Source organism: Lithobates pipiens, unplaced genomic scaffold, assembly GCF_037356315.1.
Source record: "Lithobates pipiens isolate NorthernLeopardFrog02 unplaced genomic scaffold, aLitPip1_a1.2 Scaffold_8, whole genome shotgun sequence".
Classification (NCBI taxonomy): Eukaryota; Metazoa; Chordata; class Amphibia; order Anura; family Ranidae; genus Lithobates; species Lithobates pipiens.
Window position 1 is genome coordinate 43,388,150 of NW_027507903.1, and position 72,089 is coordinate 43,460,238.

A 72,089-nucleotide genomic window follows, 5' to 3' on the forward strand; every position below is an offset into this window, starting at 1 on the left:
TTTAAAAGTCTATGGGAGAAATCAAAAGTGCTAATTTTAAAGGCTTCTATGCATGGTATTGTCATAAAAAGTGTTTGGGGACCTGGTTTCTTGCCCCAGGGGACAGGTATCAATGCAAAAAAAGTTTTTCGGGAGCAGTGATTTTAATAATGCTTAAAGTGAAATTTATTTGTACCCTATTACCAATTCACACAGGGGGGGCTGGGATCTGGGGGTTCCCTTGTTAAAGGGGGCTTCCAGATTCCAATAAGCCCCCCCACCCGCAGACCCCCACAACTACTGGGCAAGGGTTGTGAGGCCCTTTTCCCCATCAACATGGGGACAAGGTGCTTTCAGGGGCTACCCGTTGAGGGCATATGGCCTGGTACGGTTAAGGGGAGGCGCTCTCTCGTCCCCCCTCTTTTCCTGTGGCCTGCCAGGTTGCTTGCTCAGATAAGGGTCTAGAATGGATTTTTGGGGGACCCCACACCATTTTTTTTTACATTTTGGTGCAGGTTTCCCCTTAAAATCCATACCAGACCTGAAGGGTCTGGTATAGATTTTGAGGGGGACCCTCATGCCATTTTTTTTTTATTTTAGCGTGAGGTTCCCCTGTGGGGAAATCCCCATGCCGTTTTTATCAATGAACTTTTATGTGTATTGCGGACCGACAATTCATTGTAGCCACGAGTAGTTTTAAATTTACCTTTTTTTTTCGTTTAGAAATGTAATTTTGCTGTCAGACTGTTCTAAACACGGGGAAAAATGTGCCCCTTTACAGGCATACTATAGACACCCCCCAGGTACAAAGTGTAAAGGAATATTACAATTTTATTTCACTTTAAGCATTATTAAAATCGCTGCTCCTGAAAAAACGTTTTGTTTTGCATTGATACATGTCCCCTGGGGCAGGACCCAGGTCCCCAAACACTTATATTTATGACAATACCATGCATATAAGCCTTTAAAATTAGCACTTTTGATTATTCATGTTCGTGTCCCATAGACTTTAACAGTGTTTTTTGCCTGTTCACATGTTCTGGTGCAAACCGAATGGGAGGGTGGGGGGGGGGGGGGTGTTCGGCTCGTCCCGAGACGTCCCGCGTCTTCTCTCCCCTATAAGAATGTAAAAAAGGAATACTTAGCACACTGATATTTGAGAGCAGAAATAGGAATATGAAACATTGCTTGGAAGTGTCCTACAAGTGTGTGTGTGTGTGTGTGTGTGTGTGTGTGTGTGTGTGTGTGTGTGTGTGTGTGTGTGTGTGTGTGTGTGTGTGTGTGTGTGTGTGGTGTTTTTTTTTTTTTTTTCAAAGCTGAAAACATTATTTTTGACTCAAGACTTTCTAAAGCTGGAATACTTACCTGTTTTGTGCAAGTTTCACAGATGGAGACACCCCTATAGTATCCACTGGAGCACGTGTGGGGACACCCTACTAAGGGTGCTCTGGTGTCCCACACTAGTGCTCCTGAGTACAGATGTGTAAACAGCTATGAGTGTCCTCTCCTTTACACTGAATCAAGTTTGCATTTCATTCTAGTTACAAACACATCTACACAGCAAACTTCCTTTGACTAGAAATAGGCATAAACAAATGTAGCTAACTGCAACTTTCCAATGATGTTTACTACGAACAATTGAAGTTTTTCTTTCAGTAAAGAAAAGCACATGGAGCAGTATTGCAAGCAATAATAATATGAACACACGAAAAATACTTACTTTTTTGAAGAACTCGCTTGATCTTTCTGTACTAATTGTGCTCCCTCAGTTTCAGGTCTGACCATTATTTTCTCAGTTGATCCTTGGCTCGTCGTACCCCAAAATTCTTCTGCAGACTCTTCACAACTTTAGCCATGATCTTGGCCTTTCTGATATTTGGGTTTGGGGAAGGCCCATACTTCTCATCATAGTTGTTCCTCTTCAATATGTCCACCATCTCCGACTTGTCTACAAAAGACATATTTGAGGCCTTAAATCTTCTCCTCCGGGATCGTGAAGTTTCTGGCTCCGGGCGTTCCTATTCCTCCTCGTTGCTGTAATTAGCATGCACCTGCTGCGTCTCCGCCATGTGCTCTCCCTACTGCGCCGAAAGAGAAGGGAGTTTAGCCTGATATTAGGTTTTTTCTTGTGTTGTGTCTTGCAGAGAATATGGATCCCTTCAAAGACCATGAATTTGTCCCCATCTTCATTGATCTGTTCAGGGAGCTGCCCTGCTTTTGGCAGGTGAACCACCCCTTTTATAAGAACCTAAGAAAGAGGAAGGCAGAGCTGAAGAAACTGCTTGCTTTTGTGAAGCCGGTGGTCCTTACGGCAGACATCACCTATTTGAAGGCCAAAATTGGGATCATGAGGAGTACATATCTGAGGGAGCATGGGAAGGTCCAGATTTGCCTGAGCTCAGGAGCTGCAGATGACATTTATGTCCCCAGGCTGTGGTACTATGACAGGCTGCATTTTCTGGCAGACCAGAGGGAACCCAGGCCAGCACTTTACAGTTTATTGTTCCTTAACTACGTTATAGATGCATTTTCCTCTTCACACACCCCTGAAGGAAAAAGATTACACCCCGAAACGCATTGGTTGCAAAGAGGCAACCAATGCGGCATGAACTTCCCCCATATAACCCCTCCCATTACTGGGAGTCCTCAGTTTTGTAGCCAAGCAATCAGTGTGTATAAGAAGGGAGGAACCTCTGTGTCCCCTGATGTACATCAAAGAAAAGGATTTTACAGGTAAGCTGTTTTAAAAATCCTATTTTCTTTTCTTACATCAGGGGACACAGCGCCATAGTAATAACTATGTGGGATGTCCCATAGCAATGGCAACTGAAGGGGGAGACAGAATCAAGGAAAGAGGAGGCCAGAGGACTCATACTGCAGCCTGCAGTGTATGCTGTGCCCAAAGGCAATCTCCTCATGACTTTTAATATTGATAAAAATAAAAAAAAATCTGATAAACGTCTGAACCAAAGACCAATGTTGCGGTCTTACAGATCCCTAGAGCCATATAGGCCTGATGATGCACCACCCAAGAGGCACTAATTGCTCTGGATGAGTGTGCCCCTAATATGAGAAGGAAGAATCTTCTTCTTTAAGTTGAAGCTTGATCAACCACCTGACAAATCCATTTGGAAAATGGTGGATCTTGACGCTGCCTGTCCATATCTTGGACCCTCTGGCAGTACAAACAAAGCCTGTGTTTTGCGGACCTGAGCGGTCGCCCTTAAGTAGATTCTGATTGCTCTTACTATATCAAGAGACTGTAGTGCTTTCTCTTCCCCCGGAGAAAGGAGGAAGAATAATATCTTGGTTTAAATGAAAACCGCTTACCCCTTTTGGTAAGAATTCAGCATGAGGACGTCAAATCACTTTGTCCTTATACACAATGAAATATGGCTCTTACAAGACTCTTCTAGCAGAAGAAATGGCAAGCAAAAGATCTTTCTTGTCAAAGAACCAAGAGAATTTCTCGTAAGGTTCAAACGGCTGATTTAACAAAGTCAACAAGACCAATCTTAAATCCTAAGGATTTAGAGGTGCCTTGATGGGGAGAATAAACCTCGTTACCCCCTGAATAAGCTATGCACCAAGAGTGGGAAGCAAGAGGCTGTAGGAAAAGACATCGACATCGCCCTGGATCTGGCTCTTGATAAAAATCAAGGCCAGCTTCATTTCAGATGCCAACCCCTGGATCCATACCAAGAAGCCTATGCCTTCCAGATTCTATAGTAAGTGATTCTGGAAGCCGGCTTCCTGGCATTAGTCAAAGTAGACACTACTGGAGATCACCCACGACCTTTTATAGAGTGGGATTCAACAGTCAAACCTTCTAAACGCCTTTTCCGTAAAGTAGGATGAAATACCAGACCCTATGCAAGAAGATGTGGCTATAATGGCAGAGTCCAAAGGACTTTAACTGCCCTCCTTATGATCTCTATAAATTCAGATCTTCTGGGGCCACCAGAATCGCCTCCTTCTGTTCCTGCTTAATCCTGCGGAGAAGGCGCGGAAGTAGAGCTGGAGGAAATGCATAAATCAGTGAGAACTGATCCCCTGGGAAGACTAATGCGTCTGTTCCGCCTGCTAGCGGACCCCTTGTTTGACATAAAAAAAAATTTTTTTAACATTTAAAAGTTCATTTCAAAAGTAAGCATGGATACAATCCATAAAGCATTTGTATAAACCTTACAGAATATATTTATCATTAGTATAAACAATTTGTACTATGAAGGTTTCAATAGTGGATGTCTCACCTTATGGGATGTTTCCCAATATAACTACTAGTGATCAATCATATATTTAGAATATCATCTATAAATGCTTTAAGTGAGCCTAAGTAGCCCTATAGAACCAGTAAGAGGTGAAAGATAGAGATAGTGTCAACCCTTTAAAGGATGACACATTGAGAAAGAGAAAAAATAAAGGGGGGGGGGGGGGGGTAGGGTCAGGAGAGTGGAAGAGACGTAATAGGTTGGGTACCTATGTTTGGTCCTTCTTTAGGTCTGTATTAGAGAGTCAAATGTTAAATATCTGAAAATGATCCAAGGTTGCCAGGTATCTTTGAACTTATCTATGTTTTCAGGCGCTATTGCCCTAATCTCTTCCATCTGGTAAAGATGGTGTACCTCTGTTAGCCTTTCTTTGGTTGAAGGGGCAGTGGCACTTCATCGAACAGATGGTGACATGTAATAAACAACATGCTGCGGTTAATTGAATCCGGATGTCTGTAATTTGTTTTGTATGTTTAATTACTTGATTCCAGAAAGGTTGGATTAGATTGCAGTCCCACCAAATGTATTGTAATGTGCCCTTGTCTTGGTTACAACGCCAGCAAAGATCCGGAACAGTGGGGTACCATTTATGTAATTTGGTTGGTGTATTGTACCAATTTGTTAATAGCTTGAACGATGTTTCTTGTAAGCGTGTACTAATTGCACACTTATGAGCAAATATACATGCCTGCAGCCACTGATCCTTCGTAAAGGAAATGTTTACAGCTGTTTCCCAGAATATCTTATTTTTATTTGGTTCTTGGAGGTTTGAGGCCTGCAACCAAGTATATGTTAGGGAAGTATTTTTCATATTTGTGTTAGCCAAGAAGCAGTCTCAAATGATGTTAAAGGTCTCACAAAATGTTTGTCTCCGTGGGCTCATGATGTAGTCATGTATTTGTCGGTATGACCAGTGTGAAATGCTGAGCTAGTGCATTTATGCCGGGTGGAAAATCGGGGTTAGCCGTTATTGGCGTTAACGTGCTAGGAGAGGTTGTCGGGCCCGTTGTTTGGATCACTGTCTGTAGGATTTTAAGAGTCGTCCCTATAAGAGGATGTTGTGTTATCCGTTTAGGGCATTAATCCCATGGGATCCATGGTGAGTGACACTGGTATATTGTCAACGCTGTTTTCTAATGCTACCCAGTCTTTATTGTTTGCATGACAGGTCCAGTCTATAATTCTGGTAAGGTGCGTGGCCATGTAGTAATTTTTAAAGTTGGGAAATCCCATTCCCCAATTGTGTTTGTCTCTGGTGAGTAGAGTTAAACTTAAACTTGTACGTGTTTTTTTTGGATGCCCATAAAGTTTCTAAGTAAGGCATGTAGCGAGCAATGGAAATTTGTGGGTATTAGAATGGGTAGTGTTTGGAAATGATACAAGATTCTAGGCAAGATCGTCATCTTAACCACTTAAGCCCCGGACCAATTGTCAGCCTAAGGACCAGAGGTCTTATTACAATTTTGCACGGCACTGCTTTAACTGGTAATTGCACGGTCATGTAATGTTGTACCCAAACAAAATTTTCGTCCTTTTCTTCCCACAAATAGAGCTTTCTTTTGATGGTATTTGATTGCCTCTGCGACTTATCTTTTTTTTATTTATTTTTTTGAAATTTTCGGTCTTTCCATTTATATCGCAAAAAATATTTTCTACTTTTTGTTATAAGAAAAATCAAACTCAATTTTAAACATTGAGGCCAAAATGTATTCAGCCACATGTCTTTAGTAAAAAAAAAGTCAATAAGCGTATATTTATTGGTTTGCGCTAAAGTTATAGCGTCTACAAACTAGAGTACATTTTCTGGAATTTACACAGCTTTTAATTTATGACTGCCTATCTCATTTCTTGAGGTGCTGAAATGGCTGGGCAGTACAAAACCCCCCAAATGACCCCAAGTAGACACCCCAAGGAAGTTGCTGAGGGGCATGTTGAGCCCATTGAATATATATATATATATATATTTTTTTTTTGTCCCAAGGGATTGAATAATGACAAAAAATAAAAATAATTTTTTTACAAAAAGTTGAGACTTTTTTTATATCATTTAGTTGTCACTAAATGATTGCTCACACATGCTATAGGCATATGTGAAATTACACCACAAAATACATTCTGCTCCTTCTCCTGAGTAGGGGATACCACATGTGTGGGACTTTTTGGGAGCCTAGTCGCGTACGGGACCCCGAAATCCAAGCACCGCCTTCAGGATTTCTAAGGGCATTAATGTTTTTTACTCCTCACTACCTATCAGTTTTAAAGGCCATAAAATGCCAAGATGGCACAACCCCCCCCCCCCCCAAATGACCCCATTTTGGAAAGTAGACACCCCAAGCTATTTGCTGAGAGTCATGCTGAGTATTTTACAGCTTTTATTTATTTATTTTTTAAATGAAGAAAGTAAAGAACATTTTTTTTTTTTTTTTTTCTAATTTCAAAACTTTGTGACAATAAGCGAGATCTGCAAAATACTCACCATACCTCTCAGCAAATAGCTTGGGGTGTCTACTTTCCAAAATGGGGTCATTTGGGAGGGGGTTTTTGCCATATGGGCATTCCATGGCCTCCAAAACTGGCAGTGAGGAGTGAAATAAAAAATTTCCACCCTTAGAAAGCATGAAGGTGGTGCTTGGTTTTTGGGGTCCCATACGCAGTTGGCTCCCAAAAAGTCCCACACATGTAGTATCCCCATACTCAGGAGAAGCAACAGAATATATTTAGGGGTGTAATACCACATATGCCCATGGCATGTTTGAGCAATATATCATTTAGTGACAACTTTGTGCAAAAAATAAAATACAATTTTTCCCACAACGTGTGTCAAAAAGAGATTGATCGGTGGGTATGCCCACCATTAGAATACCTCCCTTCATCCACCCCCTTCTGATGGGTATACATGCACCATTTCTATATGCCGAAGCATGGGGGCATCCTCCCACAAAAAAGTTATGCCACGTACACACGGTCAAACTTTTCCACGAGCAAGCCCTCCGTCAGAATTTCGACTGTATGTACACGGCATTGGGAGCAAAATCGCTCCTCCGCCCCTGCTGCCCCCATGCTTCGGCATATATGCTCTTTTTTTTTAACTGTGTGGTGGTGAAATCACCTCCTACAGCACTGGAGTCACGGCTTAATGTATCGTGGGAGCAAACGCTATTGCTGTCAAGATAAATAAATCTGCGCTGCAGCTGAATGGAGCACCTGAAAACAAAAATGGTTAACAATAAAATACAGTAAAGTATAAAAAAAATTACATATCTGGGAAAACAAGCATGATAAAACATAATAAAATATTGCAGAATAGAATACAGTAAAAGAGCAACAATAGAGAGAGAACAATAAAACGACTACTATTTTTGGTTTTTATATTTTATATTTTTTTGTTTTGGTTTTTATTTTACTTATTTTTTTTATACTACTTCCTTTTTTTTTTTATTTTTTTATTTTTTTCTGTAACATCTAACGGTTCGGTCCCTCAAAATGCGATGGCATCTTGGGAGACCCTGTGTTAGTGTGTCCTAGCCTGTGAAATGCTGTACCCTACGCTAAAACTTCACTAGTGTGTGGTAGCGTTTAAAAAATTCACCAAGGCAAAGATCAGGATTGCTAGGACAGCGTGGACAATAACAACGGGTGTCACGCCTATATCCGCACTTGGTACAGACACGACATCTTCTTTGGGGGGTTGTATAGCTCTGTATAGCACATGAGCGTTCAGCAAAGCCAATTTAAATAAGTAAACAGACACTTTTTTGTACCAGCGTCTGGCCTTATGGGCAACTAGATACGGCGCCAACAACTGGTCATTGAGGTCCACCCCTCCCATATTTTTATTATATTCGTGGACACAGGGGTTTCTCAATACCAGTCGCCGTATGAATTTGGACCGTCGTGTCTGCATGAAGGGAGGTAAGAACGAAAACATTCTTATTATCCCTCCACTTCATAGTGAGCAAATGATTACACCACAAGCAGGCTCTCTCCCCCAGCCTAAGACGGGAATCTACAAGCCGCTGGGGAAAGCCCCGGCGATTAGGTCGCACGGTGCCACATGCTCCAATCTGATGATCAAACAAGTGACTAAACAGTGGCACGCTCGTGTAATAATTGTCCACGTACAAGTGGTACCCCTTTCCGAATAAGGGTGACACCAAGTTCCACGCTATCTTGCCAGCGCTTCCTATGTAGTCAGGGCAGTTCTCCGGCTCTACGTAACTATCTTTTCCCTCATAAACCATAAAGCTTCATGTATAGCCTGTGGCCCTGTCACAGAACTTACAGAGCTTGACCCCGTATCTGGTACGCTTGTTGGGAATGTACTGTTTGAATGACAAGCGACCAGAAAATTTAATCAGGGACTCATCAACACAGACAACTTGATGGGGAATAAACAAGGCTGCAAAACGTTGGTTGAAGTAATTTATGAGGGGCCGAATTTTGTAGAGCCGATCGTATTCAGGGTCTCCACGAGGATGACGAAGTTCATTGTCATTGAAGTGCAAGAACCGCAAGATCTGCTCGTATCGTTTCCTGGACATGGAGTTAGAGAACACGGACATGTGGTCAGTCGGATGCGTGGACCAATATGTCCGCAACGTCATGAATTTGTGTGCCCATGTTGAGGGAAAGGCCCAGAAAGCTCTTAAATTCAGAAACCGTAACTGGTTTCCAATCTCTGGCAAGGGAAGGCAACTGGGGATTAGCGGCGATGTTGACCAGCATATAAATTAGATTGGTCCACAATAGATCTATAGAGATACAGCGGCGTAAAATCAGCTGTATCCACCTGAATACCGGGTTGGCCAGTGAAGGGGGGAAGTACTGGTGCTGCACAAGTGGTGGGCACCCAATCAGGATTGGCAAATTCTGCAGGAAGGGCACTATGGGAACGACGGGCCTGCCTTTGTCTTCTTCTTGGTGGCAGCGGAACACTACTTGTGCTTGCCACCTCGCCAGCTTGAACTGCACTTATGGGACTCGCCATGTGATACTGCAGTGCTGGATGTACGTCCAGGGTGTACTAGGCCGCTGGTGCTTGCCAGTTCACCAGAAGGATGAGCGGCTCTGGTACTTCTTCTCTGCTCCATACGAGGGACCTGTGGTTCTTGCACCTCAACAACATCAGAAGATCGGGGTCCGGTACAGCTGACGTTAGCAGGGACCTCATCTTTGTCAGAGCTATCTGTCATGGAGCCGCTGTCCTCTACAGGATCGTATTCTGAGCCTGAATCCTGACAGATCAGTGACTTCCTCTTCACTATCTGTCATGCTCAGAAACGTGTAGGCCTCTTCACTAGTGTACCTTCGCTTTTCCATTTTGGGCTCTAAATTTAGGGGCACACTAGTGAGACTCACGGGTAAAAAAGCACCTAGGCTGTCAGTGACTGTATAAAACGCTACCAAAAAAAACTTGGCGATTGCAGGGATTAAGCCTGACTCTGCGAACGCTACAGTTATGTGTGTTTGTGTTTTGTGTTAGAAAAGTTTTAAATGTTTATTGTGTGACTATTAGAAAAACAATAATCCTGAGACTGATTTGTTAAAAAGCTTACTTCTGAGCACATTATTGTATTAACTCATTGTATTGTTTTGTCCTAATTAACTCCATAGTAAGTAGGATGATTAGATTTAACTAAATATGATAGCCTAAGAATGTACAGGAAAACATAGCTAAAAGAATAAAGGTACTAGTTCGTACCATGACAACTTAATTTATGTTTCCTCAGCCAATAGAAGCATAGAGATGTTATTCTTATGGGTTATGTGAAGGCGGGACACAGTCTTTTGGCAGACATTTTTCTTCAGCTTTCGTGTTGTAAGCATGTCTCTCTGTTGTGGGCCACATCAGAAATACATTTTCCTGCTTCTCAAGAACACCTGAAGTTTTTACTGATCACAAGGGAAGTTCCTAACATTTTTGGTCTTTCGAGCCGGGAGCAACACGCTGGTTTTCAGATCAGATGGCCCGACAACACTTCGGTGAGTATTGGACTTTGAAGCTCACCGACCGATTATAAGTCCCCCCAATCAATGTTATTTGGTGAAAAAGGGGCGGGGCCATAGATCTGAATTCCACTGTCTGTTTCCGAACCTTGTGTGATCCAGTCCAGGTGTTTGAGAGGTAAGATAATTTAAATTATTCTTAATTCTTTCTGAGTCTTTTCTTCTCTTTCTCTTGCTTCTGGTTTAATGTGTTGTAATTGCCGACATTGGTATTGATCGTATAATATCTAGATGATCCAGTGCTCGTAGACAGAGACACTTGGGGACGTTGTCTAAGGTAAAAAATTACGTCGCCCGCTGTCCGGACAGATAACAAAAAGATTTGAGGTATACCGAATGTCAGAGGTTGATTGCCTGACTATTTTAAGCGCTGTTTAGTTAAGTGATCTACAAAGATCGCAAGGCTAATTTTCTTCTGTGTGTGTTTCATGTTTATGTGTATGGTTCATGTTTAACCCTTTCTGATTCTCTCGATAGTGTGGGAATGGGTTGTTGTTTTTTTTTTTTCTCTTGTATTGACATGGTTTTTGTGCTGCATATTTCTAAGCAGATAAGAAAACATTCTTCGCCTAAGCACTGCACTCCCCCTCCCCCTCCCCTCATGGAAGGATGTTTTCTTTAAGAAGTTGTAAAGTTAACCCTTGATTAGCTATGACAATACAGAAGGGTTATATTGTATATATTGAAACTTAGCATAAAAGAAAAAGAAGGTAGATGGCATTTTGGAGTAAATAGAATGTTGTAGAATTATCAGGTGGCTTGATGAATGTGAAAAGAAATGAAAAAAAAAAGGCTGTGGATGTTTTCATTGCTATGAAGGTCAAGAAGCTGTTTCTCAGAAACAAGAAAATGCAGATTGCCTGACAGAGGTTAATTTGTGCATCTGTGAAAATATTAGGACTTTTGGTGGGAAAAAGAGTTTGAAAAATAGTCTTAAAGTAAATATTTATATTGGATTGGAGTTATTTTTAGAATTCATAGACTTTCAACTGTGGAGTGTTAATGATGCAATGCTGTTTATATTTGGGTACATTTATAAAGTCAAAAGGCAAAGTTCAAAAAAAGTATAGGTTAAAAATGGCGGCGTATTGGCTTCAGCATGCTAAAATTAGGGTAGAAGGACAAAGGACAAAGGAAAAATGCCAAGCCCAATTGCCCCTAGTGGACAAAGAGGATGATCTCATCTGCTGTACCCAGAGACCACCTCCCTATGGTGGTCCTTCCCCTCAGGTGCAAGTAACTGCCCAGAGTAACACCTTCCCTGTGACATCCACCCCTGTCAAAGGAACCACCTCTGAACAAAACCCCAACTCCACTTCCTCAATCTCTCCAGACAGTAGTTTAGTCCTGGAGATGAACAGATCGATCCTTGAAACATTAACTGACGCCATAACTCATGCACTGGGTGCCCCAGCAGGAGCCAAGAGACTAAGTAAACCTCCTATTAGGTATGGCGTAGAGGATGGTGAGGAATGCCCCTTGATAGAGGTCCCAAACCCAAGGGGAGGACAGAATGATGCACTGGGCCAGCCATATCCCTTGACTATCACTGTTTTTCGACCATGGACTGACAGTGATATACAAAAGGCTACAGAACACATAAAACATCCAAAATTAGGTCCAGCTGAATTCATTGAAAACATAGAGGGATTACGGAACAGTTATAAATTGAATGGGGTGGAAGTAGAGAGAGCCCTGAGGAGAGTATTAGGGTCAGATTGGGCTTCGGTAAAGGGGGATTGGGACCCCTGCGCCCCAGCAAATGCACATGGATGGGGGGATCCATTGCCTCCAGAAAGCCCAGACTTAGGAAACAGGTTGACTGCCCTACTGAACAGATGCCAGCTTAGATGGGTATAACGGACTGATTGGCAAAAAAATAAATAAATATGACAGTACAAGAAGACAAAGAAAGTGTCAGTGACTACCTAAATAAATTACGAGAGATTTTTAGAGTGTTCTCCGGGCTCCCCGAAGCTGAAGATGTGTATAGTGCATATTAGCAACAGCTAAAGATTGCTTTTTTAAATGGATTGAAACAGGATCATAAGGATTACATTGTTTAAAACATGGTTACTTACCGAACTGCATCAGTTTTAGATGTTTTACAATATGCTAAGCATTCTGAGAAGTATTTGAAAGCGAAAGCAAAAAAGAATGTGAAATTAAAGGTTCTTATGCAAGGTGATGAAAGGGAGGAGGATGCAGAAGAGTACACTGCTGAGGCAGAACTAGAGGGGTCTCATAGAGGAAGGATTACTCTACAGAAATAGACAGTGCAACGAGAGTACTTCCACCCTGTGTACAAGCACTGGTAGCATCAGCGGTGTAGTGGTTAGCACTCTCGCCTAGCAGTGAAGGGGGTCACTGGTTCGAATCCTAATCATGACGCTGCCTGCCTGGAGTTTGCATGTACTCCCTGTGCCTGTGTGGATTTCCTCCGGGTGCTCTGGTTTCCTCCCGCACTCCGGGGACATGCAGGTGGGTTGATTGGCTTCTGTTCCGGTTTGGCCCTGGTATATGAATGGGGACGTTGGATCCTTGGGGGTGGAGAACGATGTGGGTGTACAGGGGTAGAGGCTAGACATTCACTCAGGCTGAACCGGATGGACTGGTGTCTTTATTCAACTTTACTAACTGAAAAGGTACCACATGCAGTGTTTGTTATCCTGTTACAGCAAAAGATATCACATTTGAGCCCAGCACGACACCTTTCCTGTATGACAATACTCTTGACACAACCTCACTTAACAATACAGAGGTGTACTACATTAAAACCATCCACGCTACTACTACTTCCTACTGACGGGTATAAACATGACTGCACTGTTGCCATCGCTGAAAAGGTACTGCCACGAAGTGATCTGAAAGATGTACCATTATCTAACCCTGACATGATACTTTTTGTTGATGGTTCTAGTAAGAAAAATCCAGATGGCACAAATGCAACAGGATATGCAGTAGTGACACAGGATGAGATTTTGGAAGCGGGGCCACTACCAAAACATTATTCAGCACAAGTTGCAGAACTTGTAGCACTGACAAGAGCATGTATACTGTCAGAAGGAAATCTGTAACCACATACACTGACAGTCAATATGCCTTTTCAACAGTGCATGTTTTTGCACAACAATGGAAAAACAGGGGGATGGTCACCTCCAGTGGTAAACCAATTTCACATACGGACTTCATTTTAGAACTCCTAGATGCAATACAGTTACCAAAAAAAAGCTTGCAATCTGTAAATGTCAAGCACACACAAAATATACGGACCCCATCTCAAAGGGAAATAAAAGGGCAGATGAAGCTGCACATAAAATAATGACGAGAAATCATAGTGATAGATCATACAGTCCTTACTGATATGCAGCAAAATGCCCCCCCTGGGGAAACCAATATTGGAAAACAAAGGGTTGCACAATAATTGATGATATTTACACATCACCTGAAGGGAAACCGGTATTACCAAAATCTTTATTTAGGTATGCAGCAGTATTGACACATGGAGTAACGTATGTGTCAAACAGGGGGATGACTGAGATGTTAAATAAAGTATGTACAGCCTATGGATTCACAAATTATTAAAAAAAAAACCTTTTGCTCTCAATGTCTTATATGTGCAAGACACAATGCTCAGGGAGGTATAAGACCACAGAAAGGGAAGTTCCCTACACCACAATATCCATTCCAACACATTTGCATGGATTTTATTGAATTAGACAAATGTGAAAGGAAGAAATATTGTTTGGTACCTAGGCACCCTGACCAAATGGGTGGATATATTCCCGACAGGAAGTGCAGATGCACAGACTGTAGCAAAAGCATTACTAAGAGATATTATTCCTAGATTTGGAATCCCTGAAAGGATTTACAGTGATAATGGACCCCATTTTGTAATTAAAAAATATACAACATTTGATAGAAGTGATGAGAATTAAAGGGAAATACCATTGTGCCTATCATTCCCAATCAGCTGGATTGGTAGAAAGACATAATGGCATTCTAAAAAGCAAACTGAGAAAAGTTATGGAAGAAATAGGTAAAAATAATTGGATGTATTGCCTACTAGTAGCTGTGACCAGTATGTATATCACACCCCCAAAAGAAGATGAAAAGGTGCATGTGGGAGATTGGGGTCTCAATAAAAAGTAATAAGAAAAAAGCAGTGGTACTCCCCAAGGTGGGATGGTCCTTTCAAAGTCCTTTTAACTACCCCTACTGTGATAAGGATTGTAGAGAGGTCTACCTGGATTCACCAGTCCCAAAAAACGTTTTACAGGCAGAGTAGGGCCAGTTGGCTACAAGAGGTCCAGAAAGTCCGGCTACAAAGGGAGGTCTCACACAAGGTGGGACTTGTCTCAAACCGGTGAAGTCTCCCTCCCCTTCCAACTCCCCTATCCTATCCGCTGGAACTCGGTAGCTAGTTAGGATGAAAGGGACAGTAATTATCCTTGGGTTACTGGTGACTCTAGGAGAGGCATCCATAAGAGGGGGTAGGCGCTATGGAAGAGTAGAGGAACTTTTGGATTGGGAAAGAACAGGAAAAGCATTAAATCCAAAACTTTATAGAGGGAATAACTAGCACTATACTGGTAGACTTCTGTCAGATTGCAGATTGTGGGGATACAACTGGGGCTAGAGGACTTCTATGGGCAGATAAATATATCTGCTGGCTCTGGAATAAGGCAGGATGTCAAGCATGGGATCAGGCCCTGTGGACTACAGCGCATCAAGATTGGGGGTATAATCAACCAGGGGCTAAAAAGAGTGGTATAAAGGAGAGACTCATAATCACAAAAGCGGCCAACTCCCCCTGCACAAATAGTAAGAACTGTAACCAACTATTAATAACATTAACGGAGCCGAGGAAGGAAGATCAGCGGTTGTATTCCATGGGAGCATGGGTGTCAGGAACTGACCCCTCAGGAACATTTTTCCCTGAGGTATTACTACCTAATAAAATTAAACAACAGGAAAAAGTAGACTCAGAAGGGAAAGAAGTAGGCCATACTAAAATAGAAGTTCTGAGTATAACTATAAGATTCACTAACCTAACAATAGAAGATGCCATAGCTTTGGAGACGGGCTACCAAGAAAAAATGAGTGGTTAGAATGGTTGAGGTACACGGTTAGAACTCTGAAAAAGGAAAACTGTTTAGTTTGTGCCAGAGCCAGACCACATTTAGCAACAGTTCCTTTTCCTCTAGATCACAATACAGATCCAGAAGGTTTAAAATGTATGTTGCAATTGTATAATAAGAGCTATAAACCTGAAACAAATTCTACTTGTCACACATTGAGGTTGTTGTTTCCCCCCAGTACAGAGACCTCAGATACCTCCAGCGGTTACCGCTTATCCGGGCAACTTTACTTGTTTTGCACTCCCAGGGAACCGTAGCGAGGTGGATCTTGGGTCACTGCCTGATGACTACTGTGTGGAGAGGATTAACACGGACAACGGTGACTGGGTTGGACATGACATTCAGAGAGCTGATGTCTGGTGGATGTGTGGGGATAAGAAACTGCGAGCTAGACTACCGGCCAATGCCCAAGGGGATTGTGCTATGGTCCAGCTGGCTATGCCCCTGAGAATCCTGTCAGAATACCCGTGGACTAAGAGTCACCGACAGTATCATAGGGACACCTCTCCCTTGGGGTCATTTGACTCTCAGATCTACATAGATGAGGTTGGGGTTCCTCGCGGGGTGCCGGACGAGTTTAAAGCCAGGAATCAGGTGACAGCTGGGTTTGAGTCTCTTCTCTGGTGGGTGACTATAAATAAAAATGCTGACTGGATTAATTATATATATAATATAACCAACAACGATTTGTAAACTATACTAGGGATGCTGTGAAGGGCCTAGCAGAACAGTTGGCCCCCACATCTCTAATGGCCTGGCAGAACCGAATGGCTTTAGATATGGTCTTAGCTGAAAGAGGAGGGGTATGCAAAATGTTTGGTAGCATGTGTTGTACCTTTATCCCCAACAATACAGCTCCTGGAGGGACCGTGACCAGAGCCTTGGAAGGACTGACTGCGCTATCGAATGAATTGGCGGAAAACTCAGGTATTAATGATCCATTCACAACTTGGCTTGAAGGATGGTTCGGTAAATGGACTGGATTTATCACATCATGTTTGATCTCAATCTCTGTGGCTTTGGCCGTTTTGGTCACTTGCGGATGCTGCTGCATTCCCTGTATTCGAGGACTTTCACAAAAACTCATTGCAGTCTCAAGAACAATGTATCAAACCCTCTCTACCTCTGAGGAGACCTATGTGGACATTGAAGCTCAACTTAATGACATACAGTCCAAAAGTGTATAACACAGGGACTATCATCGAAATGTGTGGAGATAAAATAGTCACACAAAGAGGAGGGAATGTTAGAAAAGTTTTAAATGTTTATTGTGTGACTATTAGAAAAACAATAATCCTGAGACTGATTTGTTAAAAAGCTTACTTCTGAGCACATTATTGTATTAACTCATTGTATTGTTTTGTCCTAATTAACTCCATAGTAAGTAGGATGATTAGATTTAACTAAATATGATAGCCTAAGAATGTACAGGAAAACATAGCTAAAAGAATAAAGGTACTAGTTCGTACCATGACAACTTAATTTATGTTTCCTCAGCCAATAGAAGCATAGAGATGTTATTCTTATGGGTTATGTGAAGGCGGGACACAGTCTTTTGGCAGAAATTTTTCTTCAGCTTTCTTGTTGTAAGCATGTCTCTCTGTTGTGGGCCACATCAGAAATAAATTTTCCTGCTTCTCAAGAACACCTGAAGTTTTTACTGATCACAAGGGAAGTTCCTAACATTTGTGACAGTGATCGATCGATACTTCACTTGGGTGGGCTGGGCGGAGGGGCAAAACACAGGTGCTAGCAGGTATCCGGACTGATCCCGCTAACAATGCGTTTTTTTTGGAACCCTAAACTGCTGGGGACGCTAGTATAGATCTTATCTGATCAGATATTGATCTGTTCAGATTCTATACCACTAAGGGAGGTGTATGCTTTGCGCGTGAGTGTTAGCGGTACTGGCACTAACCTAGCGCTGCCTGGGGCGACGCAGACCCTATCTGACCCTAAAACCTAATTGATACCACCCACTGGGCGATCAGGGGGTTAAACCTTTATTGGGTAATAAATGGCGGGTGACCTGATGCTATAAAAGGCAAACTAACCAGCGTCACCCATAACACTTATACGGTGATCACTGGTGAAAGGGTTAACTAGGGGCAATCAGGGGGTTAAAACCTTTATTAGGTAGTATAAGGGGGTACCTGACGTTATATAAAAACCTGACAGGGAACCTAAATAACAACTATCTGGCTAACCATCGTCACCAGTGACACTTATACAGTGATCAATGGTGAAAGGGTTAACTCTAGGGGCAATCAGGGGGTTAAAACCTTTATTAGGTTATATATGGGGGTAGCTAACACTATAAAAACCTGGCAGTGAACCTAAAAATAACTGGCTACCTAGCGGCACCAGTGACACTAATGCAGCGATCAGAAAAACAATCGCTTAGTGACACTGGCAAAAGGGGGTGAAAGGGTTAACTGGGGGGGCAAGCAAGAGGTTAAACCTTTATTAGGGGGGTAGGGGGCTAACCTGGACCTAAAGGGGCCTAACACTAACTGCCCTGACACTTTTTTTACAGTCACAACTGACACTAAATTCAGTGATCAGTAAATAAATGATCACTGTGACGGGGGGGGGGGGGGGGGGTGATCGGGGGGTGATTTGTGTGCCTATGTGTACCTACGTGTCAGTGGTCTGTTGGTGCACTTACTTGGATGTCTTCTCTCCTCGCCGCCCGGTCAAAAAGACCACCACAAGGAGAGTGACATCACTTCCTCCTGCCTGTGTTTACACTTACACAGGCAGGGGAAGCTTCTCATTCGCCAGGAGCGATCGAGAGGGGATGGCCAGAAACCAACGGCCATCCCCTCATCCCGGATCGCTCCTGAAGCGAAACGGACCGCCGCAGCCAACGGGAAGGCAGGCACGTACGGGTACGTGCTTGTGCCATTCTGCCAACATATTTTTACATGTGGCGGTCCTTAACTGGTTAATGATGATGGCTGCTCTACCAAACCAGGAGAAATGTTTAAGCAACCATCTCTCAAGATTCTTCTTTATGTTTTGTATGAGCGGTAGGAAGTTTTGAGTGTATATCGAGTCTAAGCTAGGGGTCAAATGGACTCCTAAGCATGTAAGTGGAGTTCCCATCTAAACTTGAAGTTTTGTTGCATGTCTTTTTGTGTGTTCTCTCGTAGTGTTAAGTTCAGGGCTTATGATTTTTTTGTAGTTGATCTTGAAATTTTGATACATAACTGTAGTGTGTGAATATGTTGCATAAGTTGGGCATAGTCGTATGTGGCTGGGATAGGAAAAATAGATTATCGGCATAGGCCGCGCATTTATATGTTTTGTCTCCTACTTGGAAGCCGTGTATAGAAGGCGATGCATTTACCATGCGTATCAGTGGTTCTAATGTGAGTATAAACAGCAGGGGTGAAAGTGGGCACCCCTGTCTTGTCCCGTTATGTATCATCACTTTATCTGATAATGTCCCATTTACTTTGATTTGCGCTGTCGGGTTGTGATATGTAGTCTTGTTTGACATAAAGTTGTCGACCTTACTATTGAATGTGGACACGAATACGTCCATGTCCGGAGTACCCCATCTGACATATTGCTAGGAAGATGTTGGGGTGAAGAGATCATTCCCCCGGAAATTGTTGGCGTCTCTAGTAGTTCGCCTGAAATATTAAAATTGCCGATAGGCAAGGAGTGCCAAAGCTAGAACATTATTCACCTTTTTTTTTTTCTTTTTTTTTTTCATTTGTGGTGTAAGCCACCCCCGCTGTGGCTCTTTTAGAATGAATCCTGTCAGGACAGTCCTGTAATCTGACTGCCAAGATTCTATGGCCAGATACAGTATACTGCCTGAAACTTCCAACAAAGTTGATAGGCAAGGTCCTCTAACTTGGACCATCTCCCCTGGACAGAATCTTCTCCCAGGGCTGTTCCCCAGCCTAGAAGGCTGGCATCTGTTAACACCTTGCAGGATAAATATTTTCCCTCCTGCTGGACAACAACCACCAATTTAGGTTCTGACCTATGTCGGGAGCCAAGCGTATTGGAAACAAACAAGGCCTGAATCCTCTTTATTCCAGACCAACAGGATGGTGTCTTGAAACAGTCTGAATAAAACTGCGCGTAAAAGACGGCCTTGAAGGAGGCCACCATTTCCCCTAAAAATCTCCTGCAGCCAAAATGAAGGAATTTTCCTTTATCCTGATAAGTTGATTTAGTCCTACAATGGAACTGATTCACGTCTGGGGTAAGAATACCTTCTTCTGTATGGTATCTATAACCAGCCCCCAAGTAACCTCCTTGATGGTTTTAAGGAAAATCTTCCTAGGCTGAGAATCCAACCTAGGGACTTCAGCTATCTACAGCTGAGATCAGACTCTGGCTTTAGACCTGAGACTGAATGATCTACTCAAAGTAGATCTTCTAATAGGCTAGGACCGCTATGCTTTGAGCCTTTAACCTGGCTAAAGGAGGTGGCAGAATCTTTCAGAACACTCGTAGTGCTGTGGCTAAGCTGAATGGCAGTGCCACGATTGATAAATTATTATATATTAATATTTAAAACTGCAGATTTCTGGTGAATGGGAAACGTTGGCACATGGAGATATGCAACTCCCCTCCTTGCAGGATGAGCACAGCCGATCAAATTATGAAAGGATCGGATGTTTAAGTGCTGATTCAGATCTCCGAGATCTAGAGTGGGTCTTACCTCTCTGCTTGGCTCTGGGACCTTAAAAGGTTTGAGCCAAAAAACCCTTTTCCACTAAGGGAATCTCTGATATCACTGACTGGGATAACAGCTGATCCAGAGACCAGAAAGACACTACTTTTCTTTCTTACTCCCTTTTTTTTTTTTTTTTTCTTTTTTCTTTGGAACCTTAGGAGCATTCCTTGAGGAGACAGGCACTCTTGCATAACACTGCTGCATCAGCAGCCCCAAGGACCCCACAGGCAGGACCCGAACCCCAGACCCTTGGATCGAAAGCCGACTGGGCCATCCGGGCTCTTGAAACTCTAGATGTAAACTAGAGAAAAAAATAAAATCGTAGAAATCACTCTGTTCTTAACATTGTTCCTGCCAGACTTTGAGAATCGCAGGACCTTTCCCCTCACTCAAACAAGTGGGGGTGCTCCTTCATGGGAAGGCCTTAGCATTCTGCTTCATGGGCTTTCTGCCCCTAAGATCCTGGTGCTGCCCCTGGGAACTTTCTCCTGAACCTGACGATTGAGACCGTCAAGACTGCCTAAAGGCAAATACCCCAGGCATAGGACAGGCTGCGTGATTAAAGGAGAACTGTTTGAACCTCCTTTTACTGATAAAGGGAGCTTTACCCATTTTGGATGTACTTATCCACTCTAAATAGTCGTACCCCCGGAAGGGACACAAAATGGCTAAGGGTTTTCAGCTGGTGCTTTGGCTGACCAATATCTCAGCCACGGATCTCTGCAAAAATGCACTAGTCTAAGTATAAGCCATTAGAGCTTAACCACTTTCAGACCGGACCATTTTGCTGGTAAATGACCAGAGGTCTTTTTACACTTTGGCACTGCGCTGCTTTAACTGGTAATTGCGCGGTCATGCAATGTTGTACCCAAACAAAATTTGCGTCCTTTTCTTCCCACAAATAGAGCTTTCTTTTGATGGTATTTGATTGCCTCTGCGATTTTTATTTTTTGCGATATAAACGTAAAAAGACCGCAAATTTTGAAAAAAAATGATATTTTCTACTTTTTGTTATTAGAAAAATCCAATAAACTCAATTTTAGTCATACATTTAGGCCAAAATGTATTCAGCCACATGTCTTTGGTAAAAAAAAAGTCAATAATTGTATATTTATTGGTTTGCGCAAAAGTTGTCACATCTACAAACTAAGGTACGTTTTCTGGAATTTACGCAGCTTTTAGTTTACGACTGCCTATCTCATTTCTTGAGGTGCTAAAATGGCAGGGCAGTACAAAACCCCCCCAAATGACCCCATTTTGGAAAGTAGACCCCCTAAGGAAATTGATAAGAGGCATGTTGAGCCCATTGAATATTTTATTTTTTTGCCTCAAGCGATTGAATAATGACAAAAAAAAATTTTTTTTTTTTTTTTTAACAAAGTTGTCACTAAATGATATATTGCTCATGCATGCCATGGGCATATGTGAAATGACACCCCAAAATAAATTCTGCTGCTTCTCCTGAGTACGGGGATACCACATATGTGGGACTTTTTGGGAGCCTAGCCGCGTACGGGGCCCCGAAAACCAAGCACCGCCTTCAGGCTTTCTAAGGGCGTAATTTTTTGATTTCACTCCTCACTACCTATTACAGTTTTGAAGGCCATAAAATGCCAAGATGGCACAAAACCCCCACAAATGACCCCATTTTAGAAAGTAGACACCCCAAGCTATTTGCTGAGAGGCATGTTGAGTCCATGGAATATTTTATATTTTGCCACAAGTTGCGGGAAAATTACAAACTTTTTTTTTTTTTTTTTTTTTTTCACAAAGTTGTCACTAAATGATATATTGCTCACGCATGCCATGGGCATATGTGAAATGACACCCCAAAATAAATTCTGCTGCTTCTCCTGAGTATGGGGATACCACATATGTGGGACTTTTTGGGAGCCTAGCCGCGTACGGGGCCCCGAAAACCAAGCACCGCCTTCAGGCTTTCTAAGGGCGTTACAGTTTTGAAGGCCATAAAATGCCAAGATGGCACAAACCCCCCCCCCAAATGACCCCATTTTGGAAAGTAGACACCCCTAAATTTAGGGGTACACTAGTGAGACTAGGTAATAAATGGCGGGTGCCCTGAAACTATAAAAAAATAACTAACCAACCAGCGTCACCTGTAACAGTTATATGGTGATCACTGGTGAAAGGGTTAACTAGGGGGCAATTAGGGGGCTTTATGCGGTAGTATATGGGGGTCCCTGGCGCTATAAAAAGCTGCAGCGAACCTAAATACCTACCTGCCTAACTAGCGTCACCTGTGACACTAATACAGCGATCAGAAAAACGATCGCTTATTAGGCTGGGTTCACACTGGAGCGATGCGGGAACGCCACGAATGCGCGGCGGGTTCCCGCATCGCATGCCTCCCGGCGGCAGTTCACACTGCCCTATGCGAACTGCTGGGAGTGTCAGTGAAATGTTACTGACACCCCCAGATCAGTTCGCATATCGCAGTGCGATCTGCAAACTCGGATCGCATGGTGTGAACACCCATGCGATCCGATTCTGCTGCGGGCCAAAAAAAGGGTCCCGTGCGAATTTGCGGCGGGTGCGGCGAATGGCTGAACTTGAATCGCACAGAGATCGGATGTGATTTGCACTGCAGTGCGGTGCGAATCACATCCGTTCTCATAAACCGCTGCAATGTGAACCCAGCCTTAGTGACACTGGCGACGGGGGGTGATCACGGGGTTAAACCTTTATTGGGGGGGTTAGGGGGGTACCTTAGAACTAAAGGGGGCTAACCCTAACTGCCCTAACAGTTATTAGTCACAAATGACACCCGCCGGGTGATCAGGGGGTTAAACCTTTATTAGGTAATAAATGGCGGGTGCCCTGAAACTATAAAAAAATAACTAACCAACCAGCGTCACCTGTAACAGTTATATGGTGATCACTGGTGAAAGGGTTAACTAGGGGGCAATCAGGGGGCTTTATGCGGTAGTATATGGGGGTCCCTGGCGCTATAAAAAGCTGCGGCGAACCTAAATACCTACCTGCCTAACTAGCGTCACCTGTGACACTAATACGGCGATCAGAAAAATGATCGCTTATTAGGCTGGGTTCACACTGGAGCGATGCGGAAACGCCGCGAATCCGCGGCGGGTTCCCGCATCGCATGCCTCCCGGCGGCAGTTCACACTGCCCTATGCGAACTGCTGGGAGTGTCAGTGAAATGTTACTGACACCCCCAGATCAGTTCGCATATCGCAGTGCGATCTGCAAACTCGGATCGCATGGTGTGAACACCCATGCGATCCGATTCTGCTGCGGGCCAAAAAAAGGGTCCCGTGCGAATTTGCGGCGGGTGCGGCGGGTGTGGCGGGTGCGGCGGGTGCGGCGAATGGCTGAACTCGAATCGCACAGAGATCGGATGTGATTTGCACTGCAGTGCGGTGCGAATCACATTCGTTCTCATAAACCGCTGCAATGTGAACCCAGCCTTAGTGACACTGGCGACGGGGGGTGATCACGGGGTTAAACCTTTATTGGGGGGGTTAGGGGGGTACATTAGAACTAAAGGGGGCTAACTCTAACTGCCCTAACAGTTATTACAGTCACAAATGACACCAATGCAAAAAAAAAAAAAAAAAAAAAAAAAATGACATTGGTGTCACTGTGACTGGGGGGCAGGGGTAATTGGGGGGGTGATCGGGGGGTAAAGGGGGGGTGTGAGTGTGCCTGGCATGTTCTACTGTGTGTGTGAGTGTTGGTGCAACTTACTGATCCGCTCTCCTCCGTGTCGGAACGAAAAATACCGACACGGAGGAGAGAATACATCACTTCCTCTCCTGTGTTTACATTACAGGAGAGGAAGTGATGTCACCGAGGATTTCTATTCGTCGGGAGCGATCGCGAGGGGGTGGCCATGAATGAATGGCCGTCCCCTCGTCCGGGATCGCTCCCGTACGAATACCGACCGCCGCAGGCACCGGGCGGGGGCCCGATCGGGCCCCCGACCCGCGGGAGGCAAGGGACGTACATGTATGTCCTTATGCCTGCCCGTGCCATTGTACCGACGTACATCGGCGTGCGGCGGTCGGCAACTGGTTAAATGATCGAGTCCTTCATAGCAAATGTGAGACACAGTGCATCAAATACACCAGCCCCTTGCCCGGCCTGCTGATCAGGCAGAAGTTTCAGGTATCTCACACCTGTTTCTTAACCCCTTGGAGTCCACATTCCAATGCATTGGCGTGACTCAAAATGGGCTCCACCACAATAGTGGAGCAGATGTTAAGGGGTTAATGGACTGAGCTACTCCAATTGCAGCCAGAACGGCAAACGGCATCTTGTCTTTAAAAGGAAAATCCAACCTTAACTTGCTGGATCCTTTAACATCAGTGCATTATCCACTGGACATGTGAGACTCTGCTCACTGAGGTAATTGCAGCATTAATAGCTGCCCCCCCCCCCCCCATTTCTTTCATAAAAATGTTCCCATTCAGAATACATAGCTATGCATTTTTAGTGCTTTTTGCATCTTGCAGATTTGCACTACAGAACTTGTTCAATAGGACACCATGATAAATGGACTCCCAGGTGAGGGAGGTTCAAATGAACCCTATTAGAGGTAGATACCTCAAGAACCTGTGGCAGGCAACAAAAGGGTTAAGTAAGGGAGTAGACAAACACCTGACTTGTGCGGCTACTCCCTCCCTGTTAGGATCCTCTGAAGAGGAAAAATAAGTATCTTCCAATATTTGGAAAGATCTACTGATCCCCAGCCTCCTGCACCTCAACAAAAGGGCACAGAGGACTAGATGGGAATCTGCTATGTTTAGTCCTACTATGGAGAGACATCATAGCAATAATCTTTTAAATGGTAGAAGAAAGGCCTGTTTGTATGAAATGCAGGGACAGAAGTGTTCTACCCTTGACAGCTTCATCTGACTGGCCGTATTTTTATTTTTACCTCTCAGGAGAGGAAGACATTCTTTTGGAAGGGTTTTACGTTTTTTGCATACCATTATCCCATTAGAACCCTTAGAGGGGTTCCTGGTCCCTTTGTCACTCATAGCTTACAGTACAAAGCAGAGGCAGTACCAGCAAAAGAATGTTACATTTGCTAGGATATACTGTAGTACAGTACAATTACTGCTATTAGTCCTAGCTATACAGTACAAGGTTGTCAACAAAAGGGAGATGCCTGTGTCACCAAACCTGACCAGCAACCACTCTGCTCTGTCCCTCCACTGCCAGACTGCAGCTTTTCCTGTATAGCTTAAAATACTTCCTCCACATGTGGCCGGCGTCTGATGCCGTTTAGCCACGCCCCCGTGCGAAAACTCCCCCCTTCCACTTTCAACTAGGGAAGTGTATGAGTGCTGGCAACATGGTGGCTGGCGGCGGGGGGGGGGTAAAACGGCCACGAATTGCCCCAAAACAAAACTTTTTTTTTTTTCTTTACCCATTTTTTTTTTCTTCTTTTAAGAGACAGTGGGCTGGCATCCAAAGGAACAGAAACCACCACTCTGGGGGCCCAGGAGGTGATCGGAACCCCCCTACATACCTGAGGGTCTGAGCTGGCTTGAACGGAGAGGAGAGTGAAAGCTTCTGCTGTTTCCAGCGTCAGAATGGTGAGTGCTCAATACAGCCTCCAGTGGTGACACATAGACATGACATGACAACATAAATAGATGGAAGGAGAGAGCCTTTGCAGAAAATCTCCCCTACCTTTCCGCCGCAGGGCTTTATCAGAGATAGATAAAAAGCCCAATCTTCGCCCTTCACGGTAGGCTCCGAGAAAGGAAGCCTTCAGGAACAGGGGTACACTCGGGTAATCCCGCAATCCTGGACCTGCGAGAAGACCCTGACAGTAAACTTTTATTACCCGATACTACCAAAAAGTACTGGATTCCATCGCCCAGCTTAAAAGCATTCGGAAGAAAAACCTTGTGTCTTTGGATGACGAGGCCCAGGTACCGTACATTTAAATAAAAGACCACCGCTCCAGGTCAGTTCACCAAAAGACTGCTCACTCTCCAAGCAGGTAAGGGTCCCAGGTGCAGGCTGATTGCACAAACCAAACAGATGAAGGATGAACAAACTCTGGACAGCCGCACTCCGGATCAGATGAAAAGTAAAAAGTGCCTTTTATTTCTTCAAACTAAGATAACCTCATCACACAAATAACAGCAACAAAGGGAGAAAAACAAAATTGTTGACGCTGTTATTTGTGTGATGTGAGGTTATTTTAGTTTGAAGAAATAAAAGGCACTTTTTACTTTTCATCTGATCCGGAGTGCGGCTGTCCAGAGTTTGTTCATCCTTCATCTACCGTACATTTAGTCCATTACGGAGACATCAGACCGGATCCGGTCAGGATGGCTGTCTAGCATCAAAGGATTACTGCCGGTGGAGCTCAGTACACACATCCTTACATGTGCCCAACACCTTAGACGCTACTGAGAAAAAACTGAGGACTCCCAGTAATGGGAGGGGTTATATGGGGGAAGTACACGCCTTAAGGGGTGTGCCAATGTCCAGCACCTGATGGTCCGATATAACCCACATAGTTATTACTGACGCGGTGTCCCCTGATGTAAGAAAAGAAATAGAATCTTACAGATCTTACTAATTCCCTTTACAGTACAGACCCCCCTCAGGACAAACATCCCCCCCCCCCCCCCCCAGGACAAACCAAAAAAAAAACCTCCATTAGTACAGACCCCCCCCAGGACAAACCACACCCCCTCCATTAGTACAGACCTCCCCGGAAAAGGCACACCCCCGCCATTAGTACTGACCCATGCAGAGAAGCCACACCCCCTCCATTAGTACAAACCCACCATGTAAAGCCACACACCCCATTAGTACAAACCCGTAGGATAAGCCACACCCCCTCCATTAGTACAACTCCCCCTAGGAAAAGACGCCACACCCCCCATTAGGGTACATAAAAGCACCCGGTGGCAGCTGGAGAGGAGAGTGTTCCGCCAAAGCACCCAGGTGGAGAAAAGAGCGCAGCAGGAATTATTGGACATGGAGGAGGATATATGTCAGCCCCCCCCTCCCAGCACCCCTATCTATATATCTCTATATCTTGTCACAGTCCCTACCGTGTCTTTTAGACGGCCAGGCATGGTTGTGCCCCAAGTGGCTCTGGGTGGTGTTGAACTCATGACTGTCAGTTGTTGCTCCTGTTTCTTTACCTCTGAGCCACACCTCAGTTCTATTCAGCCTGCTTTCCAGCCATGACTAATTTAGTATAAAGTACTGTGGGCAATTCTGTTTGTACCTCTCTCACTCCTGGATCAGCTGAGGCAGGTTATCTAATTAGCTGGGTATAAAACTGTCTCACGCTGAGGGCTTTGGCAGTTCATTTTGTCATGTTTGCCAAGTGGTCTTGGGTGCCTGTCTTCTGTTGCAGAGTTCCAGCGTTCCAAAACGGACCCCAGCTTCAGACCCTGGCTTTGTTTATCGTTATCCTGACTTCTGGAATCCCTGACTACAGGCTCTACCTAGACAATCCTTTGGCAAATTCCTGTCAAGCCCCCGTGCAGATTCACAGCCCAGGTAGCTTATCTTATTTGTTTCCGTGAGCTGTGTTTGTTTGCAAGGGTGAGCGTACATCTCTGCGCCATGGACTCCAGAAAGGGGGGGGTAAGTGCTTCAAATGGTCTGGAAATGGCCTGACCCACAGCCCAGTTGGTATGTTTGAGAGGGGTGCCTCAGCAAGACTTTAGAGGGAAAGGACAAATACTTAGTAAACAATGTGTGTATTAAAACAGAGGTTTTATTTTACTTAGTCAGCGTCTAGCTGACCACATGCCTAACGCGCATCTAGCTGACCACATGCTGTCGTAGAAATTTTGCTGTATGCTATGCACACAGCCTCATCTACTGCTGTGCTTCCAATAAGCACCCATTTCTATCTTAATGATATAATACTTTAAGCTTACCTTTTCCAACCCATTCATCCCAATGACCAGACATCCCCCAATGCAACCTACATCCTTATTTCAGCCTGGCTGCTCCTCAGCCAGGCCCCTCTGGTTCCCCAGTAAAGGGCCATCACCAGCAGTCTTTAATTCTCCAAATGGTCAGCAAGTCTGTGCTCACCTTTAGGGGTGGCCGAACGGTTCGTCCGGCTGTTCGACGTCCGCCCGATCGGCAGACTATTGCTGCCATTTGCCCGGCGGACTTCCGGGTTTACTGTGTAAAAGAACTTTGACCTATGATGACACATCCATCATGGGGTACAGGACAGCACATGGACACTTGGACATTCCCCTTAACTTATAAATAGACCCGATCCGGCGGCCATTTTACATTCTTTCGTATGTCACTATAGGGAGAGGTTGCTGTGTGGAGCAGGGAGAGACTTCAGTGACCCAAATCGCTAGCTATTAGGTCCACAAAAGTTCTTTTGACTGGTATCATGGTATAGGTGTTAGGTGTAGGTCAGGATATAGGTTTGAGGCACTGCTATGCTAGTGATTGTTGCAGCAGCCTGTCTTTTGTCAGTGTAGAGAAAGGGACAGGACGCTGTGTGCAGCAGGGACAGTCAGTTTAATCATTAGCTGTTACTATTAGGTCCACAAAAGTCCTTTTCAGGACTGGTATGGTAAAGTAGTACAGGATATAGTTTTGAGTGCTATTCAAGTTATTATTCCAGCAGCCTGTGTTTTGTCAGGTAAATAGGGACAGGCAGGAAGCTGTGCGGCAGTGAGGGACAGTCAGTTTAATCAGTAGCTGTTACTATTAGGTCCACAAAGGTTCTTTTCAGGAGTGGTATGGTAATAGGCTTGTACACGTATAATATTCTTTCTTCCAAATATACAAAGAATATTCTACTTGACTGCTGCCCTTCTGCTGCAGTAGTCCTTTATCAGTATAGGGACTGAGGTACAGTCTGCTAATCATTCACAACTAGGGATGTGCTTCGTGTTCAAGTCGAACATCGGCTGTTCGCCCGTTCGGCAAATTCCGAACGTTATGGGCCGTTCGCGCCAAATTCGTGTGGCGCTCAAGGCCCACAATGCACTGCGATGGCGCAGTGCATTCCTGGCTCATGATTTGCCAAGCATGCACTGTGAGCGAGGAGAGCCATGATTGGCCACAGGCAGGATGCCTGTGGCCAATCATAGCTCAGGCTGTGTAGTACACGCCCCACACTATATAAGGCCGCCAGCGCGGCGGCCTTGTGTAGTGTGTTGGCATCTGTAGCAGTGAGTGTTCTGTGTACCTTCAACACAGTATACACCGATTGTTATCGGCCGATTTTTCGTTCTTGCTCTTCTGTAGTGGTTGTCTGCGTGCTCTGAACTCAGTAAACACCGCTATATCCACCTATATAGCTAACTATCTTGCTCGTTTTTAAATAGAGCTTTCAGTCAGCGTTAGGAGATTGTGCGTGCTCTGAAAAAGACGGACGGCAAAACAAATTATACAGGGGTGATAACCCTTCCTATGTTTTCCAAAAAGCTTAAATCGTTTTTTTGACTGGAGCTACACTTTAAAAATGTACCAGTTGAAAATTACAAACAGATTCAACTTAACACAACAAACCTACCCTGTCTTGTTTGCACCATCTGTATACTGCTGTTCTGAGTATATAGGGCCTGGGGGCCACACGTATTTCCTTTTTTTTAATATGGGTACAGGGTTCCACTTAATATGCGTACAAGACCCAAAGGGGCTGGTTATGGGCAGGGAGGGCTACCCATGCCATTTTTCTCAATGATTTTCAACCATATTGCCAGGGCTGGATTAACATAGGGGCTATTGGAGCTGCAGCTCCAGGACCCTTTCTCAAGATAGGCCCATTTGCCCCAAAAAAAAAATCCAAAAACAAAAAAAAAAATCGACTTCGAGGATTGTAGCTCGGCGATCAGGAGTCAGAGACCCCATATTTGGGGGGTAGGTAGCTAAAGACCCACTCCAGCACTTGTTAAAATATGGGGCTGCTATCATCTATGGTTCCGGAGATACAGGGCTCCTTGCGCAGCCTGTCAGAAGCTACATACAGAGCGGCAGTATAAATACAAGCTGGCACACTCAGCAGCAGCAGACTGAGAGGATGACCTCACAGTGCTTATAATAATTATTTGTATATTACTTATGATAATTAACCCCTTGGCAACCAGGCCCATTCTGAGACTTCTCTCCTACATGTAAAAATCATCATTCTTTTTATGCTAGAAAATTACTCGGAACCCTCAAGCATTATATATTGTTTTAGCCGACACCCTATGGAATAAAATGGTGGTATTCAACTTTTTATGTTGGAAAGAAACTGTTTCATTCATAAAAAAAAAAACACTAAAATTATCACGATTTTTTGTTGTGTATTAAGCCATGCTTTAAATTTTTTTACAGGTTACATGTTTAGAGTTAGAGGAGGTCTAGTGCTAGAATTATTGCTCTCGCTCTAATGATCTTGGCGTATGTAACCTGTGTGTATCTGGCTCTGATACTAACCAGCGCCTACCCAGGGACTGACTAGTATCTCTCCCCAACTTGTCCCCACACTCTCACCTGCTGACCTGTGAATGGGGCAATCACTCCCGCAGTGTTGTGTTCTGCCAGTGAATACAATGATTAGTGTTGCTAACTATAGCTGGCAGCACTGATTGTTTTGGGGAAAACCTGACAGGCTGGTTGTACTCAAGTCGGTTAATAGGTTGACTTGTGTAAAACCAGCTAGCCCATACATAGATCGACTATGGCTGGTCTCTGCTTAATTGGTGTAATTTCAATCCATGTCTGGCCCGCTTAACCACTACGCAGTCCCTAATCATCCTTCCACAAACCTTTACATTTTTCCTTCCCAGATTACTTCATCCTCCTCTCCTATACATAGTGCCCACTGTCATACTCTCCACACTTCTCTCCTATACATAGTGCCCACTGTCATACTCTCCACACTTCTCTCCTATACATAGTGCCCACTGTCATACTCTCCACACTTCTCTCCTGTACATAACGCCCGCTGTCATATCCTACACACTCCTCACTTGTACATAGTGCCCGCTGTCATACCCTTCTCTCCTGTACATAGTGTCCACTGTCGTACCCTTCACACTCCTCACCTATACAGTGCCCACTGTCGTACCCTTCACACTCCTCACCTATACAGTGCCCACCGCCATACCTTCCATACTCCTCTCCTATACATAGTGCCCACCGCTATACCCTCCATACTCCTCTCCTGTACATACTACTGTCATACCCTCCACACTCCTCTCCTATACATAGTGCCCACTGCCATACGTCCAACACTTCTCTCCTATACATAGTGCCCACTGTCATACCCTCCACTCCTGTACATACTAACTGTCATACCCTCCATACTCCTCTCCTATACATAGTGCCCACTGTCATACCCTCCCTCCACACTCCTCTCCTGTGATTACTGCTTACTGTCCTACTCTCCTGTACATAGTGCCCACTGTCATACCCTCCACACTCTTCTCTTATATATAGTGCCCAATGTCATACCCTCTACACTCCTCTGCTGTGCATACTGCCCACTGTCTTACCCTTCACACTCCTCTCCTGTACAAAGTGCCTTCTGCCATACCCTCTGCACTCCTCTCATGTACATAGGGCCCACTGTTAGACCCTCCACATTTCCCTCCCTCACCTGCATACATCCCACTTTTATACCATCCATACTCCTCCCCTATGCCTCTTACCTACAAAAATTGTTCTTTAAAATTATATGTTAAAATTATATGTTCCTCAATGTTACCAGCTCTAGAATGGGCACTTTTGTCAGTTCAACTAAAGGAAATCTCAGTCCTCATATTTGTTATGCCCCATTATTAGTACTTATTTTATTTTGTAATTACTATTGTGATGTATAGAGGAACATAGGGGATGTCAGCTACTTTAAATATAGCACTTGTAAAAAAATATTTTTGAAATGTTGACATCCATGTACTTAGGCACTGCCCAAGGGCCACAGGGTCAGTAGGGGCCCCATGAGAGGCTCCGGTGATAGTAAAGCGGTAGTAAACTTTTCTAACAGTACTACTTTTTAGAGGCCCTTGGGTAGGTTATGCCATAATGTACAAGTATGCCCAGCATATTAGCACATTAGGGCACACTTAAATTGTCAGACTGAGCCCTCCAGTGCTGTGATCAATCCGGCGGGGCCCGGGCACTTCCACCGTCACCTGGTCTTCCTTCTGGGTTCTGTGCCTTCCGTCATTTGCCTTGGCCAGGCTGCATTGATGTCATTCCCACACATGCTCATGTGCATCCTCTTTCAGAAAGGGGGGGATGAGAGTTATAACAAAAAATAGTTAGCATTTTTATTTATTTATTGTTTATAAAAGGCCCCACCAAAATCCTCAGCACCAGGCCCACGATGTTCTTAATCTGGCCCTGCATATTGCAGGAACCAGATATAACATTAAAACCGCAAGCAGCTTTAAATGACGTTATTTCCGTTAAATGTCATTTTGTGCAGGGACTGTTCTAAACACGGGAAACACGTGGCACTTCACATGCATACTACAGACACCCCCCAGGCACGATATTTAAAGGAATATTTCACTTTTTTTTTTTTTTTTTTTTTTTTTTTTTTTTTTTTTTAATCTTCATTAAAATCAGTGCTCCCGCCAAAACGGACGTTTTTAAAAGTTTTTTTTTTTTTGCATTAACCCATGTCCCCTGGGGCAGGAGCCAGGTCCCCAAACCATTTTTAGGACAGTATCTTGCATATTAGCCGTTAAAATTAACACTTAATTTCGAATGTTCGAGTCCCATAGACTTCAATGGGGTTCTAACGTTCGTACGAATTTGGGGTCTGTTCGAAAGTTCTGGTGCGAACCGGGAGGTGTTCGGCTCATCCCTATTCACAACCTACTAGTTCCACAAAGGTCCTTATAAGGACTGGTAAGGTATAGGGTACTACAGTACATAGGGTTGAGTGAGGTACAGTCTGCTATTCCTTAAGGACTGGTATAGGTCCACAATATATAGGGTTAAGGTGCACTACTGCTGACTGCTGCCCTATTCTGCAGTAGTTCTTTATCAGTATAGGGACTGAGTTTTGTCACATGGTCATTTAAAAAATGACAGGCAGAGGAAGAGGCAGGCCCTTCCGCAGGGGTGGTAGGGGTAGGGCAGGAGCAACAGGCTTGAGCCAAAGTGGGTTGAAACTTGGTTGAGTGGCTCACTCAGCCTTACTCTTCTGCACCCTCCTCATCCTCTCGATCTGCACCCTCTTCTTCACTCTCTATGTGCACCCCCAAAGACACTACCAACACCACCACATACCTTCCGCTTAAGTCACAGGAATTATTTTCCGATCCATATCAAGACATTTCTGATGCACAGCCACTCTTGGCAATGGATCAGGAAGAGGAGGTAGCAACAACCGCCACTCAGCAGTCTGACGACAGTACCCAGATCAGCCCAAGGAGGAGGTTGGTCCCCGGTATTGCTGCCTACTCCGAGATCTCTACTTATAGCGGTGGGGAAGGAGCGGGAAGATGAGGAAGTCGCAATTCTGGATGAATTCCCAGGGGGGGCTAGTCTATCTGAGACAAGTGAACAGGAGTCTGAAGAGGAGTCAGGGGAGGATGGTGCCGGGACAGATGAGGAGCAAGAACAGCATGCTTTAAACCTTTCTGGGATCCCTGTTGTTGTGCGTGGATGGGGAGAGGAGAATGAAGAGGATGACATTATCCTGGATGATGAGCAGGAGCCAGGCCACCACACCGCTTCCAGTTTAGTGCAAATAGGGGCCTTAATGCTCCAGTGTTTTAATAGGGACCCGTATAAAAAGCATAAGGGTCAAGGACTAGTACTGGGTGGCAACGTACTTAGACCCCCGGTACAAACACAAAATGGCGGAAATGTTACCGCCGTCACAGAGGGCTGTCAGAATGGAGCACTTCCAGGCCTTGCTTCGAGAAATGCTGCATTCTGCTTTTGCGTGCACTGGCAGAGGAGCAATTCCCACTCCCAGAGAAGGAGTTGCGGGTACCAATCCAACAGCACCTGCAAGAAGAGGCCGGTTTGAAGATGTGTTGGTGACTTCGGATATGAGGTCATTCTTTCAGCCGACCCATCGACAGGTGCCCGACTACATCGGGTTAACGGCCGATGTGGACACTCTGAGTAGTGATGAACCCCTGGACTACTGGGTGGGCAGGCTTGACCTCTGGCCAGAGCTTGCCCAATTTGCAATCGAACTGTTGGCTTGCCCCTCGTCCAGTGTCCTGTCCGAAAGGACGTTCAGCGCAGCAGGGGGGGATCGTGACCGATAAGCGTACTCGCCTAGCTCGCGACAGTGTTAACTACCTCCACATTTCTAAAAATGAATGAGGCATGGATCTCGGAGGAATTCAACACATGTGACCAGTAGACCATGTATATGTCGATAAACTATTTTTTTTAAATCCAGCACACAGACCTTCTTTCTTCATTTGGCTCACTTCCTTGTCCAAAAAAAGCACACCGTACTATATGCCCATACCCTCCTGTTTGAAGAGGTTGAGCGGTGTCATATTTATACTGGGGCTGCTGATTATGAGGGGCTCCCACCATCCCTGTGCTATGCTCATTATGAGGGGCTGACTTCCTCCTGGGGCTGCTTACGGTGTAGGTGTCAGTGCTGTATATCACGGTGCAGGTATCATTGCTGTATGTCACGCTGCTGATGTCAGTGCTGTATATCACGGTGCTGTCAGTGCTCTCACGGTACAGGTGTCATTGCTGTATGTCACGCTGCTGGTGATCATCTCCTGCACCCTCTTTGCCTACCCTGACCTTCCCTCTCCTCCATTGCCTTCATGCGCTCCACAGTCCTGAATTGTCACAACAATTTCACATATAAAAAAAGAATGCTTGTAGTTGTCGACCCCAGATTCACCTCATACATGTGTTATGTCATTGGCCAAGTGGTGGGACTATGTTTGCACAGCTAGTAATTATTTTGTGGCTGCAAATTTGACCTGTAGGTTTGCAAAGTTCGCCTCCCATTGAAGTCAATGGGGCCCGCCGCGAACGTTACGGTTCGCGAACTATCAGCCACGTTCGTGAAACGTCCCGTCGGAAGTTAGTCCATCACTTCTCTCCTTGACCAAAGCTTTATTTACCTTTCCCACTGGAAGCCATGCCCTGGAGGGTATGCCTCCAACAGCTGAACACCTCCCACAAAGGGTGTGACCTCGCAGCAGTAACACAGGATGTGAATGCCCATATAAGGACAATACAATACAGAAGAAGGTACCAATCAGACATGTATACATTCAAATAGTCAGTGACGCAAACTGACTAAATGCTTTCAATGATGGAAACCATACAAAACCAATGAACGATGACTATAATTCTGTTGATATAAATCCTTAATATACATTGTTCTCTGGAACAATGTATAGTTGGATTATTCTACAGCTTCTTGCGAATGGAAGGCTATCTACAGATGTGCACTGCCTATCTCCATGTGCTGATCAGACACAGCAGAGACAATGAGCACACATCCGCACACAACCAATCCCCGCAGAGTAAGCATATGCCCCCAGATCATCGTCTGTACAATGTACAGGGGCCCTTTTTCTGGCGGACATACCCCCACTCCGCAAACACCTTTTTCCAATCCCAAGATATTATCCACTACCTAACGGATCTCAACCAGCGTCGACTTTTAGAGCGGGCTGGGGGAGAATAAACACAGGAGGACTCTTATGACAATACATATAATAAATACATCTAAACTTTTCCACAACAGTGCCTAACGCACGGCCCTCTCGCTGACCGCATTGCCTAACGCGCTGTTGTGAATTCATGAAGAAATAAATTTAATATTCGCTGGCAGAGATGAGAGATTTCAGTAGGCCTAAAAAAGGTGGATGAACTATAGTTTTGATATTATTGAACTGTGACCTCTTGGAGAACTTGAAAAAGCAAAGACAAGATCTCACAGGTTTTTCCAAATGTTAAAGGGATTAGCTATCTTTTAAAGTTCTACAAGTCTGTATTGAGAAATGTGTGGCCTGAACAAAAGGGATGTTTGGTCACAAACACCAGAAAAAAAATCTTCTCTCGCTCCTTGAATGGTCAAAGAAGGCCATGCAAATATATATGGCAAGGTTTGGGCTATACTTAGGAGTACCTGTGACCAACAGCCATTAAACCTGAATGACCAGAACAAATATCCCATTGTCTCAGAAAGTGAGAGATCAATAAGCCAAGTAGTCAGTATTGTCCTAGCTTCTCATGAGACAATGGCAGGAGAGATTTACACGCTAGGATGACAACAGTTCTAAAAACCGAGAGTCAAATGACGGGTGCATATATCTGAGGTGTTGTGTCACAATGTTGGAGTAAGATTCATATACCAGTATCATCCATATTTTTCTAAGCCATTCAAATTCTATATAGGTCACAACAAGGAGATATTGTGGTTTGGTATCTAGTGATCTGGGGAACTTTGTCATGGAGAGATTATATATGAAAGTGTGATCATAAGTAGAAGTGTTTTAGCAACGAATTAGTATTATGAAAAACATATAATCATAACTGTATAAGAATTTAACTTATGTTTAGATAAACAAATATTGATTGGATACCCGAATTATACATGTATTCATATAGATAATTGTATGTAATCTTGTTTGATATAATATAACCTGTGTCCTTTATAAATGGACTAAAGATTAACAGATATACATATATACCACCATTTTATGCAAGTGATTATTCAAAATTATGTTAAGCGTATTTTATATTATACTACCATTCCTGAACACTCAAGATATATTTGTTAGAATATATATAAACAACGAACGCATTTTATAGAAATATTAAGTTAAAGAAATAAAACACCAAACACATGAGACACCTGGTGGTGGAAGGTGCTATTACCTTAAAATCACGAGACTACTGGGAAAGGTGATCATTAAGTCTGCCTGCCAATAGGAAAGGGACACATACCCTCTGGGCAGAACTTAGTATAATTTTATGATCTTTTTGTTTAAGAGGATATTTAAGAAACTAGAAAGATGGTCATAGGAGAGAGGAAAAGAAAAAAAGAAAGCTCGGAGGAGAGCTGGGGGGAGAGAGTCAGGGGGAAGCTTAAGGACCCCCCCTGAGAAGGGACACGAAGACATGGCAGAGGCGGCTCTAGGCTTTGTGAGGCCTTAGGCAAATCTTAGACATGAGGCCCTACTAACTCCCATATTGGAAAAAATAATTCAAGCAATAGACTTGTCTAAAAAAAAAAAAAAAAAAAAAAAAAAAAATTTTAATAATGTGCAAATAAAAGTCTGGTTCACTCTCACTGATTGGTTGTTAGAGGTTAGTGCACATCATTACTGCTCGCTGATTGGTTGCTAGAGGTTACTGCATAATATTACCACTTAATGATTGGTGCTAGAGGTACTGTACATCATTACTGCCCACTCATTGATTGCTAGAGGTTACTGCACATTGATTGGTTGATAGAGGTTACTGCACATTATTACTGCTCACTGATTGGTTGCTATAGGTTACTGCTTATCATTATCATTCACTGATTGGTTGCTATAGATTACTGCTCATCATTGATTGTTTTCCAGAAGTTACAGCACATCATTACCTCTCGCTGGGTAGCAGGGGAGTATTGTGATGTGTGATGCAACTGTTGGAGTACAGTTGGTTGGATGACAGGATGCAGTTTGGGATGATGGTGGTAGCATTGGGGTGAGAAGATGAGATCATATCTTCCCTATATGATAAGGTATAGGGTGATAGGATGCCAAAGGTGGGGTACAGGAGGGATGAGGATGATAATGACAGGAGGCAAGGTGCTAGGATATCGGAGGTGGGGTACAGGGGGATGATGGGGATGATAATGACAGGGGGTGGGGTGGTAGAATGCCAGAGGTGGGGTAGAGAGGGATGATGGGGATGTTGATGAAAATGGGTGGGGTGGTAGGCGGTCAGCAAAGGGGCACGATGACAGTGGGTGGGTAGGAGGCTGGTAGGGGGCTACAGGAGGGGTGATGATGATGGGGGTAGGATGGTTGGATGCTAGAGGTGGGGCACAGGGGGATGATGGTGATGTTGATGACAGGGAGCAGGGTTTTATGATGTCAGAAGTGGGGTATGGGGAAGATGATGATGATGATGATGATAGTGGGTGGGGTGGTAGGAAACTGGCAGTAGGGTAAAGGAGATGAAGATTACAGGGTGTGGGGTGGTAGGAAACTGGCAATGGGATACAGGTGGGATGATGATGACAGGGGTGGATTGATAGGAAGCTGGCAGTGGGGTATAGGGGGGTGAAGGTTACAAATTGGTGGGGTGGTAGGAAACTGGCAATGGGGTACAAGGGGGATGAAGATGACGTGGGTGGAGTGGTAGGAAGCTGGCAGTGGGGTGCAGGGGTAATGACGGGGTGGGGGTTGTAGGAAGTTGGCAGTGGGGTACGGGGGGGGTGAAGATGGTGGTGGTAGGAAGCTGGCAGTGAGGTGCAGGGGAAGGAAGATGACGGGGATGGGGTGGTAAAAAGCTGGCAGTGAGGTGCAGGGAGGATGACATGGTGGGGTGGTAGGAAGCTGGCAGTGGGGTACAGGGGGATGAAGATGATGGGGGTGGGGTGGTAGGAAGCTGGCAGTGGAGTGCAGGGGGAATGACAGGAGTGGGGTGATAGAAAGATGGCAGCGAGGATGAAGATGGTGGGGTGGTAGGAAGCTGGCAGTGGGGTGCAGGAGGGATGAAGGTGACGGGAGTGGGGTGGTAGAAAGCTGGCAGTGGGGTGCAGGGAGATGAAGATGATGGGGGTGGGGTGGTAGAAAGCTGGCAGTAAGGTGCAGGGAGGAGGACATGGTGGGGTGGTAGGAAGCTGGCAGTGGGGTACAGGGGGATGAAGATGATGGGGGTGGGGTGGTAGGAAGCTGGCAGTGGAGTGCAGGGGGGATGATGGGAGTGGGGTGGTAGGATCCTGGCAGTGAGGATGAAGATGATGGGGGTGGGATGGTAGGAAGCTGGCAGTGGGGTGCAGGGGGGATGAAGATGATAGGGGTGGGGTTGTAGGAAGCTAGCAGTGGGGTGCAGGGTTGGATGAAGATGATGGGGGTGGGGTGGTAGGAAGCTGGCAGTGGGGTGCAGGGTTGGATGAAGATGATGGGGGTGGGGTGGTAGGAAGCTGGCAGTGGGGTGCAGGGTTGGATGAAGATGATGCGGGTGGGGTGGTAGGAAGCTGGCAGTGGGGTGCAGAGGGGATGAAGATGATGGGGGTGGAGTGGTAGGAAGCTCGCAGTGGGGATGAAGATGATGGGGGTGGGATGGTAGGAAGCTGGCAGTGGGGTGCAGGGGGATGAAGATGACAGGGTTGGGGTGATAGGAAGCTGACCGGCATGAAGATGACGGGAGTGGGGTGGTAGAAAGCTGGCAGTGGGGTGCAGGGTTGGATGAAGATGATAGGGGTGGGGTTGTAGGAAGCTAGCAGTGGGGTGCAGGGTTGGATGAAGATGATGGGGGTGGGGTGGTAGGAAGCTGGCAGTGGGGTGCAGGGTTGGATGAAGATGATGCGGGTGGGGTGGTAGGAAGCTGGCAGTGGGGTGCAGAGGGGATGAAGATGATGGGGGTGGAGTGGTAGGAAGCTGGCAGTGGGGTGCAGGGGGGGGTGACGGGTGGTGGGGTGGTATGAAGCTGGCAGTGGGTTGCAGGGGGGGTGAAGATGACCCGGGGTGGGGTAGTAGGATGCCAGGCACAGGGGGATTATGGTGAGGATAGAAATGACAGGAGGTAAGTTGGTAGGAAGTATGGTGACAGGAGGTAGTGGGATGCCAGGAACAGGGGGATGATGAGGAGGATTATGATTATGGCAGGGGGTCAGTAGGTGGCATCATATGCCAGATGGCATAAATCACAACACTCAGGGCTGTGAAGTCACGGGCGACTGGCAGCCTTGATTTTCAGGTGCCCTCGGTCAGGAGGTGACATCAGGAGATGCTGTCAGTCCATAAGTGTCGGGTAGTACCTTAAAGCTGTGGCAGACTGGTTCCTTGATGATGCGGCAGCTCTGGCAAGTCCTCCATTACAGGCTGATCCATTCTGGAGAGTAGAGCAGGGAGCTGCTGCATGCAGAAGACTCACAGAGCGCGACAAAAGGGGGGAGGAGCCGGGGAGGGAAATACATACAGCCACCCACTGACCCAGGGACCTTGAGCAGTTATCAACTTGTCAGTCCACCCACCCGCCCGAGCTGGGAAAAGTAGTTGCGGACACCGTATTCCCCCACGGTAATGACAGATCGGGGACACCGTCCGGGGGCCCTCCCGCAAACTAGGTGGCGGCCGCGAGGCCCCTGGGAGCGCGAGGCCTTAGGCGACCGCCTAATTTGCCTAATTGGAGAGCCGCCTCTGCATGCATGAATACACATTTTTTACATTCATGAAGATCCCTGCTCCTTGGAACTCTGAGGTCACACAAAGTAATTCCTCTGTAAGAATCCATGTTGAAAGCCACGGCAGCAATCTTAAAATTCCTGGTAACCAACAATCCACACTAGTAGCCAATCGGAATGGGTAAATATACCACATTGATAAGTATATGTTTATCATCTATTCTATGTTCTCTTAAATATTGATTTTTTTTTTTTTAATATTCTATTATTGAAAATATTTCTCCCGAATCAATAACTGCCTTTTAGATTTTTCTCTAAATTAAAAATTTCTTTTTGCATAGATGCCAATTTTATTGACAAACAAATGTCTAATTTATTTCACATTGTTAACCGCTTACTTACCTGCAGTATAGTAACAGTTGGACATGTGAAATACAGACATTCTGTTTAATTGTCAATTATCAAAAGGTTATTGATTCTACCGAGAAGTGATAATGGTGATAATTGTGTCCAAGGTACTACTACGCCCAGTTTGAGGGTGTTTCCAGTAATTGTCAAAATGATCAAGTAATGCAATCTGTGTTTTAATATTTCATGTAAATATTTTGTCTTTTGTCAACCAATAAATGTAACTATTTTGTATGATCACTCATCTCCGTGAATACGTTTCACATATAGACTGTGTCATATAGACTGATTCTCTATCTTAAAAATATCTTCGTTAAAAATGACTTAATAAATATTGTGCGGGAAAAGGTCCTTAAAGCACAACATATATAAATGGAGGCACTGCGTGAGATAACGTCGCTATTTTGTACAGGATCAGTCATAGTTACGGTGGTGAAAGGAATAATATTTTGCATGAAATTATTTAACTTTTTTTAAAAAAAATATTTTTGCCAAGAAAAATGTCTGGTCAAAGTGAATATGTTGATGGGGATTATCAAGAGTCAGCCCTTAGTGGTAATATGAGTACTCAGACAAAATGGATACAAGTACAGGAAATGTTGGATATAATGTCAAAAATTAACATGATAAATCATGCCGAAAAAAGTTTGTCTAATGAGACTGGTCTAGAAGCATGCATTGAAGACCTTATAAACCACGCCCGTCAATTAATAAAAGACGTGTGGAAGGTCAAAGCGTTGAACTCTCAGACAGCTCATCTGAGACAAAGGAAATAGAAAGGCCTGATCACATGCATTTTGAATTAAAGGGGAGGGCCACCCTGAAAAACAAAAAAATGTTAAAAATTACAAAAAATCTAAAAAAAAAATGAGAAATTTTTTTTTTTTTTACTTACCAGAAATGCCTGTTGCTAGGCACTTTATCCTAATCTTCCTCTTCCTCCTCCGCGGAGATCTTCTGTCTTCTCTCTTCGTCGCAGCGTCTTCTGGGTAATGAGTCGCGCTGTGTTCTGGGAACTGTGTGTTCCAGAACACAGCGCGTCCCATTCAGAAAGCGCTGCGGGACTCGCGCATGCGCAGTAGGAAACGGGCAGTGAAGCCGTAAGGCTCCGCTGCCTGTTTCCCTTACAAGGGATGGCGGCGCCGGGACCCGAGAGCCGAGGGACGGGTATGCCTCGGGCGGCCGACATCGTGGGCGCCCTGGACAGGTGAGTGTGTTTATTAAGTCAGCAGCTGCAGTGTTTTTTTTTTTTTGTTTTTTTTAACCACTTTCAGACCGGACCATTTTGCTGGTAAATGACCAGAGGTCTTTTTACACTTTGGCACTGCGCTGCTTTAACTGGTAATTGCGTGGTCATGCAATGTTGTACCCAAACAAAATTTGCGTCCTTTTCTTCCCACAAATAGAGCTTTCTTTTGATGGTATTTGATTGCCTCTGCGATTTTTATTTTTTGCGATATAAACGTAAAAAGACCGCAAATTTTGAAAAAAAATGATATTTTCTACTTTTTGTTATTAGAAAAATCCAATAAACTCAATTTTAGTCATACATTTAGGACAAAATGTATTCAGCCACATGTCTTTGGTAAAAAAAAAGTCAATAATTGTATATTTATTGGTTTGCGCAAAAGTTGTCACATCTACAAACTAAGGTACGTTTTCTGGAATTTACGCAGCTTTTAGTTTACGACTGCCTATCTCATTTCTTGAGGTGCTAAAATGACAGGGCAGTACAAAACCCCCCCAAATGACCCCATTTTGGAAAGTAGACCCCCTAAGGAAATTGATAAGAGGCATGTTGAGCCCATTGAATATTTTATTTTTTTGCCTCAAGCGATTGAATAATGACAAAAAAAAAATTTTTTTTTTTTTTTTTACACAAAGTTGTCACTAAATGATATATTGCTCACACATGCTATGGGCGTATGTGAAATGACACCCCAAAATAAATTCTGCTGCTTCTCCTGAGTACGGGGATACCACATATGTGGGACTTTTTGGGAGCCTAGCCGCGTACAGGGCCCCGAAAACCAAGCACCGCCTTCAGGCTTTCTAAGGGCGTAAATTTTTGATTTCACGCCTCACTACCTATTACAGTTTTGAAGGCCATAAAATGCCAAGATGGCACAAAACCCCCACAAATGACCCCATTTTAGAAAGTAGACACCCCAAGCTATTTGCTGAGAGGCATGTTGAGTCCATGGAATATTTTATATTTTGCCACAAGTTGCGGGAAAATTACAAACTTTTTTTTTTTTTTTTTTTTTTTTCACAAAGTTGTCACTAAATGATATATTGCTCATGCATGCCATGGGCATATGTGAAATGACACCCCAAAATAAATTCTGCTGCTTCTCCTGAGTACGGGGATACCACATATGTGGGACTTTTTGGGAGCCTAGCCGCGTACGGGGCCCCGAAAACCAAGCACCGCCTTCAGGCTTTCTAAGGGCGTAATTTTTTGAGTTCACTTCTCACTACCTATTACAGTTTTGAAGGCCATAAAATGCCAAGATGGCACAAAACCCCCACAAATGACCCCATTTTAGAAAGTAGACACCCCAAGCTATTTGCTGAGAGGCATGTTGAGTCCATGGAATATTTTATATTTTGCCACAAGTTGCGGGAAAATTACAAACTTTTTTTTTTTTTTCACAAAGTTGTCACTAAATGATATATTGCTCACGCATGCCATGGGCATATGTGAAATGACACCCCAAAATAAATTCTGCTGCTTCTCCTGAGTACGGGGATACCACATATGTGGGACTTTTTGGGAGCCTAGCCGCGTACGGGGCCCCAAAAACCAAGCACCGCCTTCAGGCTTTCTAAGGGCGTTACAGTTTTGAAGGCCATAAAATGCCAAGATGGCACAAACCCCCCCCCCCCAAATGACCCCATTTTAGAAAGTAGACACCCCTAAATTTAGGGGTACACTAGTGAGACTAGGTAATAAATGGCGGGTGCCCTGAAACTATAAAAAAATAACTAACCAACCAGCGTCACCTGTAACAGTTATATGGTGATCACTGGTGAAAGGGTTAACTAGGGGGCAATCAGGGGGCTTTATGCGGTAGTATATGGGGGTCCCTGGCGCTATAAAAAGCTGCGGCGAACCTAAATACCTACCTGCCTAACTAGCGTCACCTGTGACACTAATACAGCGATCAGAAAAACGATCGCTTATTAGGCTGGGTTCACACTGGAGCGATGCGGGAACGCCACGAATGCGCGGCGGGTTCCCGCATCGCATGCCTCCCGGCGGCAGTTCACACTGCCCTATGCGAACTGCTGGGAGTGTCAGTGAAATGTTAATGACACCCCCAGATCAGTTCGCATATCGCAGTGCGATCTGCAAACTTGGATCGCATGGTGTGAACACCCATGCGATCCGATTCTGCTGCGGACCAAAAAAAGGGTCCCGTGCGAGTTTGCGGCGGGTGCGGCGGGTGCGACACGAATTCAGCCATACTATCTGTATAGCTGAACTCGAATCGCACAGAGATCGGATGTGATTTGCACTGCAGTGCGGTGCGAATCACATCCGTTCTCATAAACCGCTGCAATGTGAACCCAGCCTTAGTGACACTGGCGACGGGGGGTGATCACGGGGTTAAACCTTTATTGGGGGGGTTAGGGGGGTACCTTAGAACTAAAGGGGGCTAACCCTAACTGCCCTAACAGTTATTAGTCACAAATGACACCTGCCGGGTGATCAGGGGGTTAAACCTTTATTAGGTAATAAATGGCGGGTGCCCTGAAACTATAAAAAAATAACTAACCAACCAGCGTCACCTGTAACAGTTATATGGTGATCACTGGTGAAAGGGTTAACTAGGGGGCAATCAGGGGGCTTTATGCGGTAGTATATGGGGGTCCCTAGCGCTATAAAAAGCTGCGGCGAACCTAAATACCTACCTGCCTAACTAGCGTCACCTGTGACACTAATACGGCGATCAGAAAAATGATCGCTTATTAGGCTGGGTTCACACTGGAGCGATGCGGAAACGCCGCGAATCCGCGGCGGGTTCCCGCATCGCATGCCTCCCGGCGGCAGTTCACACTGCCCTATGCGAACTGCTGGGAGTGTCAGTGAAATGTTACTGACACCCCCAGATCAGTTCGCATATCGCAGTGCGATCTGCAAACTCGGATCGCATGGTGTGAACACCCATGCGATCCGATTCTGCTGCGGGCCAAAAAAAGGGTCCCGTGCGAATTTGCGGCGGGTGCGGCGGGTGTGGCGGGTGCGGCGGGTGCGGCGAATGGCTGAACTCGAATCGCACAGAGATCGGATGTGATTTGCACTGCAGTGCGGTGCGAATCACATTCGTTCTCATAAACCGCTGCAATGTGAACCCAGCCTTAGTGACACTGGCGACGGGGGGTGATCACGGGGTTAAACCTTTATTGGGGGGGTTAGGGGGGTACATTAGAACTAAAGGGGGCTAACCCTAACTGCCCTAACAGTTATTACAGTCACAAATGACACCAATGCAAAAAAAAAAAAAAAAAAAAAAAAAATGACATTGGTGTCACTGTGACTGGGGGGCAGGGGTAATTGGGGGGGTGATCGGGGGGTAAAGGGGGGGTGTGAGTGTGCCTGGCATGTTCTACTGTGTGTGGGATGTGTTGGTGCAACTCACTGATCCGCTCTCCTCCGTGTCGGAACGAAAAATACCGACACGGAGGAGAGAATACATCACTTCCTCTCCTGTGTTTACATTACAGGAGAGGAAGTGATGTCACCGGGGATTTCCATTCGTCGGGAGCGATCGCGAGGGGGTGGCCATGAATGAATGGCCGTCCCCTCGTCCGGGATCGCTCCCGAACGAAAACCGACCGCCGCAGGCACCGGGCGGGGGCCCGATCGGGCCCCCGACCCGCGGGAGGCAAATCACGTACATCTACGTGCTTATGCCTGCCCGTGCCATTCTGCCGACGTACATCGGCGTGAGGCGGTCGGCAAGTGGTTAATAACCGGCCCTCCGCTTTAAGCACTAACCAGATGTATCTTTGTATCTTTATAGTGAGTTTAAACGTCAATATACCCAACTAGAGAGTGATATCTTAGAATCACAGTCCCATTTAATAGAAGGGGAATGTGAGCTCACAAAAAAGCTAAAGGAGATTAAAGACAAGGCAGATTATTATGATGAGTCTATAGTGACAATGATGAAATATGAAACGGGACAGATGCAAAATAATGCAATAATGCTGGACGAATATCACCAATTAAATAAAGAGTATAAACAATTGAGAGAAGGAGAGGTTTTTACAGGAAACCTTAATTAAAACAGAACAGATGCAAAATAATGCAATAATAATGCTGGACAAATGTTACCAATCAAATAAAAAAATAAACAATATAAAAGAGAAGGAAAATTTTCTGCAGGAAAATGAGTCTCCTGCCGAAAGTTGCCGAGTAATATGCAGTGGAAATTTAAAAGAAGAAACAAATCAGCTTAGGTCAGGACAGGAATCCCTAAGTAAGCAACCAGAAGAATTAAAAGAACAAGGGAAGTGTGTGCCCCCAGGATAACGCTCAGATGCTTAACCCTGAAAGTATAGAGTCTGACAATACTCCAAAATCTGACTCTCAATCTAAAATTTGGGAGTTACATAATGAAAAAGAATTGAATTAAAAAAGAAACCATATTCTACCCCAAGCCATCTGTAGAGCAAAGGGGGGTAAAAATTGAACCACCACATGAAAGTATGCCTAATCAGTTTTCTTTGGGATCAGAGAAAACTACAGGCACCCCTAAACAGGATGCCTCAAATGATACAATTTTTAAAAGATGCTGTCCCGGTGTTTAAGGAAGAGGGATCCATGTGCATTATTGATCACATTGAGACCTATGAAAATGCTTTATCAGTTTTAGGCCTAAATGATGACCAATCTAGGATTAATTTCTTACCGTGGGTATTTGAAACCAAACACCGTCCATTCTGCGAAGATGTAAAAAGTCTGTTGGGTAATGCCTGGCAAGCAATTAAAAACGCCTGTCATCTAGGATTTGTCCCACACAAAAATGTTAACGCGGCTAGAGTGGATATACACAATATCACATGTACCAGTGATCAAAGCCCCACCAAAGTTATGGCTGTGCTCAAAGGTGCTGTCCACTTAGCAGAAAAGGAGCCAAGTTATAATAAACTTGGGTTTGAACCCATGTTCTTCGAGGCCCCGCCTACCCACATAAAAGTGAATTTAGCGAAAGACTTCAAAGGGGGGTGTTCACTGGAGTCTTTGGTAAAAGTAACAATTTGTACTCTATCCAACAAACTTGTAAAAACAATAGAAGGCCTGAAAGCCCTATAATGAAATTTGGGGATGAATTTTATGTATCTCCTCAATCATTAGTCTAAAACCAAGAAAAAGATACGCTGATATAGTCAGAGGAGAGATGCTACCGAGTTTCCCCAGCGGGAGACCAATGTCCCCACCCATCAGAAGGGGGAGCAGAGACCACCCTTTAGAGGGGGAGTTCAAAGACCACCTCAGGAGTCTCATCCAAAGGATCCAGACCCGAGGTTTAGGAGAAACTATAGGGTATATCTCCAACGGGTCAGATTTAAACCTAAGGGTAGACACCCTCACCTTTACCAGTGTAATTGGCTTCGGGGGTCTACACGGGTAAATGGAGAGAAACTACAGGGTAGGACACCCCAAAAATCCCCAGAACAATGGGGAACAACTATCCCAGAATCAAGACAATGTTTCTGATGGTGATGTCTGATCAAACTGAGCCAGTAGTCCCCAGAAAGTACAGAAACTGGGTCCCACGACCCAATTCTGATCAGCCTGTAAGCAATACAAAAGCCAAAATGGATCAAATTATGGATATGTTAGTTTCATGCTATACGGAATGTGAATAACACTTCAAGGGGCAAATCCTGTGGCCAGCCCAAGGGCCACAGAGCCTTTTAAGCGCCTATGTTGAAATAAATCAGAGGAATGCACTGAATAAAGATATAGGAAGCAGAGGTTCTAACACAATGTTTTTCCCCAGGTTACAGTAACGAGGATCCTGAAATCCCTACCGGGGGATGGTGGTTGTTGGATATTAATTATTCTCCTATTTTTCAGTGGTCACTTCATTCCTCTGACATAAACAGGTCGCTCCAACAGCCCAATTTCAAGAAGTCCCGAAGACTGTAATTCCAGAGGAAGACCGAATCCTAAAGACATAAATATCAGGAGGCCTAAATGGTTTGATATTTTGGTAAAAGATGAGTCACCCGCATAAGGTAGTTTGATTGCCTCAAATGAGTTGTATTGACACCCCAAAGGGGGGGAGATTTAATCTGTTTTATTCCTCCCAAGTAGGTTGACTATGATAAATATTTTGTTACTGACAAGTGTCACATGTCAAACTGAAATGTCTTTAATTGTTGTTCCAGAACCGCTACAATTAAACTAAAAAAAAAAAATGGTTCTGAAGAACGTAAGATAGTCATTAATATCTGGTAGCCACAGCTATTAATAATTGTCCAAGTTAATGCGCCCTGGAGCTTGGTCTCCCATAGCAAATATGTCATACATTGTCTTGATTTCCAGAGTGTTTAGTTAAAGGACTGATAACACAATGGGAAAGAGGAGGGCTCTGAGCAAGCCCAGGATACCAGCTTGACACTGAGATCTCAAACACAGATCATATACAAGTTTTTTTTACATCTTTTCTCATGGAATCCATTTTCCTTTACAGGAGTAAGATGTCCATGAGCCGGTCAACCGAACCGAGGGTCCAACATGTGTGAAACATCCAGAGAAGGAACCGTATGGGGATCCAGGGACACCACTGATGGCCAGTCTACATGGACAAAACCCACCAGGACGGCCAAGACTAAAGGTGCCCGGAATGATCAATTTCCCGCCAAATGGATGACGGCCCTGAGATGCACACATCGATCACAAACCCATTTTTGTTTTTCAAAGAATTACACCCATCTGCAGATGTCTATACCTCTTCAATATATATATATATATATATCCACAATCCGGATCCATCTTCACAACTCAACTTACAAGGCCCGAGCGAAGCCATATTTCTTCAACCTGTTGCATTGGTGAAGTCTTTCAAACGACTTCCGGCATTTGAACACTTCACAAGGGGGGCTTTGTTGTGAATTCATGAAGAAATACATTTACTATTCCCTGGCAGAGATGAGAGATTTCAGTAGGCCTAACAAAAAGGTGGCTGAACTATAGTTTTTTTTTTTTTATATTTCTTTATTTTTGAAATTTTCATAAGGTTACAAACAGCTATAATTCCTATGCAGACCATTTCACATGATCCTAGATACAACATCATTTCTTATAAAAATTATCTCCCTTTACCCGCCCTCCCCCCCCCCCTACCCACCCCTCTCTCACTCGATCCTCCTCCGTGGGGATCCTTTCAACTAGGATTCCACCATCTTCAAAAAATTTTCAGTTTTAACAAATACCCAGAGACGCCATTTATTCTGATACCTTTCCTCCATATTATCCAGTTTGTACATTGATTCCTCGATAATTCGTATCCTTTCTAATCTTTCCGCCCATTCCCTCATCGAGGGGGGGTCAGGTCTTTTCCATCTTAGCGGTATCAATGATTTGGCAGCATTCAATAAACGGAATCAAGGAATACCCATTCTCTCTCTCTCCTTTATCTATATCATGAAATAAGCAGACCCACGGATCCCTTCTAATCCTTTCCCCTGTTATTTCAAAAATAAATTCAATTACTTTATCCCAAAATGTCTGTATCTTAGGACACAACCACCATATATGAGCAAATGACCCCTCCCCCAAGCAGCCTCTCCAGCATGACCGAGGGGTCGCGCTGCATATTTTATTTCCTTGTTGTGGGGTTATGTACCATCTTGTTAAAAGTTTATATGACATCTCTCGAGTCTGTGCATCTACGGCCACTGAATAGGTTCGTCTTATTATCCTATTTCTATGATAGTCATCCCTTAGAGATCCAATTTCACTTTCCCATTTTTCTAGATAGGGGGGGTAATTTTGCTCTACTCTTTCTATTAGGATTTTATAAAGTTTTGAAATCCTTTTTTCTAGGCAGTGACGGTTCACTAATAGCTTCTCCAATGGTCTTAATTGTTCCTTACCCCGTAATGGCTGTGATAAAGAGTGAATAAAATAATATAATTGATAATATCTCCATTTGTCTAGTGGTTTGTGACCCCATTTCCCTATAATTTCTAGACATGTGCATTCGTTTTCGTCCGAATGCATTTTCGTCCGAATTTCAGCTATTTTCGTTTTCGTTTTGACAAACGATAACGAAAGCACAAAATCCGAAAAACGAAAGATCCGACATAAATAAATGCTTTATTTTCATTTTCATTGTTACAACAGTTCGATATAGAATAGGAGATTCGACATGACTCTGACGATAACAATCTGTCTATAGAACCTGTGGTCGAATGTGCTTAACCTTACCTCTATTAGTCCAAGATTATATAGAGAAAATATTCGACAGAAAAAAGATTTGACAGAGAGAGAAAAGATTCTGCAAGTTACTGTCCTAAAAAGTGTTTTTGGGGGGACCCGGGTCCTGCCCCAGGGGACATGTATCAATGCAAAAAAAAGTTTTAAAAACGGCCGTTTTTTCGGGAGCAGTGATTTTAATAATAATTAAAGTGAAACAATAAAAGTGTAATATTCCTTTAAATTTCGTGGGGGGGGGTTGTCTATAGTATGCCTGTGAAGGGGCGCATGTTTCCCGTGCTTAGAATTGTCCCTGCACAAAGTGTCATTTATGCAGGAAAAAAAGTCCTCCTCCTTAAAATCACTCGCAGCTATTATGAATTGTCGGCTCCCGTAATACAGAGAACACTCATTGAAAGTCATTGATAAAAAAATAAATAAATAAATAAAAAAGCGTGGGGGTCCCCCAAATTCAATTTCCAGGCCCTTCAGGTCTGGTATGGATATTAAGGGGAACCCTGCCTCAAATTTAAGAAAAAATTTGACGTGGGGTTCCCCCTAAATATCCATAACCAGACCCTTCAGGTCTGGTATGGATATTAAGGGGAACCCCGCATCAAATTTAAAAAAAATTTGACATGGGGTTCCCCCTAAAAATCCATACCAGACCCTTTATCCGAGCACGCAACCTGGCAGGCCGCAGGAAAAGAGGGGGGGACGAGAGAGCGGCCCCCCCTCCCTCCTGAACCGTACCAGGCCACATGCCCTCAACATTGGGAGGATGCTTTGGGGGTCCGTGACCCCTCAAAGCACCTTGTCCCCATGTTGATGAGGACAAGGGCCTCATCCCCACAACCCTGGCCGGTGGTTGTGGAGGTCTGCGGGCGGGGGGCTTATCAGAATCTGGAAGCCCCCTTTAACAAGGGGACCCCCAGATCCCGCCCCCCCCCCTGTTTGAAATGGTAAGGGGGTACAAAAGTACCCCTACCATTTCACAAAGAAAGTGTAAAAAATGGTTAAATAAAACAAACACACTTTTGAAAAATTCCTTTATTAAAAATAAAAAAAAGATTCCAGCGGCGGTAATCCACTCTTGCTATCCAGCGACGGATGGTCAGCTCTCCATCGATGTCTAATGTCATCCAGCGCAGCGCAGCATCCTTCTTCTGTCTCCGTGGAGGAGACACTACAGACATTCCGGCGGCTTGACGTTTCTTATATAGGGTGGGCGGTGCCACCCGTCACCTGACCCCGCCCCCCTCTGACGCAAGGGGAAACCCGGGGTTCCCTGTGACGTAGGGGTGACCCGCACCCCTCTGATGTAACACAGGCAGGTTTCCGTTACATCAGAGGGGGGCGGGGTCACCCATACATCACGGGGAACCCCGGGTTTCCCCTTGCGTCAGAGGGGGGCGGGGTCAGGTGACGGGTGGCCCCGCCCTCCGTATATAAGAAACGTCAGCGCCGGAATGCCTCCAGTGTATCCGTGGAGGAGACAGAAGAAGGACGAAGGATTCGCTGCGCTGCGCTGGATGACATTAGACATCGATGGAGAGCTGACCGTCCGTCGCTGGATAGCAAGAGTGGATTACCGCCGCTGGAATCTTTTTTTTTATTTTTAATAAAGGAATTTTTAAAAAGTGTGTGTTTTATTTAAACCTTTTTTACACTTTCTTTGTGAAATGGTAGGGGTACTTTTGTACCCCCTTACCATTTCAAACAGGGGGGGGGCCGGGATCTGGGGGTCCCCTTGTTAAAGGGGGCTTCCAGATTCTGATAAGCCCCCCGCCCGCAGACCTCCACAACCACCGGCCAGGGTTGTGGGGATGAGGCCCTTGTCCTCATCAACATGGGGACAAGTTGCTTTGAGGGGTCACGGACCCCCAAAGCATCCTCCCAATGTTGAGGGCATGTGGCCTGGTACGGTTCAGGAGGGAGGGGGGGCCGCTCTCTCGTCCCCCCCTCTTTTCCTGCGGCCTGCCAGGTTGCGTGCTCGGATAAAGGGTCTGGTATGGATTTTTAGGGGGAACCCCACGTCAATTTTTTTTTTAATTTGACGCGGGGTTCCCCTTAATATCCATACCAGACCTGAAGGGTCTGGTTATGGATATTTAGGGGGAACCCCACGTCAAATTTTTTCTTAAATTTGAGGCAGGGTTCTCCTTAATATCCATACCAGACCTGAAGGGCCTGGTAATTGAATTTGGGGGACCCCCACGCTTTTTTTTATTTATTTTTTTATTTATTTATTTATTTATTTATTTATTTTTTTATCAATGACTTTCAATGAGTGTTCTCTGTATTACGGGAGCCGACAATTCATTATAGCTGCGAGTGATTTTAAAGGACTTTTTTTCCTGCATAAATGACACTTTGTGCAGGGACAATTCTAAGCACGGGAAACATGCGCCCCTTCACAGGCATACTATAGACAACCCCCCCCCCCTACGAAATTTAAAGGAATATTACACTTTTATTGTTTCACTTTAATCATTATTAAAATCACTGCTCCCGAAAAAACGGCCGTTTTTAAAACTTTTTTTTGCATTGATACATGTCCCCTGGGGCAGGACCCGGGTCCCCAAACACTTTTTAGGACAGTAACTTGCAAATTAGCCTTTAAAATTAGCACTTTAGATTTTGAACGTTGGAGTCCCATAGACTTTAATAGGGTTCTAAAGTATGCTATATAGTTAGCTCCGTCGAATCTTCTTTATACATTCGACAGACACCATAAGCCTTCCAAGACAGATTCGACCGTAATTCATGTGGATTTTCGGACGAATGCAATTTTTGAACGAAAAACGAAATAAATAAAAACGAATTTCGGGAGTAACTAAATAAATTAAGTTTTCAGACGAAAACGAAATTCCGAAACGAAATATTTTACTCTGCACATGTCTAATAATTTCCTCATATGTGCACATCCTATTACCTTCCATCACCTCCTGTAATTTAATATTGTTTTTCTTAACCCAACTACTATAATATAAATATTCCTCTTGACCAGGGATAAAAAATTTCGTGTCCAATAGTGGCATTAATGGTGAGTTGTGTTCCCAGTTATGTCGCTTATTTATTATATCCCATATCTGAAATAAATTTTTTGTGAGTGTGTTTGTGCTAAGACCTAATTCTCTGTGTTTTGCAGGAATCCATACTATTTCCCCTAATTCCCTGCTACTTAACTTAATTTCTAGTTCAACCCAATCCTTTCCCTTTTTATTATGTATCCAATCTGGTATTCGTGAAATTGCTATAGCCTCATAATATTTTTGGAGGTCCGGCATTGCCAGGCCACCCCTATCTTTACTTCTTATCAGGGAGTTCCGTGCCACCCTCGCCGTTTTTTTTCCATATAAATCTATTAATCAAGGTTTTTAATTTATTTAGGTAGACCTGTGGTAAAACTATTGGGATCATTTGGCATGTATAGGTGAAAATTGGCAAGATGAACATTTTGACTACATTTATTCTCCCTGTCCATGATAGAACTTTATGTTGACACCTTTCCAAATGTTGTTTAATTTTATTTAGTATGGGAATATAGTTGGCCTCAAAGAGATCACTCATCTCCGAAGTCAATCTTATTCCCAAATATGCCAATTCCCTCCCACACCATCTAAAGGGGAGTTTGGATTGGAGGATACTCTGCTCAGTTATGGGCAAATTTAAATTCAAAATTTCAGATTTAGATATGTTAACCTTAAAATTAGAGACCTTCCCATAATTTGATAATTCTTCCATTATTGCTGGTATGGAAGACCCGGGGTTGGCAATATAAAGCAAAAGGTCGTCCGCAAATGCTGCAACCTTGAACTCCCTCTCAGCAGCCCATATCCCTTGGATGTTTCGGTTCGACCTAATGTTCAACAGCAGGGGTTCAAGTGATAATATAAATAATATTGGGGACAGCGGGCAACCCTGTCTTGTCCCGTTGAACAACTCAAGGGGACAGGACAGGGTCCCATTTACTCTTATTTTAGCCCTAGGGTGGGTATATAGGGCTTCTATCCAGCCCCTCATCCGCTCCTTCAATCCATACCTTTCTAGGACTTCAAACAGGAACCCCCACCCCACCCTGTCAAATGCCTTTTCCGCATCAATTGACATGAGTACCGTGGGGGTCCCCCGTCTAACAGCTTCTTGGGATAACATAATGGTCTTTAGTGTGTTATCCCGACCTTCTCTCCCTTCAATAAATCCAACCTGATCCTGCCGTATCCACTCTGGCACATGCGGTCCTAATCTTTCAGCGATAATTTTTGCAAACAGTTTAATATCTGAATTTAGTAAGGAGATTGGCCTATAGCTTTCTACTGCCGTTGGGTCCTTTCCCTCTTTCAAGATCAGGACCACATGTGTCAAGAGTGTTTCTTCACGAAATTTTTCGCCCCTCCCTACTGCATTAAAATAGTCGCATAATTTTGGGACTAGCTGTTTTTGGAATTGCTTATAATAGGAGATCGGGAAACCATCGGGCCCCGGGCAGCCTCCCTTAGCTGTATTTTTAATCGCCCACTCAACCTCCCCCCTTGTTATTGGGGCTTCTAGTGCTTCCATTTCTAACTGCTTGGCTCTAGGGATATCTATCTGATTTAAGTACCCCTTTATTTCCGCCCTAACTCGATCCTCTGCCTTATCCTGTTGCTCGATATTGTAAAGGCCCCGATAATATGTAAAAAATGTATTCACAATATCATCTGGCATATTTTGTAAATCCCCCTCGGCATTCTTTACTTTTGGAATGAAAGTTCTATTTTTCTTTTCCTTCACCCTCCTAGCCAACCATTTACCTGATTTATTCCCCCATTGGTACCTTTCTCTTCCCAAAATATGGTAGGCCATTCTCCTATCCTGCTCCAGGCAATCATCTAACTCTCGTCTTTTTGTTATTAAATCTTGGGTATCCCGAATCCCCCCTGGTCGCCCCATCTGTTCCAGTCTCTGAATTTCTTCGTACAATAGGGTTTTCTTCCTCTCCCTCTCTTTTTCCCTGCGCCAATCCCTATTAATGCTCCTCTAACAACTGCCTTATGCGCTTCCCATATTACTGGGCTGGAGGTTTCCGGGATATCATTCAAACTAAAAAATTGTACAATCTCTTGCTCAATCCTTTCTACTGTCTCTTTATCCTGTATTAGAGATTCATTCAGTCTCCAATTCCCCATCGGTCCACGGTCCCCCCCAATCTCAAGCTGGATCAGCACAGGTGCATGATCTGACACTGTTATCTTTATTTCCGCCTTCCTAAGCACCCTTAAAAATGAGTGTTCCAAAAAAATATAGTCTATTCGGGAAAAGGAACCGTGGACCGAGGAGAAATATGTATAGTCCCTGTCCTTTGCATGCAGTATTCTCCAGGTATCATATAGCTGATATGCAGTCAGCGCCCTTAAAAACATTCTCTGTTTATGTTCAGAAATCCTGGGGCCCACCCCTGTAGTATCCATTCTAGGGTTCATACTCCAATTGAAATCCCCTGCCAGGATTAGTTTCCCTTCTTTAAAATCTTCTATTTTATTCAATACTTTCTTCAGGAATCTTCCCGTAATTCTTATTTGGGGCATAGATACTAACAATTGTACATTTAAGATTAAACAGTTTGCCCTTTAAACACAGGTATCGGCCCTCCGGATCCACTAGTCGCTCATCTAGAACAAATTTCATCGTTCTACTAAAGCCTATCGCAACCCCTCTCGAAAAGGGGAATGGGGAATCCCCGTAAAACCACAACGGAAAACTAATCGAATTCAGTCTAACCCCAGAAGTGCATGTTATATGCGTCTCTTGTAGGCATACTACATTTGCATCCATATATTGCAGTTCATCATTTATCCTATATCTTTTCCTTTTTGAATTTAACCCCCTAACATTATAAGTAATAACATTAAGAACTACCATGCCTCTCTACCCCGGGGTAATTCCCCCTCTTTTTTTTTTCCTTTCCTTTCCCCCTCGTTTACCTTTCCTTTTTGAGCGTCTAGTGGATCCAGTGGTGCCCATCCCCGCTAACCCCTTGGGGGGACCGAGTGAGAGTCCCAAAAAACAACCAAAAACCCTCCCCCCCTGTCCTATAACGGAACGTCTCGTAAGACTGGATAGGACACCCCCCTTCCCGTTAAGCCTATGGCATTGGTGGGCCGATCTTTGTGTTCGCCTCACCCCCATAGTATCCCTGGGGCTCAGACCCTTATACGCCCGAAGCCCCCACACTCCCCCGCTCTCAGCATGGCCTATTAATTCACCTTAATTCCAGTAATCTATTTTCGGCTCCGGCTATTTGGTTGACTCTGCCATTTACTCCCCTGGGTACTATTCCCCCCGCCCCCCAGTACATCCTCAACTCCCTATTCTATCTTCGGGGCGGGGTGTATGCTTAACTGCTCGCAAAATTCTGGGAGGTCTTCAGGGAAACGTAGGACTGCAGATCGTCCCTCTTTCTTCCCTATGAGGCATGCAGGAAATCTCCATTGATATGGGATGTCCGCCGCTCTCAATAATTCAGTGAGTGGTTTTAGGCATCTCCTTCTACCCAGTGTCTCACCCGCTAAGTCAGGGTAAATCTGCAGTTCCGTCCCCTCATAGACCACCCCAGACTGTGTTCTCCCTCTGTTCATAACTTGCATTTTATCTGCAACATTATGAAATCTCACTATAACGTTTCGAGGTGCTTCTGTTCTAATCCCCCGGGGTCGAGTTATTCTATGTATTCTATCAATTTTCAGTGGGGCTGAATCTTCCTTGTCCAATAGAGGGTTAAAAATCTGTTGGGCTATCTCCTCAAGGGCGGACCCGCTATGTGTCTCAGGGAGACCTTTTATCCGTATATTCTTCCTTCTACTTCTATTTTCTAGGTCCTCCAACTTGTATCTGATTATTCTATTTGAACTCCGGAGGGCTGTTATCTGCTCTAAGATTCCTTCCATCTTACACTCTTGAGTTTCCACTCTATTTTCTATCTCCTCCACTCTCCCCAAGACCAAACCTATATCGCTTCTTATTGTTGCTATATCCGCCCTTAAGGAGATCTCCATTCTTGAGAACATCTCAGAAAGCATCTCCCTGATTTGTGGGGGCTGGGGGGTCTCTTTATGGCTGTCCAAAACCACTTCTTCTGCCTCTCTATTACCCATCTCTACCTCTCCCCGAGGGTTATTCTGACCTACCTCTTCATTCTGCGGGTTTACTGCGCTTTTTTTTTTAAGCTCACTTGACTTTATGGCAGGATTTTTTACCCCCCTACCTTCTTCCCCCTTCTGCCTACTAGGGCCCGCACGAGTTAGTTTTTCTGTTCTGGGGCTACCCAACCCTTCATCCTCTCTTATGCTGGAATTTGCAGCCAGATATTTTTGGATTCCGACCGGACTTGTAGCCGGGGTGATCGTCTTATTTACTTTACCTGCCTTACCCCTCATTTTGGGAAAACCAAAACCCCCCTCTCCTTATCTATCAATCACTAGGGGTTTCTCTTTACTCCTTCCCCCCTAATCCAATATACCTCCCTCCCGGACCATTAGAGATCTCCAGGGGTCTGAAACCACTCACAGTAAGGCCCAGTAAGAACAAAAATACCTACAACGGTAGCTAGCTTACTTTCGGGAGAAAAAAAAAAAAAAAAAGGGGGGAGAGCAGAGTGGGGCCCAATTCAACTGCTTTCCACACCACAGGTAAATCCTCTTGACCAAACAATAACATGCATCTCAAGCAGTTTCACCTATAGTGCATAAACAGCGTAGGGCTATTAATTATTAATATCATTACAGCTGTGACACTGAGTTCATTTTACATTTAAAGATGAATTATCCCACTCTAACACCAAAAAAAAAAAAACGAAAAAAACGACAAACAAAAAAAAAAGGAAATTAATATCATCAGATATGTCCAGACCTTTAGCTATTAAATGTTGGCAGGCGAAACATTCAAGCAACCAGGGAGAAGTTTTTTTTTAAAAAAGTTTTTCCTGCAAAGGTATCTCTTGCGTAAGATATTAAAAAATCAAAAAGCTTCCGATACCTATTGTTCACAACCGCACAGCCTTCCTCCTTTGACCATAAAGATACGTATCCGCTTGGTTTTTTGTATTTAAAACAAAAGGAGAAAAAGAAGCAGGGAGGGATTAGCAGATAGAACAGGTTCCAGCGGCAAACAAATTGTTACTTTTCTTTTCCTCTTCTTATCCCTTTTCCCTTCCCCTCTCAGCTTACACCTATAGCCTGGCTACAGCCGGATTGGGGTATACGGGAGAGATACTATCCTTCAGGGTGCACATTCAGGAACATCCAAAAACATCCAGGAACAACCTTCTTATTCCCAATAAGGGGGGGGGGGGTAAGCACAGGTAAGCCCAAACTATAGCCAAGAGATATACACCTTCTTATCTGGTATGCTGTCCTGTATACTGTCCTTAGCCGCTTCCAGCTTTGGGTTGCCCCTGCCCCCGTCTGAGCGCTTGTCTTACCGCAATTCCACCATCATGGACCGACCGCAGAACGCCGCCAGGCACATACGCAGCACCACGGATCCACAGCTCCTTTTCTAGCACCAGGTTCCAGATTCAGCTGTCTTCTGGTTAGGGGATCTCCCTCGCTGCGGGATAGGCATCTGTCAGACCTTCCACCAATTCACTGCTCCAAATAAAGGCTGGCTGTAAGCGTTCGTCCCAGCGTTCGTCCCGACCGCGCCTGCAAGCTGACTAGGGAAGATCTCAGAGACCGCCAGAGCCTAGTTTAAAACGGCGCGGCATTGCTGGAACTCTCCGTGGGCCGATAGCGTTGAACTTAGCCCAGCATCGAGAGCGCGAGGAGAGGGAGACAGAGCGAGGTTCTCGGGAGATCCGGCGTGCGGCCGCTCCTACGTCATGGCGCTCCGCCCCCCTTCCAGCCGGCTGAACTATAGTTTTGATATTATTGAACTGTGACCTCTTGGAGAACTTGAAAAAGCAAAGACAAGATCTCACAGGTTTTTCCAAATGTTAAAGGGATTAGCTACCTTTTAAAGTTCTACAAGTCTGTATTGAGAAATGTGTGGCCTGAACAAAATGGATGTTTGGTCACAAACACCAGAAAAAAATATCTTCTCTCGCTCCTTGAATGGTCAAAGAAGGCCATGCAAATATATATGTCAAGGTTTGAGCTATACTTAGGAGTACCTGTGACCAACAGCCATTAAACCTGAATGACCAGAACAAATATCCCATTGTCTCAGAAAGTGATAATAAGCCAAGTAGTCAGTATTGTCCTAGCTTCTCATGAGACAATGGCAGGAGAGATTTACATGCTAGGATGACAACAGTTATAAAAACCGAGAGTCAAATGACGGGTGTATATATCTGAGGTGTTGTGTCACAATATTGGAGTAAGATTCATATACCAGTATCATCCATATTTTTCTAAGCCATTCAAATTCTATATAGGTCACAACAAGGAGATATTGTGGTTTGGTATCTAGTGATCTGGGGAACTTTGTCATGGAGAGATTATATATGAAAGTGTGATCATAAGTAGAAGTGTTTTAGCAACGAATTAGTATTATGAAAAACAATCATGATTATAACTGTATAAGAAATTAACCTATGTTTAGATAAACAAATATTGATTGGATACCCGAATTATACATGTATCCATATAGATAATTGTATGTGATCTTGTTTGATATAATATAACCTGTGTCCTTTATAAATGGACTAAAGATTAACAGATATACATTGATATACATATATATCACCATTTTATGCAAGTGATTATTCAAATTATGTTAAGCGTATTTTATATTATACTACCATTCCTGAACACTCGAGATATATTTGTTGGAACATATATAAACAACGAACGCATATTATAGAAATAAAAATATTAAGTTAACCACTTTCAGACCGGACCATTTTGCTGGTAAATGACCAGAGGTCTTTTTACACTTTGGCACTGCGCTGCTTTAACTGGTAATTGCGCGGTCATGCAATGTTGTACCCAAACGAAATTTGCGTCCTTTTCTTCCCATAAATAGAGCTTTCTTTTAAAGGTATTTGACTGATTCTGCGATTTTTTTTATTTTTTGCGATATAAACGTAAAAAGACCGCAAATTTTGAAAAAAAATGATATTTTCTACTTTTTGTTATTAGAAAAATCCAATAAACTCAATTTTAGTCATACATTTAGGCCAAAATGTATTCAGCCACATGTCTTTGGTAAAAAAAAAGTCAATAATTGTATATTTATTGGTTTGCGCAAAAGTTGTCACATCTACAAACTAAGGTACATTTTCTGGAATTTACGCAGCTTTTATTTTATGACTGCCTATCTCATTTCTTGAGGTGCTAAAATGGCAGGGCAGTACAAAACCCCCCCAAATGACCCCATTTTGGAAAGTAGACACCCTAAGGAAATTGATAAGAGGCATGTTGAGCCCATTGAATATTTTATTTTTTTGCCGCAAGCGATTGAATAATGACAAAAAAAAAAATTTTTTTTTTTTTTTACACAAAGTTGTCACTAAATGATATATTGCTCACACATGCCATGGTTATATGTGGAATTGTACCCCAAAATACATTCTGCTGCTTCTCCTGAGTACGGGGATACCACATGTGGTCGACTTTTTGGAAGCCTAGCCGCGTACGGGGCCCCGAAAGCCAAGCACCGCCTTCAGGATTTCTAAGGGCATACATATGTCATTTTACTCCTCACTACCTATCACAGTTTTGAAGGCCATAAAATGCCAAGATGGCACAAAATCCCCACAAATGACCCCATTTTAGAAAGTAGACACCCCAAGCTATTTGCTGAGAGGCATGTTGAGTCCATGGAATATTTTATATTTTGCCACAAGTTGCGGGAAAATGACAAACTTTATAAATTTTTCACAAAGTTGTCACTAAATGATATATTGCTCACACATGCTATGGGCATATGTGAAATTACACCCCAAAATAAATTCTGCTGCTTCTCCCGAGTACGGGGATACCACATGTGTGGGATTTTTTGGGAGCCTAGCCGCGTACGGGGCCCCGAAAACCAAGCACCGCCTTCAGGCTTTCTAAGGGCATACATTTTTAATTTCACGCCTCACTACCTATTACAGTTTTGAAGGCCATAAAATGCCAAGATGGCACAAAACCCCCACAAATGACCCCATTTTAGAAAGTAGACACCCCAAGCTATTTGCTGAGAGGCATGTTGAGTCCATGGAATATTTTATATTTTGCCACAAGTTGCGGGAAAATTACAAACTTTTATTTTTTTTTATTTTTTTTTCACAAAGTTGTCACTAAATGATATATTGCTCACACATGCCAGGGACATATGTGAAATGACACCCCAAAATAAATTCTGCTGCTTCTCCTGAGTACGGGGATACCACATGTGTGGGACTTTTTGGGAGCCTAGTCGCGTACGGGGCCCCAAAAACCAAGAACCGCCTTCAGGATTTCTAAGGGTGTAAATTTTTGATTTTACACCTCACTACCTATCACAGTTTTGAAGGCCATAAAATGCCAAAATAGCACAAAACCCCCCAAAATGACCCCATTTTGGAAAGTAGACACCCCAAGCTATTTGCCGAGAGGCATGGTGAGTATTTTGCAGCTCTCATTTGTTTTTGAAAATGAAGAAAAAAAAAAATAATGTCATATTTTTTTTCCTTTTTTCAATTTTCAAAACTTTGTGACAAAAATGAAGGTCTGCAAAATACTAACCATACCTCTCGGCAAATAGCTTGGGGTGTCTCCTTTCCAAAATGGGGCCACTTGGGGGGATTTTGTGCTATCTGGGCATTCCATGGCCTCCGAAACTGTGATAGGCAGTGAGGAATGAAAATCTAAAATTTACACCCTTAGAAATCCTGAAGGTGGTGCTTGGATTTTGGGGTACCGTACGCGGTTAGGCTCCCAAAAGGTCTCACACTTGTGGTATCCCCGTACTCAGGAGAAGCAACAGAATGTATTTTGGGGTGTAATTTTACATATAACCATGGCATGTTTGAGCAATATATCATTTAATGACAACTTTGTGCAAAAAAAAAAAAAAATATAATAATAATGTATTTTTTTCCACAACTTTTGTCAAAATATAAAATATTCCATGGACTCGACCTGCCTCTCAGCAAATAGCTTGGGGTGTCTACTTTCTAAAATGGGGTCATTTGGGGGGGTTTTGAACTGTCCTGGCATTTTATGCACAACATTTAGAAGCTTATGTCACACATCACCCACTCTTCTAACCACTTGAAGAAAAAGCCCTTTCTGACACTTCTTGTTTACATGAAAAAATATTTTTTTTTGCAAGAAAATTACTTTGAACCCCCAAACATGAAGTGTTTTTTTAAAGCAAAAGCCCTACCGATTAAAATGGTGGGTGTTTCATTTTTTTTTTTCACACGGTATTTGCGCAGCGATTTTTCAAACGCATTTTTTGGGGAAAAAACACACTTTTTTTATTTTAATGCACTAAAAATCACTATATTGCCCAAATGTTTGATGAAATAAAAAATATGATCTTAGGCCGAGTACATGGATACCAAACACGACATGCTTTAAAATTGCGCAGAAACGTGCAGCGGCGACAAACTACGTACATTTTTAAAAGCCTTTAAATGCCTTTACAGGTGACCACTTTAGATTTACGGAGGAGGTCTACTGCTAAAATTAGTACCCTCGATCTGACCTTCGTGGTGATACCTCACATGCATGGTGCAATTGCCGTTTACATATGCCACCAGACCAACGCTTGTGTTCCACGTTGCGCCTTAGCAGGGGGGGACAGGGGTGTTTTTTTTTATTTATTTTTTTTTTATTATTTTTTTTGCTTTTTTATTTTTTTTTTAAACTGTTCCTTTCATTTATATATATTTTTTTTATGATTTTTATTGTTATCTCAGGGAATGTAAATATCCCCTATGATTGCAATAGGTAGTGACAGGTACTCTTTTTAAAAAAAATTAGGGTCTATCAGACCCTAGATCTCTCCTCTGTCCTCAAAGCATCTGACCACACCAAGATCGGTGTGATAAAATGCTTTCCCAATTTCCCAATGGCGCTGTTTACATCCCGCAAAATCTAAGTCATGAAATGCTCGTAGCTTCCGGTGTCTTAGGCCATAGAGATGATTGGAGCCATTCTGGTCTCTGATCAGCTCTATGGTCAGCTGGCGGAACCACCGGCTGCATTCTCAGGTTCCCTGTTGGGACAGGAGAGCCTGAGAAAACCATGGAAGATGGTGCGGGGGGGGGGGGGGACATTCCCTCCCACTGCTTGTAAAAGTAGTCTAGAGGCTAATTAGCCGCTAGGATTGCTTTTACATAAAAGCCGACCGCTGGCTGAAAAGAATGATACCAAGATGATACCTAAACCTGCAGGCATCATTCTGGTATAAGCACTCAAAGTCCCGCAACATACCAGTATGTTGCTGGAACTGGTTGGGCATATATTGTATTTTTTTTTTCATGCAGCCTGTGGGCTGAACGAAAAAAAAATATTGATCGGTGGGTATGCCCACCATTAGATACCACCCTTCATCCACCCACTTTCTAATGGTGGGCATACATGCACCATTTATATATGCCGAAGCATGGGGGCATCCTCCCGCAAAAGGTAGGAGCAGATCGCTCCTCCACCCCTTATGCCCCCATGCTTCGGCATATATGCTCTTTTTTAACTGTGGTGGTGAAATCACCCCCGACAGTGCTGGAGTCGCGGCTTTATGTATCATGGGAGCAAACGCTGTTGCTGTCAAGATAAATAAATCCGCTCTGCAGCAGAATGGCGTACCTGCTAAGCAAATGATGGTTAACAATAAAACAAAGTAACATTACAGTATAACAGTAGGACTTACCATACCTGCAAAGCAAATACAAAAAAAATCGCAAAAAATAACACATTTAACACAATCTGTGCCTAAAATATATATATGCCGAAGCATGGGGGCATCCTCCCGCAAAAAAGTTATGCCGCGTACATACATTCAAACTTTTCCACGGGCAAGCCCTCCGTCGGAATTTTGACTGTATGTACGTGGCATTAGGAACAAAATCGCTCCTCCACCCCTTATGCCCCCATGCTTCGGCATATATGCTCTTTTTTAACTGTGGTGGTGAAATCACCTCCGACAGCGCTGGAGTCGTGGCTTTACGTATCGTGGGAGCAAACGCTGTTGCTGTCAAGATAAATAAATCCACGCTACAGCTGAATGGCGTACCTGAAAACAAAAAATGGTTAACAATAAAACATTGCAGAATAGAATACAGTACAAAGGAGCAGAACAATAGAGAGAGAATAGAGAGAGAGAGAGAACAATAAAACGACAACTATTTTTGGTTTTTTTATTTTATATTTTTTTTGGTTTTTTTGGTTTTTTACTTTTTTTTTAACACTTTTTTATGTAACTTTAACACTTCTGTTGTAACGGTTCCAGCGGTTTGGGTCTCTCAAAATGTGATGGCATCTTGGGAGACCCTGTGAACGTGTGCCTAGCTTGTGCAATGCTGTACCCTACGCTAATACTCAACTAGTTCATGGTAGCGTTCAAAACACTCACCCTGACAAAGACCAGGCTGGCCAGGACAGCGGGGACAATAAGAACGGGTGTCACGCCTAAATCCGCGCTTTCTGCAGACACGACATTTTCTTTGGGGGGCTCGTTGGGTAGGGGTACTCGGGAGGACATAAGAATAATGCCTCTCATGCAGCCGGCTTACTGCATCTGGTAGGGGAAGGTGAGGTGGAGCACCGCCTGGATACAGAAGGGCTCTGACGATATCCTCCTGGAATTTGAGGAAGGATCCAGTCCGTCCTGAAGCTTTGTGTAGTACATAAGCATTCAGTATAGCCAATTGGAATAAATAAACAGACACTTTTTTGTACCAGCGTCTGGACTTACGGGCAACTAGATACGGCGCCAACAACTGGTCATTGAGGTCCACCCCTCCCATGTTAAGGTTATATTTGTGGACACAGAGGGGTTTCTCCACAATACCAGTCGCCGTAGAAATTTGGACCGTCGTGTCTGCATGAAGGGAGGTAAGAACGAAAACATTCTTATTATCCCTCCACTTCATAGCGAGCAAATTATTACTGCGCAAGCAGGCTCTCTCCCCCAGCCTAAGACGGGACTCTACAAGCCGCTGGGGAAAGCCCCGGCGATTAGGTCGCACGGTGCCACATGCTCCAATCTGATGATCAAACAAGTGACTAAACAGTGGCACGCTTGTGTAATAATTGTCCACGTACAAGTGGTACCCCTTTCCGAATAAGGGTGACACCAAGTCCCACACTATCTTGCCAGCGCTTCCTATGTAGTCAGGGCAGTTCTCCGGCTCTACGTGACTATCTCTTCCCTCATAAACCATGAAACTACGTGTATAGCCTGTGGCCCTGTCACAGAGCTTATACATCTTGACCCCGTATCTGGAACGCTTGTTGGGGACGTATTGTTTGAATGACAAGCGACCAGAAAATTTAATCAGGGACTCATCAACGCAGACAACTTGATCGGGAGTAAACAAGGCTGCAAAACGTTGGTTGAAGTGGTTTATGAGGGGCCGAATTTTGTAGAGCCGATCGTGCTCAGGGTCTCCACGAGGACGACAGAGTTCATTGTCGCTGAAGTGCATGAACCGCAAAATCATCTCGTATCGTGCCCTGGACATGGAAGCAGAGAACACGCGCATATGGTGAATTGGGTCAATGGACCAATATGACCGCAACTCACTCTTTTTGGTTATGCCCATGTTGAGGAAGAGGCCCAGAAAGATTTTAAATTCGGAAACCGTAACTGGTTTCCATTGTCTGGCAAGGGCGGACTGGGGAATAGTGGCGATGTGTTGAGCAGCGTACAAATTGGTTTGGTCCACAATAGATCTAAAGAGATCTTCGGTGAAAAACAGTGAGTAAAAGTCAAGTGTCGTAAAATCAACTGTTTCCACGTTAATGCCAGGTTGGCCAGTGAATGGGGGAAGTACGGGTTCTGCAGAAGTGGTGGGCACCCAAATAGGATTGGCGAATTCTGCAGGAAGGGCACTATGGGTACGACGGGCCTGTCTTTGTCTTCTTGGTGGCAGCGGGACACTACTTGTGCTTGCCACCTCGCCAGCTTGAACTGCACTTATGGGACTCGCCACGTCACCACGTGTTACTGCAGTGCTGGATGTAGGTCCAGGGTGTACTAGGCCGCTGGTGCTTGCCAGTTCACCAGAAGGATGAGCGGCTCTAGTACGTCTCTGCTCCATACGAGTGACCTGCGGTTCCTGCACCTCAACAACAGAATACATACGGGATTGGGCACACCTGTTCTTAGCAGCGGCCTCATCTCCGTCGTCAGAGCTATCTGTCATGGAGCCGCTGTCCTCTACAGGATCGTATTCTGAGCCTGAATCTGACAGATGAGTGACGTCCTCTTCACTATCTGTCATGCTCAGAAACGTGTAGGCCTCATCACTAGTGTACCTTCGCTTTGCCATTTTGGGCTCTAAATTTAGGGGTACACTAGTGAGACTCACAGGTAAAAAAGCACCTAGCCTGTCAGCGACTGTTTCAAAACGCTACAAAAAAAACTGTTAGCGATCGCAGGGATCAAGCCTGACTCTGCGAACACTGCAGTTATGTGTGTTGTGTTTTGTAAGTGACAGTGATCGATCGATACTGCACTTGGGTGGGCTGGGCTGGGCTTGGCGGAGGGGCTAAACGCAGGTGCTAGCGGGTATCTGGGCTGATCCCGCTAACAATGCGTTTTGGGAAACCTAAAATGCTGGCAACGCTAATATATATCTGATCAGATACTATATTACTAAGGGAGGTGTATGCTTTGCGCGTGGGTGTTAGCGGTACTGGCACTAACCTGACGCTGGGGCGACGCAGGCCTTATCTGACCCTAAAAAACTTATATCACCCGCCGGGTGATCAGGGGGTTAAACCTTTATTAGGTAATAAATGGCGGGTGCCCTGAAACAAAAAAAAAATAACTAACCAACCAGCGTCACCTGTAACAGTTATATGGTGATCACTGGTGAAAGGGTTAACTGGGGGGCAATCAGGGGGCTATGCGGTAGTATATGGGGGTCCCTGACGCTATAAAAAGCTGCGGCGAACCCAAATACTTACCTGCCTATCTAGGGTCACCTGTGACACTAATACAGCGATCAGAAAAAAATCGCTTATTAGTGACACTGGTGACGGGGGGTGATCACGGGGTTAAACCTTTATTGGGGGGGTTAGGGGGGCACCCTAGAGCTAAAGGGGGCTAGCCCTAACTGCCCTAACAGTTATTACAGTCACAAATGACACCAATGCAAAAAAAAAAAAAAAAAAAAAAAAAAAAAATAATGCACTTGGTGTCACTGTGACTGGGGGGGGCAGGGGTGATTGGGGGGTGATTGGGGGTGATCAGGGGGGTGAAAAGTGTGCCTGGCGTGTTCTACTGTAAGTGTAGTGTTGGGTGCAACTTACCGATCCTCTCTCCTCCGTGCCGGAACGAAAAAGACCGACACGAGGAGAGATTACTTCACTTCCTCTCCTGTGTTTACATTACAGGAGAGGAAGTGATGTCACCGAGCATTTTCATTCGTCGGGAGCGATCGCGAGGGGGTGGCCATGAATGAATGGCCGTCCCCTCGTCCGGGATCGCTCCCGAACGAATACCGACCGCCGCAGGCACCGGGCGGGGGCCCGATCGGGCCCCCGACCCGCGGGAGGCAAGGGACGTACATGTAAGCCCTTATGCCTGCCCGTGCCATTCTACCGACGTACATCGGTGTGCGGCGGTCGGCAACTGGTTAAAGAAATAAAACACCAAACACATGTGAGACACCTGGTGGTGGAAGGTGCTATTAATTTAAAATCACGAGACTACTGGGAAAGGTGATCATTAAGTCTGCCTGCCAATAGGAAAGGGACACATACCCTCTGGGCAGAACTTAGTATAATGTTATGATCTTTTTGTTTAAGAGGATATTTAAGAAACTAGAAAGATGGTCATAGGAGAAAGGAAAAGAAAGAAAGCTCGGAGGAGAGCTGGGGGGAGAGTCAGGGGGAAGCTTAGGGACCCCCCCTGAGAAGGGACACTGGAAGACATGCATGAATACACATTTTTACATTCATGAAGATCCCTGCTCCTTGGAACTCGGAGGTCACACAAAGTAATTCCTCTGTAAGAGAATCCATGTTGAAAGCCACGGCAGCCATCTTAAAATTCCTGGTAACCAACAATCCACACTAGTAGCCAATCGGAATGGGTAAATATACCACATTGATAAGTATATGTTTATCATCTATTCTATGTTCTCTTAAATATTGTTGTTGTTGTTTGTTTTTTTTTTTTTTTTTTTTTTGAATATTCTATTGAAAATATTTCTCCCGAATCAATAACTGCCTGTTAGATTTTTGTCTAAATTTAATTTTTCATTATAAATTTATTTTTGCATAGATGCCAATTTTATTGACAAACAAATGTCTAATTTATTTCACATTGTTAACCAATTAATTACCTGCAGTATAGTAACGGTTGGATGTGTGAAATACAGACATTCTGTTTAATTGTCAATTATCAAAAGTTATTGATTCTACCGAGAAGTGATAATTGTGTCCAAGGTACTACTATGCCCAGTTTGAGGGTGTTTCCAGTAATTGTCAAAATGATCAAGTAATGCAATCTGTGTTTTAATATTTCATGTAAATATTTGTCTTTTGTCAACCAATAAATGTAACTATTTTGTATGATCACTCGTCTCCGTAAATACATTTCACATATATAGACTGTGTCATATAGACTGATTCTGTATCTTAAAAATATCTTTGTTTAAAAATTACTCAGTAAATATTGTGCGGGAAAATTTCCTTAAAAAGCACAACAGCGCGGCCCTCTCGCAGACGGCGGGTGCCTGACGCGCGGCCCTCTCGCAGACGGCGGGTGCCTGACGCGCGGCCCTCTCGCAGACGGATATAGGATATGTGGGGAGGGGGGTTACAGTTACAGTTTCTGCCGTTGCAGACTGTGGGGATGGTTGTTTGCTACCAGTTTTTGAGTCAGGAGTCTTTGTGTTACTACAGCTGTATATTGGGTTGGTTATATGTCTTATGTCTTATGCCTAATGCTATCTCTACTGTTAGGCCCGTGGGGGGTTGGTGGGGGGGGGACATGCGGACCGTACAAATTTCAATACTTTGTAAGTTATGGCGAATATTTCAATAATCCCTTGGAATGTCAGGGGATTGAACTCAGCTACTAAACGCTCTCTTGTGTTCAAGTATTTGCAGAGGTACAATCCCCAGCTATGTATTTTTCAAGAGACGCATTTGTTAGGCAATAAAATCCTTGGTCTTAGAAGGGCCTGGGTGGGTTCCCACTATCATTCCACTTACTCTGGTTATGCTAGGGGGTAAGTGTTTTGGTCCGCAGGTCTCTTCCCCCTACAAATGTTGGATGTGCGGACAGACCCCGGGGCAGATATGTTATTTTACATATGGTAATGCATGAGAAACAATTTGTGTTGGTGGGGTTGTACCTTCCCCCCCGGCGGATGTCCAAGTACTGTATGATATCATGCGCATTGTTATGGGATATGGCACTCAGGAAATTTTTCTAATTGGGGACTTTAATTTGGTTCCGTCACAGACTATGGACAGACTGCGGGGGGCGGCTGGGCCCTCATCGGCTCTCCAGAGTTGGGCGGACACTTTTGGTCTCACGGATGTGTGACGACAATTTCATCCCCGGGAGAGGAAATTTACATGTTGGAATTGTCCCGCATAGATCTGGCATATGCCTCTGGTAATGCATTGAGATGGGTAAGGGGGGCGGAACACCTGCCACGAGGCATCTCTGACCATGCTCCTCTGCACATTACTTTGTCTCTGGACAGAGCTCTGGGTTTGAGGCTCTGGCGCCTGTCCAGATACTGGGCGATGGATGGTAAATTGCAGGAACCGATTATGGAGGCTATATGTAACTATTGGAATGCAAATGGGGACTCTATGGATGTCCGTACGGGGTGGGATGCCCAGTGGTAAGGGGGGAGTACATCTCTTGTATATCAGCGGTTCAGAGGGAGGCGGCTGTTTTGCGGAAACACTGGGGGAGAGGGCGTCTATGTCTGAGGAGTCCTATGTTCAAACTCCCAGTGAATCTGCTTACAGTGAATGGCAGGGGGGCACTGCGGGACTTATCCCTTCATAACGTGGAGCAGACGAGGAAGGACACGTTGTTTTCCCGGCAGAGGGTATTCGAACACGGCAATAAGAATGGTAGACTGCTGGCTTGGCTTGCTCGAGCCCAGGTTGCTTCCTCTCACATTGCAGATGTTCGGGGTGCTCAGGGACATTTAGTGACTTCCCTTGGGGGTGTAAACGTGGAATTTGTGGAGTATTTTCGGGGGATGTATTCCTCTAGGGCTCGCTACTCACCCAATGACCTGTAGACATATCTGAATAGTATTCCCTTCCCTGCTCTAACTGCTGAGGATACCCTAGAACTAGAGAGGGACATAACACTTGAAGAGGTTCAGGCTGTCATGGGGAGTTTGCAAGCAGGGAAGACGCCCGGGGCGGATGGTCTGCCAACCGAATTCTACACTAAGCACGCTGATCTCCTTGCACCTAGGCTGGGGGCCCTGTTTTTTGGGCTGAAGGAGGTGGATGAGTTGCCTAGGTCCATGGAGGAGGCTGTCATTGTACTTATACCCAAACCCGGCAAGGACCCACAGGAGTGTGCCTCATATAAGCCAATATCGCTGTTAAATGTTGACGCAAAAATCTTGGCTAAGATATTGGCCAGCCGCCTGTCTTCGATTATTTCCAAACTGATCCAGGCTGACCAAACTGGCTTTATGCCAGGTAAGAGTACCGACATTAATATTAGACGACTGTTTTTAAATCTTTCTATGCCACATGTAAACACGGGGTCCCGGGTCATTGCCTCCCTGGATGCCGAAAAGGCATTTGACTCGGTGGAATGGGTATATCTATGGGGGGTGCTGCAGAGGTTCGGTTTTGGCCCTAGGTTTGTACACTGGATTAAATTGCTCTATCGGGCTCCAAGGGCCAGGGTTAGGATAAATGATTGGCTTTCGGACTCCTTTGAACTGCACAGGGGTAAGTGGCAGGGATGCCCCCTGTCGCCTGCCCTGTTTGTGTTGGCTCTGGAACCTCTGGCGATTGTAGTTAAGTGGTTGCTGGAGGTCCGTGGGCTTTGGATTTGGGGCGTGGAGGAGAAGATCTCTCTCTATGCAGATGATACTCTCCTGTACCTGAATGACCCTGGCCCGTCCCTTACTGCTGCCTTGGCAATTTTTGACAAATTTGGCTCTCTTTCAGGAATATGTATAAATTGGGCTAAGTCGAGCATATTTCCGTTGGATGGTCAGGTTCCCCCTGTGCCTAACCCAACACCACTTATTTGGGTCTCAGAGTTTAAATATCTCGGGATTAGGGTTGCTAGAGACTGCACCCAGTTCTATTCCTTAAATGTCCTCCCCCTGCTCCGGTTCCTGAAGAAGAAGAGGAACGTTGTCAATCCTGGGCTAGGCTACCACTGAATTTGATTGGCCGGATTAACCTTATTAAAATGTGTTTTACCCAGATTTAATTACCTCTTCAGAAACAGTCCAGTGTGGATTCCGGCGGTGTTCTTTCGGGAGGTTGACAAGTGCATAGCTGCTTTTATTTGGAATGGGTCGGTCCCCCGTTTGGCTAGATCCACTCTGCAGTGGCCCATCGGGTTGGGGGGTTTGGCATTGCCAAACTTTAAGGTGTACTATTGGGTGGCGATGATTGTTACAGTTTACTGGTGGTTCCGTGCTGAACGGTCTAATGCGGGGGTGTGGGTGGAGGCGGCGGGAATGGGCTCACCACCATTGTTACAAAAA